Here is a 72089-nt window from a genome sequence, read left to right as displayed (position 1 = left end):
CTCCCAGTTAACTGACTTTACTGGACATTATACATTGGATGACCTTTTTAAATGGTAGAATAGCTAATTATATCATAGAAAGAAGCTTGGATAACACCAAACAAGGAGCATCTCTGAAATCCACTAATACCTTGAACTTTAGTCATCTGTTAATGAGATACAGCCCTGATCTGTTTAGTAAAGGAAGGCAGCAAATTCAAATGCTTCTAAAAATACAAATCAAACTTTGCAAATCATTGTGACCTACTGCCTTTTAACATTCAGACTCAATGATAATGAGGCTTGATTTTTCCTTGGCCAAGGAGGAGGCCTGCATGCAAACCTAATTAACAGGCACATACTAAATATCTAACTATGATAAAATACACCCACCATCATAAAACTCGGTGGAACACCCAGTACTTTACTTAGCAGCAGCGGGCGGGGGGGAGGGGATTACCCATGAGGTCCTTATTAAGGTCAGATGCTAAAGAGGACAGGATTCATGTCTTTAATAGCTGTGTAAAAGAGCATTCAGTAAGTGTTGTTTGTCACAGTAAAGTTACACCACCTGAAATTCACTTCTCTACACAACTGTTAGAGACAGGAGCACTCCATCTTCTTTTTTTATCTAGCAATGCTAGTCCTTATAATGCTCTAAGCCAGGGATTTTCGACTATTCATCTTCCATCTGTTTTGTACTTCACCTTCCAGAAACCTCCACCAGTAGCTAGGTTTTGTGTCACCCAATGCAATAACAAATGATGTCACACACATCATACAGAAACATTAATAATGTTGTTTGTATTAATGTTACTCATTAATAATAATTCCTGTATATTGCTCAATGTAATGGTAATAGCTGTAACATAAACAACTAACAAAATTAAAAGTATGCTTTTAAATTACAATACCATATGCACTAATTTGGTAAAATGTGAAGTTTTTAAAGGTTTTTTTAAAAAAACCTTTTTTAAATTTTTAAATTTAAAATTTAAAAACTGGAGCCTCTCCTTTGTTCTCCAACTAAGCCTCACCCCACTCATACCATCTCTTTAGCATTTTAAAGGAACACAGGTGAATGCCACAGTCCAATTCTGCCCAAAGGCAAATGTTTGAGGAACAGTGTTGTCACTCCCCTTAGTGTCACCTGGTGCAGTCTGCATCCCTCACACACCCCTAGTAACGCCACTCTCCACCAGCATGACCAATGCTGATGGGTTTTGGGAAGTGAAGCCCAAAAACTGAAGGACCAAAAGTTGGGAACCACAGATCTAGGCAAGCTAGGTATGCAATCTGAAGGCCTATATTGCATTAGAAAGTACATCAAGAAATTTTGCATTCTGTACCTTGGGGAGGAAGGTTGACGATGTACCTAATTGTTCCTATGATACTTCCTCCAAACCAAGATTCACCTATGTTCTCAGTGGCTCCCACTTAAGAAAATGTTCACATGGCCCTAAGGGAAGCTGGAGGAGTCAAGGGAGATCTGACTTTGCAGCCCTGAAAGCTCTGAAAAGTGCCTTTTCACAGGGAGCTGCTTCTCTCTGGAGATAGGATGAGACTTGAAGTAATGTTTTGGTGATCCCTGCCCTTCCTGGAGGGACACACTCAAAACGTGGTGCCTACTGATTCCTGTTCAGAACACTAATCATTGTCCTCTGATGTCCCTGACGGGTCTGCTTTGTCCCTCATGCTCTACCACCTGGACAGCAGAGCTGCCAGACCAAGAATGCAGCCCATTCCCACCAACACATTAGGTGAAACCCTGCGCTGAAGAGTCACCCAGTGTGGTTTGCACTCCCCCAACTGCCTAGTGATAATCCTGGCTACATCTCTCCTTTCCATCTACCTCTGAGTAAGCTGTTTCTATACTAAACCAGTGTCTGTTGTCAGTAATGGACTAGATAAGGGCAAACAAATAGAAGCTTAGTCCAGACAAGACAGAGGTGCTACGGATCATTTGGAAAGCATGTCAGGGATGGATGGAGTTACACTCCTCCTGAAGTCTCACGTCTATAGCTTGGGGTGTATGCTTGGAGTCAGTCCAGAATGTACAGGCCCAGGTTTTGGAGATGGTCAAGAGTGTAGTTGTGCAATTAAAGCTAGTGTACCAGCTGTGCCTGCTCCTGGTAACACATGCTTTGATTATATCCTGTTTGAATTACTCTAACACACTCTGCACTGGGCTGCCTTTCGAAACTATTCACAACTTCAGCAGGTCCAAAATTCTGTTTCTACACTGCTGATCAGAGCCTGTTCCAAGTCTTATGATCTTCTGTCACCAGGTGTCACCCAATGTGGGGTGGGGTGGGAGGTGCTTGTGGAGCATGGAACCAAAAGACCATGCCCCTTACCTTGCTGCCATGCACTATTTTACTCCCGAGAAAACCAGCGTACACCACCGGCTTATCTGGCAAGGACACAGGAGAGAGACAGACTTCTCAGTAGTTGCTCCTAGACTATGGAACTACTTCTCAAGGGAGACAGTTGCCCCCCTCTCTGTTTTCATTTTGTCAGCTAGCAAAGATCTACCTATTTAAACAGGCCTTCAGCCTTTAACTTGTGGTGGGGTGACAGAATGATGTGCTATGGGTGTGCTGTTATTAATATGTAATAAGTGCTTCATGTGATTTGAATTGTTTAAAATCAATGTCTTAATTAGATTAATTGTTTAATGCTGTTTTAACTTCTCTACCACACACCGTTTTAGCTATTTTGTTTTAGGTTATATAGTGTAAACTGCTTTGAGTCCTTGTTTGGGTGGGGGAAGTGGGATATAAATCAAGTAAATAAAGAAATGATTTCCCCAATAGCATCATTCATTTTGTGCTGTAACACAGCAGTGTCACCAGAATGTGATGTGATCGTGCCAAATATACCTGCCAAATGTTAGCACTCAGATGCAGAGTGCATTATTACCTCATTATGAGCACTTCATGCATACTGTCATTGAAACAAAAACAAAAGTGAACTAAATCCAAGTCCTTTTGCAGACCTTCAGCTCCATTTGGGAAGCAATAAGTGTCTGGTCTCCTATAAAAGAAATTGTGCTTTTCTTTCTCAGGCTGGCTGAATGGGGAAACTGTTACATATTCTGTTTCTCATTTGGTTTGTAGCTGGCAAGACTGAGAAACAGCCCTGTCTATTTCAAAACAAATTAAAGCTTCCATCGCTTTCAAGGTCTTTTAAAAAATGAAAGGCAAAAAGAGAGAAGCTTTAGCAGCAGAAGGATTAAGCTAACAGAAATTCAGTGTTTGAAACAGCTACGCAGTCATGGTTTGGGTGGGAGAATTAGCAGAGGAACTCTTTGATAGTGACATCTGTAAAACAAAAACAACATGAAAAGAAAAACTACTGGCACATGTTTAACTGTACAATTTCCAAAGAAAACACACCCTCACAAGTATCTGCTCACTGCTGGAAAACAGAACGAAAGTCATGCAAAGATAGAGGATGAAGATGACATACAGAGATTAAATTGTTTGGCCCATAACAATTCTCTCTTAACTGGATCAAAAGCTGCTTTCAACTCCACAAAGACAGCATAGTAAGATTTTCCTAATGATGTATACTTTTCAAACCATAGGAATGTTAAAAGTGAAACCTATTTGCATCTTCCTGCCTGTGTTGAGATTCTTCATATGCTATACAGCATTGTTTCCAGCAATTACCTGAAGCTATTATTTTTAAAACCCCAAACACTTTTTAAAAAATACGTAAGAATAAAATACCATTGGGCTCTTAATAAAGGTTCTAATGTTAAATTTCAAGGAGGCTCTGCAATCTAAAGTGGCACTGGAAGCCAGCCCGTGGAAACTTTTCAGCCAGACGATTTGCAAAGACAGGAAGCTCCCGACTTTGCAAATCAGCTGAGCACAGCTTGCAGCCAGGTTTTAGGCAGGATGCAATCAGGGGGCAGCATTGGCAGCATTCTGCATGCAATAATACCTGACTACATCCCGTAATCGATCTGACCTGGGAGATGTAAGTTGGGTTTATTTGAGGTGTGATAAACTCCCTGCTCTAGTCCCTTCCGATCTTACAGTTCTGTGATTCTATGAACTTTGTCCCTTAAGAGGTGCAACAAAACCTGGTGCACACGTTTTTACAACAGAAGTAGAGGCAGTTTAAATTTAAAGAGGCCTTTGACTGCATAATGTGATGACTACTTTTCAGTTTCAAAATTATTTACATTACTGTTTGAGAAACTGAATTCATTTCTTACATTGTTAGCTGTCTTGGTTTTTTTTTATATTATTATTATTATTATTATTATTATTATTATTATTATTATTAAAAGAAAGGGACTACAAAACATCGAGTAACTAGTTCTTCCCTCGCCATCATATATATGTTTTCATGGAACTGCTCTTGCATTCACTAACGGCTGCTTAAAATAGCCATACGCATTCAACAGAACTGGGATGATAGGAAAGCAGGAGATTGATTCTGATAAATACAAATATAAGAGACTGCCTTTTATTGCCCTGTACAGCTGTAAAAACATAGGCGGGTAAGCAATAAGAGACATTGAAAAAATGGAACAATATGTTTCTGCTATAATGTGTGTTCGTTTCACTCTCAGCCTCGGTGAAGCAGACATCCAGTAATATCCCCTTTGACACTGGCACAGTGATCCAACTTATCCCCTCATTAGACTCAGTTACTCGCCATCTGTCTGCATTAGAAAAATCATGATGAAGACATAATCTACATTCTAATGTGTAAAACAAGGTGGCAATCCATAATGATGCACATACTGGCTGAGAGAAGCTAGCTAACTGCAATGTCACCATCATTCACAGCAGAGGGACATAGAGCTTATCCGTAAACTTCTTAAAACACAAATAATATCATAAAGTGGAGACACACTGATTTGGCTCTGGAAAGGTAACAGGACTACTGGAAACAGTGCTCCTATCCTCTCTTAAATATGGTGGCCTCTCCAATACCCTGTTCCAATGGTGCCATGAGTTCAGGTGGGAAGTTCCTGAAAAATCAAGCAAAGGAAGTTTCTATAAAAGGAGAGAAGATGCCTTCAATTGACTGCCAAGGCCTCACTTTACCCCCTCCAACTACCTGCCTTATAACCTACTCCATTTGGCGTGTCTGTGTAGCACTGACTGGGGATGCAAACATGAGAAGAAGGAAGTGAGGAAGTCTGCTTCTGCTAGCATTGTGTCATGGGCCTCAATCAACCCAGCATATCTGTTCTTAAAGGCAAAAGGAATAAGTGAGCCAGACTACATAGAGGAATATGAACATTGCAAAATATATTGAAGAAAAGGGCAAAAAGGGTAGATATCTTTTACCATGAAATGGCAACTTGAGCCTTCCTACAATTCTTTGGACGCATGTGGAAAAACTGATGAACAAAATAATAAGGAAGTTGAAAATACACTAAATTGTCATTTAACAGATACACTCATTGCAAAATCTGGTCTCTACACTTGTTCTGCCTTATTTGAAACAGAAGTATTTATTTCAGCAGATGGGCATCAAACGATAAAACCATGAAATCCTCACACTTGGAAAAACCTGTGGATTGTGAAGTCATCTCAGCTCTAAAATTAACTTGAGAGTAAAATTCTTGAAATACCACAGGCTGTGACAGGCTGTCAGGGATCTAGGAGTGTCTAAGAAGAAGAAATTATAGTTTGAGAATCCCCATGCAACATTTTTAAGTATGGGTGTAACTTGTTAAAACCTTTCCCATTCTTGTGTTATTTAAAAAAAAGGGAAAGGAAAGTAGCACTGAGGCATATATATATATATATATATATATATATATATATATATATATAATGAATTCTTGACCTAAGAACTAACATCGCCCCTTTTGGAGAAAATTGTCCTTGCAGACTAAACAGCCTACAGTTCTGGTGATTGATCTGACAGCTAAAGAGTAAATTTTCAAGAAATGGTTCCTTGTTTCAGTTTCCACAAACTTTAATGAAATGTTTAAAGTCTTGTCACAGTTTAAAGTTTACTCTTTAGGATCTTGTCTTCTTCTTTCATTACTGCCTTTCCCTTTCCTAGTCTTCTTCTTATCTCTTGGCTGCAGTCTCCATTCTGATCAATGTTTGATCCAAGATAGGGGAACACTTTATTATTTAGATTACCAAGATTAGAACAGATTAAAATATTAAATACTGCTAAAAGAAGTCTAAAAACAATTCTACAATCCAGTTTTAAAACAGTTTAAAAAGTGCTTTCAAACTGAATGCCATGTAGAACAGCACTTTTAGGGCTGCCTGCCAGAAGCTTAAAATCAATGGGACGAGCCAAATTTCCTTGGCAGGTGCTGCTAAACAGAAAGTCCTATTACATGTACCCACCAACCTAACTTCATGAGGTGCTGGGACACACAACAGGGCCTCCTCTCAAATTTCTGGAAGACTCATTTGGGAGGAGGCTATCTTTAAGATATCCTGGCCTCAAGTCATTTAGGACTTTGTAGGTCAAATTTAGCACCTTGGAGCTTGGAAGCAAATTGGAAGTCAGTGCAATTCTTGAAACACATGCTTTTATGGTCTCTGAAATTCATGCCTGACACCAGTCTGGCTGCTGCAGTTTCACTAGTTGAGGTTTCTGAATATTTTTCAAAGGCAGCCCCATGTAGAGTGATTTACAGTATTCTAACTGGAAAGCAACTAAGGCATAAACTATTGTGGCCAGATTTCCCTTCTTCAGGAAAGGGCACAGCTGGCACCCCAGCCAAATACAGACAAAGGCACTCCTGGCAATTGCAGGAACAAGGCTTTCTAGAAATAGCACTGTTTCCAAGAGCATCCCCAAGCTATGAACCTGTTCTTTCAGAGGAAGTGCAACCACATCCAGAGCACGCTGAGATCCCATTCCCAGGTTGGTTTTCCTACTGACCAGCAGCACTTCTTTCTTGTCTGGATTAAATCTATTCACCTGCACCCAGTCCTTTACTGCATCCAGACAATTCAGTACTATCACAACCTCCTTGGAATCAGTTGTGAAGGAGAGATAAGAGTTGGATATTAATGATGTCAACCCCAAAGCTCTGGATTACCTCTCCCAGCAGCTTCATGTATATGTTAAAAAGGATACAGGACAGTACTGACCCCTGAGGAACTCCACAGACTAAAGGCCAAAAGGCTGAACAACAGTCCCCAAGCAGCGCCTTCAAGGAATGTTCAGCTATTAAAGATGGGAACCACTGCAAAGCAGTGCCTCCAAGGCCCCCCCCCCCCATCAGCCAAATGACCCAGAAGGATACCATGGTTAGTGATATCATATGCCACTGAAAGATCCAGGAGGACCAACAGGGATGCCCTCCCTTGTCTAACTCTCACTGCAGGTCATCCACCAAGATGACCAAGCCTTCTGTCCTATAACCAAATGTGAACCTACATTGGAACGGATCCAGGTAATCCTATAGAGTTTATAACTCTATAATGAACTGATGAGAACACAGTGGCATCAGAAATGCCTGTGCATGAAAAATGTTTTTTGCCGATTATGATGATTGCGGTAACTGTTACCTAAAGAACAGGTGGAGGGACTGGGGGGTCCCCATCAACTGTCACCATTACTTCAAATGTTGGGAGAATTAGCTTTTGCAAGAAGCTTGGGTAACCTTTGGACCATTTGCACCATGTATACCAGTACTAACTGGGGAGGACTCCAGGTTTAGGGTAAATTAAGGTTTTATTTAAAAAAATGAAGAATGCAGTCACATACACAATTGTTCTTGTAATTGTTGTTGTTGTTGTTATATTTATTTGTATCCTGTTCTTTTCCCAGAACTGGGACTCAGAGCAGCTTCAAAATATTTAAAAACAATACAATTAAAAACATAGAAAATTGATACATTAAAACAGAATTAAATTGTTAAAACATTAAAATAGATCACTTATTAAAATAATAAAATATAGTTAAAAAGATAAAATTTTAAAACACTTAAAATGATACAACATCCTAGTCCTTTAAGAACATTAGTTTTAAAAGCCTGCCTGCATAAGGTTTTAACTTGCGGGTGGAAGGCCAACAAAGAGGAAGCCATTCTGATCTCCCTAGGCAAGAAGTTCTAGAGTCTAGCAACAGCCCCCCAGAAGGCCCTCTCTCATGTCCCCACCAACAGTGCTTGTGATGATGGTGGGATGGAGAGACGGGGCTCTTCAGAGGATCTCAGGGCCTGGCTGGTTCATACCAAGAGATATGGTCTGCCAAATATTGTGCACCTGAGCCATATAGGGCTTTATCGGTTATAATCAGCACTTTGAATTGTGCCTGGAAACAAACTGGAAACCAATGGAGCTGTTTGAACAGGGGCATTGTATGATCTCTATAACCTGCCGCAGTTAACAGCCTGGCTGCAGCTCTTTGGACCGGCTGGAGTTTCCAGACCCTCTTCAAAGGCAGCCCCACATATAGTAGTCCAAATGGATGTAACCAAGGCATGTACCAACAAAGCCAGATATGGCATCTCAAGGAATGGGCGCCGCTTTAAATGCGCAAAAGCACTCCTGGTCACTGCAGAGACCTGGGCCTCCAGGTTCAAAGCTGAATCTAAGAGTACCCACAAACTGCGAACCTGTGTCTTCAGGGGGAGTGTGACCCCATCTAACACAGGCTGGATCCTTATTCCCTGATCTGCCTTCTGACTAACCAGGAGCAGTTCTGTCTTGTCTGGATTAAGTTTCAACTCGTTTGCCCTCATTTAGTCCATTACTGATGAGAGACACTGGAGATAGAACACAAGACAGTAATTCAAACAGACACAGCATACAGGGTTAACTGAAAAGGAAATATGGTAAGATAACAGAATTTAAGAGGTTGCAGTGAGATTATACTTTTCTGTCCAAAGAGGAGACCTCAGAAAGCTGGAGTTACTCTGACTTGAGAGGTCTGAGGCTGACACAGAACATATACAGAGTGCTGGTGTGTATGCAGGCTGAGCAGTGTGCTATCTGTCTGTGCAGAGATTAGATTTTGAAACCATATTTATACCTTAAATCTAGCCTCAAGTGATGGGCTATCTGGCCAGGTAACAAAGTCTGAATGACTTGTCCCAGGAATCAACAATGGCAGACTCATATGGGAGGAGGCTGTCTTTCAGATATCCTGGCCTCAAACCATTTAGGGCTTTGTAGGTCAACTCTAGCACCTTGGAGTGTGGAAGCAAATTGAAAGTCAGTGCAGTTCTTAAAACACAAGTGTTTTATGGTCTCTAAAATGCATGCTGGTTGATGGTTTTAATTTAGTGTAACACAAAACAGTTGTTGGGTTGGGATATCCCTGAGATGGATGGATGGATGGATGGAGAAGTGTGGCTGGGGACCCAACAGTGGGTAGGCTATTGAAATCCACAAACATCTGGATAATTTCAACTGGAAAGAATAAACCCTTAAAGTGAACAAAATTTGGCTACCAGTCCTGAAGAATAGCAAAATGAGGACTCAGCAAATGCAAATGGGAAACCACTCAGAGTCAGGGGTTTTCTCAGCAGATAATGATTACCAATTAGCAGACACTAATCCTCTTTTGTATTAGCCTCCCAGCCTGAGGCCGGCCATTAACACAGAACAATACACATACAATACAAATCACTCCTGCATTCCCAGGCTCATACAGTATATATATATACCCAACTTTTTCCAGGCAAGCGTTCTCTGAAGATGCCAGCCACAGATGCTGGCGAAACGTCAGGAAGAAACTCTTCTAAAACATGGCCACATAGCCTGAAAAACCCACAAAATACTATTAACATGTTGAATTTGGATAATTAGAATTTGAATTAATAATCTGTATAATTATAGTAATTTGCAAAATTAGATGTCCAGTTTTGAGGGACTGGAATATTACAACCCAACACCCCATCCTGCTCCTGTCTCTCTCTGTGAGCAAAGGCACATTACTTCTGGTACAAGTTCTATCCTCCTAATCTAGTTTAGTTTGCATGCAGTGGCTTTACAGAGTGGTCAATATCAACAGTTGCAACCTCTAACGACTATCTGAAGTGTGACTGACATATTTTTAAAAGGTGGTGGTTTTCCAGGCATATATATCACATTAAAATCTTCCTCCATTAATGCTTGCTATACTATTTCTTAGAAGACCAAGAGATTTTGCTGGAGATATTTTTTATTATAGTTACATCAATCACATGCAACTTTAATGAGACCATATATCCACATACCCCAGCAGTAAGAGTTCTAATGATTGAAACAATAGGTCTTCCTGGATGGCCTCATTTGTGGTATTTTGGGTAACAGGTAGAAGACATCTGGTTTGGGCTCCTGGAGCATGTCCATTTGAATTCAGATCTGTACATTGGTGGAGAATTGAGTAATTTGTGTAGTTTCTTCAGATACTCATTAGTGGGATCTTTTAGAGAGGATTCTGCAAAATGTGGCATTGGACAGTTGTCTTTCAGCCTGGCTTGTATGTACGTAGCCGGACTTGTTCATGATGGCTATAGTTTCATTCCAAGGAAGCCTAACACATGTAGTTTGATGAGGTATTTAAAAGATAAAAACTGAGGATGAAATCAATTTAATTCTGTAATGCAGGCAAGGCGTGCAGGAGACATTGAGAACTGAAGGTTACAGTAGACTACAGCTCACTAACAGAATTTGAAGTACCTCAGCAAATACAAATCCCAGGAACGATAAGTTAGAGCCATGTCAGATAGAATGGCATGCACCTTCTGTAACTGTATAATGAAAGCACACTTTCAGGAACAGTTCGCATCCACGCTGTTCTTGGTACTTAATACTTTTCAAAACAACAGGTAAAAACTTGACCTTTGAAGCTGCCAAACCTGCAAGCCCCAGGAGTTGAGTGTGTAATTTGGCAACTCACTTCCTGGCTTATCATGCTTCATCTCGTTTCATCTAGAAAGAGAAAAGTGTTCGATTTTTAGATTTCCCAGTAAAGTGAATAGGCATGTTGGACTAATTTGAGGCAGACCTGGGTCAGTATAGAGCAAAATGGGGTCAAATCTAAACTGCTGGACTATGTTCCAAATTGGATCTAAGGGCTACACACAGTCCTAGAGTAAACAATGTATGTACTATATAAAGCTATACATCCATCCATGAATAACAAATCATAGGGATAACCATTTGACATAATTATGATAATGTATTAAGTTGATGTGGTGCAAGACATATGCTGGTTAAACGAATCAAATTCTAGTTAAAAATAACATAACATTGCAGTCCCCACCCTACCCTGGTAACAGGATAAGTCCTTTATGGCATCTGTGCGGAGAGCCTGAAAGGACAGTGGTTTGCTTATAGCTGTCTTGGATTAAACTGAAGTTTGCTTAAAGCCATTAAGATTGAAAGTGAGATTTTAACCAGACACTCACAACTCATTCTCATTGTCACTATACCACCAGCTGTCACTGTTTGCAAAACAGTATTTATTCTGTTATGCTTTTCCTTCCAAAGACTCTGCTGATTGATTCACAACACTCAGCATTTTGCCCTCTAGAATGGATTTTACCATCTTGGATAGTCTTCCGGCAAGTTTCAACAAGTTTGCTCTGTGGAAAAGACTTACCTGGGTTGGGATTTTATGCAATTGCCATCTTATTTATAAAAGACACACTGCCTACACTAGTCTTTATTTATGGAATTATCCACAGTGCACTGGCCAAAGGCATACTCTCCTGATGCTCTACTGCATCTAGAAAATTTGGTGCACACAATGACTGATTTTGCAACAACACCACAACTGCACACTACTCTGAAACAGATTAAGCATTTTCTATGCAAGATTATAAATTTTAAATAGGTCCTTAGCTCATATAACATGCGAGCCAGCATGGTGTAGCTGTTTGAGCATTGGATCACAGCTCAGGGGATCAGAATTCAAATCCCTACTTAGCAATGGAAATCCACTGGCTGATCTTGGGCAAGTCATACTCCACCTCAGAGGACAACAAAAGCAATCCTCCTCTGAACAAATCTTGCCAAGAAAACCCATGAAAGCTTCATCTTAGGGTCACTAAAAGTCAGAAGTAACTTGAAGATGCACAACAACATGTAACATGGCTAATATGAAATGTACAAATCTACTGCCAATCTCTCCTTTACAGCTGATTTAATCTGTTTCTACTGACCCATTGCAATGTACCCTAACTTTGAGACTTCTTCAAAGGTATAGTTGTGTTAATCTGTAGAATCATATGTAGAGAGATCTTGTAGCACCTTTGAGACTAATCAAAAGAAAGAAGTTGGCAGCATGAGCCTTTGTAGACTTGTCTACTTCCTCAGATGCTGTTATCTTATTTCAGACTCTAACGCTAACATCAAACTTAGGTGTCTCTGAATGGGTTGCCAACAGGCCAGTTTTCCCACAAATAGTGCAGGTACAAGGGCAATTTAACACAGTATTTCTTGCCTTGACCTACCAAAGCCAGACAGCTCACAGTGCTTATCAGTCAAGTGAAGGCTTTCATTGTCTTTTATTTGTCGTATAGACAATCTGTTATTTATAGAAGTAAAAGGCCACACAGTTACACCTCAAAAGAGTAATGCTTTCTTTAGTAAAGCTACTCACAGTGTTGTCAAGGAAATGCATTAATTGGTTGTCAGAGATCAGTAAATACATGTCTCATTTTGCAAAACAACCAAAATGAAGTTAACAGCCACAATGATTTTGCAACATTTTGAATAAAAACATAAGAGGATGCAACTGGCAAAGAAAATGATTGGCAAGAAGTCATGATTTCTATAAATGTGAGCACCATACAATAAAATATCCCTGGGACATGCTCTGTGTGTCTTCTGCCATCTATTTCCCATTTCATTTATCTTCATGGAAACATGCCAATTCTTTAATAAGGTGGCCAATCCTCAGCATAGTCTGTTTCCTGGCGTTTCTTAACTGTTACTACCAGTCATTTTCAATGTTACATTTTGTATTTGCATCCATAGCATTGACACTACAATATCTGCTATGGAACTATAGCTCAGAAAGATTCACCCAGATAATATATTCAAATACAATGGCATAGCTCTGTTAGTCTGGAAAATCAGTATCTTGTAGCACCTTTGAGACCAAAGAAAGAAGCTGGTAACATGAGCTTTGATAGATTAGAGCCTACTTCCCCAGATGCAGTTTGACTAGTTGTAACCTGATTAATTTGGAGCAACTTAATGGCTTCTTCATATTCACATATGTCCAAATGGTTCCCAGTAGGATATATTAGTAACTGTGCTTCGAGTCAAACATTCTTTGGCTCAATATTCCAGAGCCACTGTGGTGCCACAAGGTTAAGTAGAAATGAGCATATATTTGCCCCCTCAGTAGTTTGGACTACAATGTCCACAGTCCCTTACCACTGATCAATGCAGCTGGGCTTCCTGGAAAATGAAATCTAAAACATAATGGGAGACCAAAGGATCCCCAACCTGTGTTAAAATTACATGGATGTGGGATATGAACAGGTTGCTCACCTGTAACTGTGTTTCTTCGAGTGGTCATCTGCGAATTCACACAAATGGGTTTATTCTGCGCCTGCGCAGCAATCCTCGGAAACTTCTAGAATCTCTGGGCAGAAAGTAATGTATCTTTCCGCAACTTTTTGGCGGTAGCCCCGCCCACCCACCCATATATAAGGCCCCTGGCGGCCCGCTCCTCTTCAGTTCCGAATGAGCCGCTAATCAGCGCGGCAACAAGCGTTGTCAAATGAGCAGACACTGAGGGGATGGATGGGCGGGTTTGTGTGAATTCGCAGATGACCACTCGAAGAAACACAGTTACAGGTGAGCAACCTGTTCTTCTTCTTCGTGGTCTCTGCAAATCACACAAATGGGTTTAGACTAGCGAGCTATAGTCAGTGGAGGAGGGAGTGTCAATAAACAATAAATCACATAATCAATAAACTATGTAAACCAAACAACTGTGTTATTTATTAACAGTACAACGGGTCTATTGCGTGGCAGAGACTAACACTGCCCTCCCAAAGGCTGCATCTTGTATCCAGCCTGTAATGTCTAATGAATGTCAATGGCTGGGACCAGACAGCTGCCTTACATACATCCTCAAGGGGAATCCCCGTCAAAAAGGCTGAGGATGCAGCTACCGCCCTAGTTGCATGGGCTCTAACCCGACCTGGCAGAGGCTTTCCAGCCAGTTCGTAGCAGAGGTGGATGGTGCTGGCCACCCATTTGGAGAACCTCTGCGGTGATACCAGCAGCCCTTTCTTGGCTTCGGAGTAGCACACAAAAAGTCTCTCCGAACGCCTGGAAGCAGATGTCCTGTCCAGATAGAACGCCAGCGCCCTGCGGACATCCAGGGCATGGAGCTGACGATCAGAGTCTGTGGTCGGATTAGGAGCCAGAGTCGGCAAAACAATGTCCTGGTTGATGTGAAAGGCAGACACCACCTTTGGCAAGAAAGTGATGTCTGTGTGGAGCACCACCTTGTCTTTGTGGAAACGGAGGAAGGGTTGGTCCATCCTCAAGGCACACAATTCACCAGCTCGGCGGGCTGACGTGATGGCTACCAGGAAGGCCGTTTTCCAAGTCAGGAGTCTTAGGTCCGTGGTAGCTAAGGGCTCAAAGGGCTTGGATACCAAATGTGCCAGGACGGTGTCTAGACTCCACTGTGGCGTAGGATCTAGAATCGGTGGATGCAAATTATTGAATCCCTTAAGGAACCTCTTTATGAGAGGGTCCCTAAAGAGAGAGGGTTTGTCCTGAAACAGGTAGTGAGATGAAATAGCCGACAGGTAGCATTTGATAGAGCTCAAGGAGAGACCTGAACCTGCTAAAGTCATGAGGAAGTCCAGGACTACAGGGATGGAGACACGGGATGGTGGAACGTCCTTTGTTTGTAGAAAGGTTAGGAACCTATCCCATTTGTAGGCATAGGACCTCTGAGTGGATGGTCTCTGTGCTGCCTTGATGATGTCTTGTACACCGGATGGAAGTGTCCTCAGGATCGAATCCTCCATGCTACCAATGGGAGAGATTCCATCTTGGGATGGTGGACTTGCCCGCCGTGGAGCGAGAGCAGGTCGGGCCGGTGTTCCAAGCGGAGATGGTGCTGTGCTCGTTGTAGGAGCGGAGCAAACCAAGGCTGTCTGGGCCACCACGGAGTTATTAGGATTGCGTCCGTGTGGTCGGCCAACATCTTCGAGAGGACCCGCGTGATCAGAGGAAATGGGGGAAAGGCGTACAGGAGGCCTTGAGTCCATTTGAGCTGGAAGGCGTCCCCTTCCGATCTTGGGTCTCTGTACCGTGAGCAAAATCTTGCGGTCTGGGTGTTCAGCCGGGAGGCAAACAGGTCGAGGAGGGGGGTTCCCCAACGGTTGAAGAGTTGGGTCATAACCTCTGGGTGTAGCCTCCACTCGTGGCAAGTGGAGGATGACCTGCTGAGTCGGTCTGCAAGGTCGTTCTGATCGCCGGGCAGATGGATGCACTGTAGCAAGATCTTGTGACCTATGCACCAGTCCCAGATGCGGGTGGTGACTGACAGTAGAGTCCTCAACTTTGTACCTCCTTGTTTGTTGAGGTAGTACATAACGGTGGTGTTGTCAGTGAGGAGGAGCACCACCTTGCCTGCGAGGATCGACTGAAAGGCTCTGAGTGCTTTTTCGACGGCAAGCATCTCCAGAACGTTGATGTGAAGAGTAGCCTCTGCCGACGACCATTTGTCCTTTATTGTAAGGTCCCGCGTGTGGGCGCCCCATCCTTGCAGGGAGGTGTCCGTTGTCAGAGAGAGGTCTGGTTGAGGGGGTAAAAACGGCATCCCGACACAGACGTTGTCGGATTGGAGCCACCATCGTAAGGACCTCTGTACTGTCTTCGGGATGGTGAGAAGCTTGGTAGGCGTGTCTCGGATGGGGTCGAACACGGAGAGGAACCAAGATTGAATGGGCCTGAGGCGCAGCCTGGCCCAGGGTGTGACGAAGGTGGTGGATGCCAAGTGTCCCATGGCGACCTGTACTGCATGGGCCTGAAGGCGCCTTTGGCGAAGGCAGGGATGCAGGGATGTACAGAGGGCTTGGAACCTTGACTGCGGTAGGAATGCCCTCATTCGTACAGAGTCCAGTGTCGTTCCTATAAAATCTATTCGCTTGGTAGGAGTCAAGTTGGACTTGTCGAGGTTGACCTGTAGTCCCAGTGCTTGCAGTAGAGACAGGGCAAATTGCAGCTGGTTGAGAAGAGTGTCCTTTGAGGATGCTGTGAAGAGCCAGTCGTCTAGGTATGGGAAGACTGTTATTCCCCTTTGATGCAGGTATGCCACCACCGGTGCCATGCACTTGGTGAAAACCCTTGGGGCTGTTGAAAGGCCGAAGGGAAGGACCTTGTATTGATAGGCCTGGTGGCCGACAGCGAAGGCAAGGAACCTGCGGTGGTCCTCCAGGATCGCGATGTGGAAATAGGCATCCTTCAGGTCCAGTGTCGCAAACCAGTAGCCCTCCTGTAGGAGTGGTAAGATAGAAGCAAGGGTTACCATCCTGAACTTCTTATAAACAATAAAGTCATTAAGGGCCCGAAGATCCATTATGGGTCTAAGGCCAGAGTCTTTCTTCGGTACAGTGAAGTACCTGGAAAAGAAACAGCGCTTGAACTCATAGGGGGAGATGGGTTCAATAGCGCCTTTGTCTAGAAGAGTGCGCACTTCGTCAAGAAGGGTGTCCGAGGGGACAGTTGAAATAAAAGCTCCAGTTGGTGGGAGCTCAGAGAACTCTAGGGTGTAGCCCCTATGGACGATGTTAAGTGCCCAAGAGTCCGTAGTAATGGCGGCCCAGGTGTTAAAGAAGGGGCTCAATCTGTTGGAGGTGACGAGGTGCGCAGGGACACATCAGAATCTTTTCTTTCCTCTGCCATCTTTCTTCCTGTAACCCTGCTGGAATGTGGGTTGGGAAGACTGGCGCTTGTCAGCTGGTAAGGCAGGTGACCGAGAGGACCGGCCTTGAGGCTGGGTGTCATGATGATAGGGACGATCCTGGGGCTGGAAGCGGTACTGGGCCACCTGGCTGCCAAGGGTGCTGACTAGGGTACCTCTGGCGTGAGGCCTTGGGTGCAGTGGATGACATACCGTGCTTTCTGGCCGCGGTCTTCATCCTATAACGGAAGCTGAGCTTCTCGTCTGTGTCCCGGTGGAACAAGCCCGAGTTGTCGAAGGGCATGTCCTCTAACGCTGCCTTGGCTTGCGGGGTGAGATCCGAAGATCGGAGCCAAGCGTAGCGTCGGAGGGCTATGGAGCCAGAGAGGATCTTCGACGCACAGTCCGTTGAGTGTCTGGCGGAGATGATCTGCTGTCGACCTATCAGGTGGATCTCATTTCTGAGTGCAGACATCATGCGCCTTCTGTCATCTGGCAGGTCGGCGATAGTAGGGTCCATCTTTTCCACGAGGTACTGCACGTAAGCTCCCATGCAGGCCGCGTAGTTGGCCACCTTTAAATCCAGGGCCGCTGAGGCATAAAACTTTTTGGCCAATCCATCCAACTTTTTACTGTCCTTGTCAATCGGAGAAGACGAGGACTTTGGAGCAAAGGTGGACTGGGCTCCTTCCACTATAGCAGAGTTAAGCTTAGGGTGGTTGGAGAGCCAAGATGGAGCAGAAGGAGTGACCCGATAGAGGTTCTCGATCCTACGGGACGTGGACGGGATGGTGGCCGGTGCGTCCCATGAACGCTTAGCAATCTTCTCCAATGACGGCAGATATGCTAAGGCCGGTGGAGCTGGTGCGGAACCGTGGATCTTCCTTTCCACAGGATCGAGGGCATCATCCTCTGGATGGGCCACTTCTAGCTTCAGAGCATCTGCCATCCGGATAACCCTATCAGCGAAAGACCTAACGTCGTCCGTGGGCGATGGGACTGCCGGTCCCTCTGGGACAAACGGAGCATCATCTTCCTCCGAGAGTGGTGATACAGAGCGCGGGGACCTAGACCTGGACCTTGAGGGCGATCTGCTGCGCCTTCTGGGCGAAGGGTCAGTGATGCCCAAATCATCCAGTCTGGTGATGGTCCCGTGAGTGGGCCCGTATGTTACGTCGCAGGCGGGACGGGTCCACGGGGATTAGGTACTGACCTGTACGGTGGTCGAATACCAGGTCTGGGAAGGCGTCGAACAAGTCTTGGTCACGCTCTGTGGAGTTTGGATGGCCTGATTTCAAGGCAGCGTCCGCCTCGGCCCCCAGTGCGGCTCGATCCTTCCTTGGGGGGGGAACGAGGACGCTCTCTATCCCGTGGTGGGACTTGTGGCCTTGCCTCAGGGGAAGGAGAACGGGTTCTGATCCTCTGAGGAGACAAGGGGGATCAGAGTCGTGGAGCTCCCCTTCAGACTCGGAGTCCACATCCACAATCTGCAGGGCGTCCGCCGGTGCAGACAGATGGCTAGCGAGCAAGATCCTGGGCTCGAGAGGCACCATCCGGGAGGCAATCGGTACAGGAGTCGGGGTCTTCGCCGACTCGGTGACCGGAGATGTGGACGGTACCGACCTCGACTCGGGCGGAGGCACTGAGACCGTGCTCAGAGGACCCTTGCAACAGCTCTTAGCGGGTGGCGATGACGAGCGAGCCCACTTCTTGTCCACATGTTTGTCCCCTTTTCTCTTGGGGGCTTTGGGGGCGTCCGCATCCCCAGAAGCGCCAGGCTGGCTCAAGACCTTTTCATAGAGCGCGGCCTTGAGTGTCCGGTCCCTATTTTTGAGTGCCTGGGCAGACATCGCCTTACAGTGGGGGCAGTTGCCCGGAATGTGGGACTCCCCCAGGCAGAGGACACATCTCTCATGGCCATCGGCCTTGGGGATTTTAACCCCGCACTTAGTGCACTGCTTGAATGAGGCCATGGTAAACAAGTCCGTTACCGGTCCGTAGGTCAAGCCGTGAGGTCAGAAGAAAGTGAAGCCAATTAGTGAGAGTCCAAAGAATGGTCAGGTGAAAGTCCGAAGGTCAAGCCGAGATTCCAATATGAAGAATAAGCAGTAACGCTAGCGAAGTTCCCTGAGCTGCTTAGCGCGGCGGAATGAAGGAACTGAAGAGGAGCGGGCCGCCAGGGGCCTTATATATGGGTGGGCGGGGCTACCACCAAAAAGTTGCAGAAAGATACATTACATTCTGCCCAGAGATTCTAGAAGTTTCCGAGGATTGCTGCGCAGGCGCAGAATAAACCCATTTGTGTGATTTGCAGAGACCATGAAGAAGAATCAATTTTAACCTCTGTCTCATAAGGTTCATGTTATAATACCACATTGATTTATCCTCTTTGCCAAATACCCCACACAGTTCAACACACACACACACACACAGTGGGCCCTTGCCCCCCCCCCCCCCCATGTAAGGCAAAAAACAAATATGCTTGAGCCCCATTGAATACAAAGGGACTCATTCTCACAGCACGGCACAGAATGTGCAACACGGATGCATGCACCATTCTTTTCATTACAACACACCATTCTTTTTAACAACGTAGCTTCAGTGTAAACTGAAAGCCACATATGGCGCAGGCACACTCCACCCTCCCCTTTTGTCACCTCTCTAGATAGATTAGATAGATAGATAGATGATAGATAGATAGATAGATAGATAGATAGATAGATAGATAGATAGATAGATAGATAGATAGATAGATAGATATTATATCTAGAGAGGTGACAAAAGGGAAAGATGGAAGTTTACCTTCCCTTCCCACTTCCCACTGGCAGCCTCTGAGATCCACAGACTGGAGAGTCACAACCTTTTAAGATTCTGCTCACAGAATTTACCTCTGTCCAATTTCAGCAAAGCCCTTTGCTTGCCTCATCCCCCACACCATACTCTCCTCCTCCATTCAAAAGGGTCAACAGACCTTAGACAGACTTTGGGACTATGCATTTGAGACCATGGGTAGGAAGTACATTCTATCCATTGTATTCCACTGGTAGCTTCTCCAGATCCAAGAAATTAAAAGAAACACAATTAAAAAAGTGCAACCATGCAAAGTAGAAGCAAATTAGCATCAGTAAAAGAAGTTAGTTTTAAAATCCTGGGAGAACTTTTTTTTAAAGGCCAAGGTCTGCTATGGAGCTAAAATGACAGAGTACTTTATTACATTAAGGGTCTGTACAAACAGCTCCTAAGGGGTAGCATACAGCCGCCCCTTTACTGGCCGGATTGGAGCCGCGGCCACTGCATGCTGCAGCCCTGATCTGGCTTCTGGAAGGCGGAAAAAGGAGCCACAAAATGCAGCTCCTTTTTGCGCCCTCTAAAGGGCAGTACAGCCATGGTAGCATGGCTTTGTGACACCCTTTTGGCGCAGCATCTAGATACAGCACCAGGGTTGTGCCATTATGCCACGCCATCTAGAATGCTGTGCAGCATCGTGGCACAGGAGGGGCGAAGTCATGTCATCCAGCGTGCGGATGGTCCTCCATGACTCTACCTACAGGCTGGCACTTTGTGCTAGTCTGTATCGGGCCTAATTTGCAGCATTGAATCTGCAGACTTTGGGTCCACAGAATCACTGATTGACCATGGGCCATATCATCTGAGTATGATGGGAGTTTGAGTCCAACACTGGGTGAGGAAATGCTGGAAATCACTGCCTTAGAAGATGAATGCCTTAGAGTAGAGTCTAACTGCACACTACAAAAATTCCCTTGATACGCTAGAATGAATACCAACATTTATATAGCCCAGAACACCTCAAGATCCAATACAATCATGGGTTAGATCCAATACAGCACAGAATGAATCTAAAAGCCCAAATACATCCTTCCTCACTCCTCACATTCATTAGTGTTGAAAAAACCATTCTTTCACCCAAAGAATTGCCTAGCAGACCTGTAATACTATACCAATAAACAGAATTCATGAATAAAAACTCTCAGATAGAGCTATTTTATAGTGACAGCTATTGATATACCTTAACTGGAATGGACTGTTGCCACATTCCTATAAATAGAAAATAGGAAGTAAAAACTAACTAGCACAAAGAGTTGTTTGTTGCATGGAGCCATGTTTCTGTATGTGCATGTTTTGACTCAAGATAGTTATGGTGAGTGTGCCATTCAGCAAGCCTGCTTAATCAGCACAAATTCATTAAGTTTGGAATGAAATGAGACAAGTCACATATGCAGTCACTGACTGGAAACAAGGGGTTGTTAATTGGGACTAATGGTGCTTCTTATTTCTGGAAAGGTCTGCAGTGATGAAGAGTACAAGTAAAAGGTTTTGTTTACATTATAAGCTTAGATATGCACTTTAAATTTCAGTTGCCACAGTGCTAGTAGGGGTATTTCCATTTTATCATACTAACCTTCCTAGCCATTCTTATCTTACACACATTATGTAACTAAAAACTAGTGCCTGAAATTATCCTGCTTCCTCCTAATACCATTTTTCTCTTGTAGTCTGTGAGCTATGCAAGTCCCCCCCCCAACAAAAAAAGCAGGGATGTCAAGAGGAGAGGGGAAACATCATTGTCTAATAAAATTAAATTATTGTAGACATTATTACTAGTAAAGTAACAACTGAGACAAATACAGACTTGCTTAAACAGGGGAAATGAGCAACAGGAATAGAGGAGCAAAAGTTTGTACTGGTAGGATGAAAGGAAAAAAAAGCAACACACAAAGGCTACAGAAAGTAATTAAATTGCCAGCAATGCTCTTCAGAACATTCTTCTGCTAACAGATAAACCTAACAGAAAATCACAAGGGAAAGCAAGAATTTTGTAACTACAGTTCATAAATGCAACCCCCTCCTTCTAGGCACTTTGACCAGAGAATGGTGATGAGATTCTTGTCCTGCATTGGAAGCTAGAGCCGCCAATGAGCAAACCCAGTTCCATTTCTCCTCTCCTGGCATTTTCCTTATATGATGTTGTTAAGAAACATGTCACCTTTAAAGCCCTACATGGCTTGGGCCCAAGTTACTTGCGGAAACCCATCTCCCTATATAATCCACCCTGCACTCTTAGAACGGGGAAGAATCTGCTGGAATCAACAACAACCAAATTTGTTTCAACTTCCCAAAGAGCCTTTACTATAGCTGTTCCAAGATTATGGAAGAGTCTCCCGGAAGAGATCCGTCTTACCACCTCCCTGGAAACTTTCAGGAGGGCAGTTAAGACGGAGCTCTTCTGGGGAGCATATCCACCCAACTTCATGTAAGACATAGATCCACCTCCTTGAATTGGATGAGAACATCCTTGCTCCACTGTTGCTTTGTGTTACCCATTTTAATTGTTAATTTTCACGAATTTTATTGAATTGGTATACTTCATTTTGTATTGTATTTTATACCAGGTTGTGATCCCGCCTCGATCCATCTGGGAGAGGTGGGAAAATAGAAATAATAATAATAATAATAATAATAATAATAATAATAATAGTTATTGTTATCAATAATGAGTATAGGTCCTCCGCACGTTTTGAAGTGTATCTTCAAAAAGCCTAGGATATTGCATTCTTCCGTCAACTAAAACAAATGTTTGGCCTCAAATTGGAGGTGATGGCACATATGAAAGCAAGGATCACATTTAAATAGGCACTGAAACACAGGAAAGCAAATATTTGTATTCTCTCAGCACTTCATGGGAGATGGCTGGTTGTTTAGAGGTTGTCTCTGAATGAGCTCTCCATAGTGCGATTATTTGACCACAAAGGCACCAATAAGAGAACTGGGACATCTTGTTGTGTTAGTTCCCCATTGGAAAGGAGGAGCAAATAGCTGGGAGAGAAAACTCATCCAAAATTACCAGAAAGAAAATAAAACGAACCACAAAATTCCTTAGTGATGGTATGACCTTCTCACGCTCCAGGATATCTACATCTCATGAGGCTAACACACTTTTCAAATTAAGAACATGTATCAAGGTGAGAATAAGTGGCCTTCCAGATAATTTGGACTTCCAACTCCCAGAAACCTCAGACAGCATGGCCAATGACAGGACTTCTAGAGATACACTTCAAAACATGTGGAGGACCAAAAGCTTTCTACCCCATATAGATTATGTAAATCACAAACAATTCAGCAGATAAGTCATCTATAAGCACTTGACACTTAAATATAAGGTGGTAGTACCTAGTAGGCTCCTGAATGAAAACAAGTCTGGGGGAGCTCAGTTTAAGTTGCCATCAGGAAAGGTGGGATAATAAGCAAACTACCTCAAGAATCATGAACACACAATGAACACGAAACTTCTTTAGACACACTTGATCAGTATACCTTGAGAGGTATTCACACAAGAATATTTTGTAAGCTTGCAAGCTCTCAATAGTTTGTCCTTTAAAAAAAAAACAACCTATAAAGTGTGGTGTAAGGAAAGCTAAACACTTTACAAGAAAGACACCTTTGGCAAAAAGGAAGTTCACTTTTCTCCTTTCCATATTGTGTGCTTCACTTTAATCAGCTACCATTGTTAGAATCAGTATCTAAAATGGTTCAGCAACACTCCAGCCTTAGTTGTAAAAGACTTACTTGTTTGCCCATTTGTATTTTTCATCCCATACAAATTAATAAGAATAAATTTCGAGGTTGAAGTGGAATAATTTGGAGCTCAGAACCATAATTAGTAAGAAACAACAACATACATCAGTACGTTGAGAAGGGTTAGCAGTTTTTTGAAAAAAACTAGAAGAGATGTCAGAGTTGTCAGGAGAGTGCTGCAAAGTGAGATAGTGATATACTATCTCATCAAAGTGAGACAATTAAAGAAAAACATAGTAGTAGATAAGCATGGCAGAAAAAATAGGAGTCCAAATTAGCAGAAACCACAACAAAAAAACCCAGATCAATAAGACAATCCTATATATTTCAGAGGAAGGAACTGGAAAAACCACCTCTGAATATCTCTTCCCCAGAAAACCCTATGAAATTCATGGGGTCGCCATAAGTTGACAGGTGATTTGGAGGCAAATACAGTACGCACTTTCTTTTCAAGAAGCCAGCCTAAATGAGTTAAATCGGATTTACATCCAGTTCTTAGAATTGTAGAAAGCAAAGGAAATCTCTGCTTTTTCTATTCCTTCTCCACTCAACTGTCAACAGCATGTCCTTGCATTGCTAAGTTTTTGAATGGAAGTGTTTTTTCCTGTGTACCTCTGATCCCTTTGCTTTGGTGTGGCCCACTGATCTTAGTCACCAGGAGAGGGCAAACACAACTGTGATTTCCACAATGGAGATACATCCTTCAGCACAAGTCCCTCAAAAGGTAAATTATTTGCTAAGAAATAGGTATGTTTAAGAATTCTATCACATTATAGCACTTCAGCCAGTGGCTTGGCGGAGGAGGGTGGATTTATAGACTGAACTGATACAATCAGTTTTCAAAGTTTTCAACATAAAAATGAACATACAGGACAGAAGACTACTAGAAATTGTATTCTAGAGGAAACATCTACTACACTTTTGTTGAAATATATTTCAACTTGTAGATTGCTTCAGAATATACTGTAAAGAACTCCCAGAATTTCAGGAATATTTTTCCCTTTAGAGTGACACCAAAAAAGGATCTAAAAAGCAACAGCTTTTAAACATCAATGAATGGATTACTGAGACACTGAGGGTCTGTACTGGTTTGCCAAATTTTGTCAGCATAATAAGCACCATAAAACAGTAATCCTTGTCAGGTAATCTTTTTCTTTAGTTACCAACGACAACTTGGGGCAAAGATTTATGACCATTTCGAACTGCAGGACAACTGAACTTCTACGTTGAACATCTATGGGAATGAGGAGAAAAGCTGTACTTAAATGAACTCAAAAATAATGGTGGAAACTCAAAAGCCAATAAAATCTGTATACTTAACTGAGCTCAATAAACAAAGAAAGCATTTTAACACTTTTGCTTTGCATATCTAAAATAATGCTAAGATTTTGTGTATGAAAACAAGAAATTCCAATAATCAAATGGTAGATCTCCAGCTACCCAGTGATTTTTTGAAATTGTCTATACTAAATTTTGCATACAATTTATATTTCACAATAAATGATATGAAGAGAAGTGAACTCTTCTCTGGTAATATGCATGTATTGCAGTAAGTTCCTTGCAGAACTATTCAACCTCCTTTTGACTTTTCCATATTTTGTTGCATTAACTGGAAGTGGAATGGATTTGTTATTTTTACCTCTTGGTGTATACAACACACTCAACATTATGAAAATACAAACTATTGTTACTGTGGCACAAAAGTAAACAAAAATAAACTGGCACTCCCTGGCTCCATCAGTATATCCCCCCCCCCACCCCCATTGATACTTGGTAGAACCATTGGCAACAATACAGCTCCAAGCCTTCGATATCAGCTTTGCATTACCTGGATGGTGCAATTTTTAATTCTTGGCAAAATTGCTCCAGCCCCGTCAGGTTTGAAGATGGGGATTGTTGGGAGAAACTGCACTTTTATGTGTTAGCACAAATGGCCTATCATGGGCTTTGAATTTATGACTGTCCTGCTGGAAGGTGAACAATTTCAACATACCTTGCAGTCTGAAATAAATTGTCTTCTAAAATTGCCCTGGATTTGGCTCCTTCCATCTCATCCGCCATTATGTCAATTCCCCAGTCCCTGCCAAGGCATCCACAATGCTGCCACACCACCATGCTTGACTGTAAGGATGTTCTCAGGAAAACCGCACTTTTGCCTTTGCACCACACAGACCATTTTGTGGCAAGGTCAAGATTTTCACTTTGATCTTATTAGAGAAGAGAAACTTTGTCCATGTTTGGTGTCTCTCACATACCTTTTTTTCCATCAGCAGTGATTTTCTTTTTGCCACTGTTCCATAAAAACCAGCTTTCTGAGCACCAGGCTGATAGCTGTCCCATGGAGTTTGTGTCATACAGCTGTAGCTTTTTCCAGCACCAGCCTGCAAAACTAGCACTGGCCTGTTGGTTGTTTCTATGCTTGCCTTTCATACTCGGCCATTGAGTTTTGGTGGACTGTGACTCAATCAAACTACCAGCAGTCATGGTTGAGTACTCTTTCCATTTTGAAATAATGCATTCAACATTTCTGTGGAGGATGTTACAAACTCTCCAACAAACATGACTTCCAGAAACAAGAAATAATATAGGACTGGAAATCGACACAAATGGACTCTTTTCAACAACTTTTGGAGGCGCTGACTGTGCCAGAGTTTAGCCATGTCACAGAAAAATTTGCACAATCAACACATGCTAGGTTTTTTTTTTACTTTTGTGCCATAATAAATTTTTTCCACTTACATACAGTTGAGTATCTTGTGGCAACAATGCCAAGTAAATCCATTTGAATTTGATGGTGCAACACAACGAAAGTGGAAAAATCAATGGAGATTGAATACTTCTGTAAGGTACTGTATATGAGAAAGCTACTGCAACCAGTAACAACGTTAAGTGTAAAACAGCAATTTGAATAGTTACAAGTATGTAAATCTCATCCAGATTAACATGAATTACATATCATATTTATACAGTACTTCTTTCTTAAAATTCTCCAAGCAGAAAATTATGGTAAGAACTAAAAATATTGCAACTTCTATGTCCTCATTAAATAAATCTTGTAAATATAAATTAAAGAATAAAACATGCCTATTTATTAAAAACCCAATGTGCCCTTCTCCCAAAATGTTTAGATTACATATAAATATAATCTTGAACTGTTACTTTAAAACAATTCACTATTTGTTATTGTAATCAAACCCCATTTTTTTCCAACTAAGAGCAGCATTTTTAAATTTCACCACTGTGTTTACTTAGATATAGGTTTGCCCTTCAGAAGTTGAATATGCAACTAAACATTATACACAGTAGGCATCTTAATGTTTTATTCATTGCATTCTGCATACAGATAAGCTTCACTGAGATTTAATTCACTGTAGCATTCTGTAGGTGGTGACAAGATTACATGAAGTATAACCAACTTTAAAATTATATTTTTATATATATGTATATATATTCAGCTGATACAGTATCACAGTTAATGGAAACTAAGGCTTTTTTTAAAAAAAAATGCCAATTGATTCATTTCTTTACAGTTTTAAAGGAATCAGAAACTAAACTCCAGTACCTCAAAAATAAACAAGTCAGTGGTAGTTTCTAGGAACCAATATTCAAGTAATGCAGAAAAAAATACACCATGGAAAATTGTTGTTCTTCATTACAGTTGTATATCTATTTACACTATGTTAAAATCCTTAAAGTTTGAATGTAATGTAAAAATAATCTGTAAAACATCATTTAATATAAAAAGCCACTTAATGTGTTATGTCAGAAACTATATTCTTAAAATGTTCGAATACACATTGAAAACAGAGCAGCTATTTGTTACTAACCAGTTATTTAGAAATACTCTCCAGTAACCGAGCTCAGGATCATGGCCTAAGGCTATAATCCATCTCATTGAACTCAATGGGATTTATGCAAGCACAGTGGTGCCCAGGAGTACAACAGAAAGCTATACATTTCAGGAACATACAAAATATAACAAAGGTCAGTATGAAGGATGCAGAAGTCAAAATGACAAATGCTACGCACTGATCAACTCACTGTAAAACTGAATGGGTTCACAATATCAACAAATTTTCTGTGTCTTGAAATTTCGGGAGGGGGGAATTAGAAGGGAATTCATTAGACAAAATGAACAAGCAAATTTGCTAAATGTAGCAATTCAGTGTAGATCTATTTTTTTTAACACTGTGATATGCAAAAGGCTCTCATAGATTATGAAATGCCCTCAACCTACAAACGTTTTATTCAATTATCTTCCAGGCTTCCTGTCAGCCCCTCCTAATGTTTCTAATAGGGAAGTGATGAGTGTGACACACACTTACACATATGTATGTATAAGAAGATGCTGAAGAAAAGCAAGTCAAAAAAATAGATGCTGCTGAGAAGCTCCTGGATAGCATCCATAGCACTTTAATTTTAATGTAAAAATTACAGAAGAAATGACACATAGGTGATATGAGCAAATATTTTCGTAATGAAGCTTGCCATCAATGGAGATGATTCAGATTTAAATCACAGCATGGGGTGCTAAAATTATAGACTGGTTGTGGGATATGCAGACATAGACATACTAATGCATTACTCCATCAAGGTGCCCATGATGACCGTGATGGATAATGTCCTAGGCCAACTAAAAGCATTTAAAATAAGCAGTTTCAGAATCAGTAGTTTCAAATCACTGCCTATAATGATTTGAAAACAAGTTCTGCAAACTGGTCCAAATGGGTAACAAAATAGTGTATCAATGCAAAATAACTCAATTATACTGACATACAAAAAGATGATTCCAAACGGGGGGGAAATCTCAACTTGCATTATGTTAGACAACATTCTTCATATGTATAACACTAAAAAATTTAAGCCTAACTGCAATAGAAATAAGCTTTTTCTGTACAGTTTGATGCTTTTTTCTATACCATCTATAGTAGAAAAATAAATTCTTTAGCAACCTAGAAACAGTTTATAAAACTCATTGAAGTTTAATTCTTCTTTTAGCATGCCTATGTTAAACTGGTGATTATAAATAAAAGCTATTTAAACAAGGGATGTAATGTAAAACAAGTTAATGCTACAACATTTACAGGGCAATTTTTTATTATTGTATTTATATCCTGTGTGCTGTGAATTAGAATGGAGGGGTTGTTGTTGTTTAAAAAGGATAACTACTTGCAAGAATATAACACAAATATCAAGATAATTTATAAAATACAAATACTTCTAACAGCAGCCTGTGTTCCGATATCTTAACTAGAATGATAATTCAGGTTTTAAGTAGAAGTACAATACCTAGGACATAACAAATGAAAAAGCCATGTTTTATTTTAGAGAAATGGAGCAAAGCTCTTAGGAACCGTAATTCTTAAAAATCTTTGCAGGTCGAACTTTCAGAAGAACCTTAGTATTTCAAATGGTTCTACTAGCAATAATACACAGCAAACTATGAAAAATTACAGTGGCCATGGTAAACTTTTTTCATCAACTCAAGAAATCCCAGCATCTAAATAAATCAAGATCTTCTTTTTTGAACATAGTCTGAATATGACAGAAAAGGGTAGTAAGGAAACACAAATGCTTAGATCCAAACCATTTTCACTGGTGGGAAAAGGCAAATCATTTTTGCAGAATTATGTATTTTGTTGCTTCCAAACCTCTGCTAGACTGTGGAGGTGGTTCTGGGGATAGCATAAGGAAATGGATAAAAGTTATCTCACACACCCCTCCAACCATACACAATTCTACAGTGGGACCCTTGGTTGGATCAAAAGCCTTCTGTGAATGGAAGGAACCTTTCCATTTGCAGATGGCAAAATCTGAGTCCAACTCAAATATTTTAGGTTTACTCTAACAAGTTTCATCATTACTAGCTTGTTATCACAGTTACTAAACATCAACGATTAACCAAGAATGTTGAAAACTTAAGCAGCATTCTTTTACAGCAAAACATGTACCAAGGTAAAAAAAATGTTGCAATAATAATAATGTTGAATGTTTAGTACAAGAGAGTACCCGGGGGGGGGGGGAACCTACATGAATACAAATGTCATTTTATGTACATATCATGATGCTTCAGTACCCAAAGTATTTATTGCTATATATTAGCAATGCTTTTTTATACCTTTAAAGGGTCACAGAAAAATATAGTGTATATGTTAAATTTAAGACCTAGATTGTTTGGTTTAGCAAGTTTACACTACAACAAAGTTCTCATTTATGTATGAAAAGTTATATAGCTGTATATGAAAATGTCAAACTTGTTTTCTATATACTAGATGAATTCTTCAGTGGGAAAAATTAAAATATCTAAAATATATTAGATTGGCTTATAAGATCATCAATGATCTTTCAAACATGCAACTGTTTACAGAAATAACAGTATTACAAAATGTTTCATCCATTAATGCAAAATAAGGGGAAAGTAGGTAATAGCAATATTTTTGCACAATTTTAAACTCACTTTTACAATAAGCATGTCCTTGGTATTGTGCTGTAAGAAAAAATAATTTTACCAACCCCTTAAACAAAAATGTCCACAGGTTTCTTTAGGAAAAATGTAAAGTGTGGGAGTGTAGTATTTATAACAGTGCAGTTATAAGAAACCGTAATGTAGCATAAGTATTTCAGAATGTACAAACATGATACAGCTGTATTTTGGCTGTTCACAGCAAAGGGCTACATGAGAATGAAACTATCAGGAAAAAAGAGCATTAAATAACAAAAACAGCCCTAAAGCAGGCTGTAAGCTTTGAATGTTCCATACATGATTTATTTAATCATTACATTTCTATAGAAAAGTTTTATTCACAATATATTGTGACAAACTGTCACAGGAATGATAGTGATTGCAATAAACGTTCATGCAACAGCAGCTTTGCACTTTAGTTATTTCTGTTTTAAAAAATTAAACCTCTCCAGTCATGCTAATCACATAATTTTGGCCTGTAGTGTTTATGCACAAGGTGTAAAGTATGACTACAACAAAAATGTCTGAGTTTGAATCCAAATTCTTTCATAACTATGAAAGTTGTTTTTGTTTCTTGGAACATGCATGTGCAGTTTTTCTTTTCTATCCAGTGCCAAGCTGCCTGCAACCTCCTCTTTACTATCAGTTGTTTTAGTTAAATAATGCCAAGAGGATCTGTTTGCAATTGTGGTTGTATCAGCTGAGGTTGTAGAGGTGGGGGTAACTGTAGTGGTAAAATTGGATCCACCATTTGCACTGGGTTGTGAGGTGGAGGCTGATGTGCCAGACTGTCAGAAGCTTCAGAAATTTCTCCACCATAGAAGAAAAACTGACATTGTTGAATGAATGTTTCTATTACTGATTGAAGAATCTTGGTGGTTGATAAGAACTCTCTGTTTTCAAAATCAGGTCTCATCAATGTTGGCCAAAAACAGATAGATAAATTGTCTGCAGTCATAAAATTGGTTCTGTTCTGTTGACTAACCCTAGAATACAAAGAAAATATTGTAAATTTAAGTATTTTAAGTAACTTAAGTAAAACTGAAGATAACAAGAAGTGTATCTGAAAACATATTACACAAATGACATTCAACATATTAAGCAGAAGAACCTTTTAGTCAGGGGATCTGTTAAAACATTACATTCTGAAAGCAGTATGAAAATGAACTGGTTTCATTTAATCTCCACATACATTCATCCCCTAGGTAAACAATACTACAGCACAGAGCTTTACCCACAATCTCCTGAATCAACCATCTGTCTGTATGGACAGAAAGGACAGGAATATTTGTCATTCACTGGGATAATAAGAGAATTACAAACAACAATACAGGCTAGTGTGACTAAAACATGGGTATACGTGAGCCAGAGACTATTTCTACCCACCACATTCCAGAAACAACTTGCAGTTAAATCAAAGGTGTATTCTTATATCATTTAATAATTTACCAATATTTAACATATTGCTTTATCCATATTCAACATACATTCAATTATGTATATCTGAGGTCCTTCAGAGGTGCCTTTCAAAGTCTTAGCCTTCTGATTTCTCAACTACACTCTTAGATTTGGTTTGACAACTGCAGTACAGAAAAGCTTGACAATTTCAATATCTTCATCCTGAATTTTAAATCTATATAATTCTTCTGTAGTCTACACCAAGATGAAATAAAAATATGATGGAAGCAATACACAGAAAAGCTACATAAAAGAAATGAAATGATGAATGACACATGGAAAGTAGAATTATACGAAGACAAGCCCTAAATTTTGGAAAATGAAGTGAAAGCTGCATTCAAAGCAACTGAGAATGGAAAAAAATCACCATAGGACCTACCAATAAAACGGCTACAATCCAGAGACAGAATCAACTTTAGTTATAACTAAAATCTGCCAGCAAATATGGGAAACAAAACAATGGTCCACAGATTGGAAATGATCAATATACATCCCCATCCACAAAAAGAGAGACTTAAAAGACTGTAGTAGCTACAGGACCATTGCATTAATTTCCTATGGAAGCAAAAACATGCTAAAAATTCTGCAGCAAAGACTCCTGCCATAATAAGGAGCAAGAAATTCAAGAGGTGCAAGCTGGGTTCAGGAAAGGAAGAGCCATTGGGAATCACACTGTAAATATATGATTGCTCTAGGGAATTATAGAAGAAAATCAGTATGTGCTTTATAGACTATAGCAAAGCCTTTGGCTGCAGATCATGAAAAGTTGTGGACTAATCTTAAAGAAATGGATGTATCATTGCATTTGACTGTCCTCATGTGTAACCTGTATTCAAAGAAAGGAGGCTACTGTTAGGACAGAATACAGAGAAACAAAATTATTTACAATCATAGAGGAGGTCAGGTAAGGCAGCATTTTATCAATCTATATGTTCTACTTCTCTGTGGAAAATATATGAAGAGCAGATTTAAACTCAGAAGGAGGAGGAGTAAATATAGGAAGAAGTAACATCAACAATTTAAGATATGCGAACCAGAAAACATCACAGTCTTGGAACAATTACAGCACACTCGCACCATATGCAGGCTCGCCATATGTAGACTCGAGATCATGCGGACGGTGAGCCCTAATAAGGTGAATGGGGCTTGAGCACACACGGGATTTGCCTTAGGTGTGTGTGTGGGGGGGGGGGTCCGGAACGGATCCCCCATGTAAGGCAAGGACACAGTGTACTAAGGAAAGTAAAAGAAAAAAGTGTAAAGGCAGGCTTACTGCTGAACATAAAGAAAATAAAAATAATGGCCACAAGGATTTACATAAATTCAATACAGATGATGAAGAAATCAAAATAAATATTTCCCATCCATTGGATCAATCAGAAGGGAGGGTACAGTCAAAAAAGAAGATTAGGACTGGGAAGGAAGCTATGAAAGAACAAAACAAAATCCTAAAGTGCAAAGATATAAAACTGAATACTAAAGTTAGGATCATCCAAGTATTGTATTTCCTATCACCATGTACAGATGTGAGAGTTGGACAGTGAAGAAAGCTGACAGAAATAAATCAATTCATTTGAGATGTGGTGTTGGAGAAGTGTGCCGAGAATACTATAGACAGCCAAAAGAGACAAACAAATGGGTCCTAGAACAGATCAAACCTAAACTCTCCCCAGAAGAGATGACAACTAAATTGAGGCTGTCATACATTGGCCACATCATGAGAAAACATGAATCACTAGAAAAAACAATAATGCTAGGAAAGGTAGATTCAATCAACAAGACCTCAGCCCTGAGCAGAATGCCTGAGGAGAGGGGGTCATGAAGGTGTCTCACTCATGGGGTCACCCCATGAGACAAAGCTAACTACATGGTTTGGGCCCGAGTTACTTGAGGGAGCACCTCTCCCTACATAATCCACCCCGCACCCTCAGAATAACGGGGAAATTTTTACTTGATTGCCCCAAGGTAAAACTAGCAGCAACTCACCGGAGGGCTTATACGGCGACAGCCCCTACCCTCTGGAATGCACTCCCAGAAAAAATCCGACTCTGTTTTACATTAGAAGCCTTTAAGAAGGCATTAAAAACCCACCTCTTTCAAGTAGCATATCCTCCCGATTCTGTTTAGATTAAGGAGTCCCCCCCCCCCATAATTGATGGTTTTAAGGATTTGTACATGGTTCAGATTTTTAGGAAATTGTATGAAATTGTGATTGTGATTACTGAGCCATTTTATTGTTTTGTACTGTGACATGTGTCACATGCTTACTATGTTGTGAACTGCTTTGATCTACAGGAAAGGCGGTATATAAATAAAGTTGTTGTTGTTGTTGTTGTTGTTGTTAACCTGAGACCAGTTAACAACATACCATTTTAACCCTTTGTGCATTTTCTTCCTTAACTTTTTTCATTAATCATTATGTTAGAATAATTTAAACTCTTCTGTTCTTAGTCAATTATTTTAATATTTTGTCAAGTATATACCTGTTCAGATGAGTTATTACATATCTGAAGACTTCATAGTTCACCGGATGGAATTTTTTCACTATTTCTTTTAATTCATACAGCCGCTCAGTCTTATCAAGGATTTCTGTAGAAGTAAGATTTTAGAAATATATAAAAACTAATTAACAGTATAAAAACTGGAAAGTTAAGCAACAGCCTTCTGTTTTCTTGCATTCCATGGTTTCTCACCCTCACTCTCAGTTTGAAAAAGAGATACAGGCCCTATACAGACTGATCCAGTGCATCATGATACTGTGCGCCACTCGAGACAGCGTGTAGCATCATGGTGCACCGAAGGGGCGCCATACAGCTGCGCCGCCGCAGCTATGGCACCCGTTTTGCGGCTTCTTTTTGCGCCCTCCTTAGGGACAGTCTGTAAAGCCCCACAGTCTGAGTAGTAAGGAAGGCTAGGGACACCACAAAGACTGGAAGGAATCATTTGTTCTTTGAGAATTTTCTTAGAAAACAGAGAAGATTGATTTCACTGGAAATCAAGATAGTGATATGCTGTGCCTCCAATTAATTTACCACTTATAATGACCTTAAGACAAACCCATCACAGAGATTTCTTGACAGCAGTTTTTCAGATGGAGCTTGCCGTTGCCTTCCTCTGAAGCTACAAGAGTGTGACTTGCCCAAAGTCACCCAGTAGGTTTCCATGGCTGAGTGGGTTTTCAAACCCCTGGCCCCCAGAGACATAGTCCAACACTCAAAGCTACTACAACATGCTAGCTCTCATCTCTACACTACATGTACTATTTTCCTTCCTTAAAACAGAAGCAACTCTAGCAGATCCAAAAACATATCCTCTAGGACACTGAGGGCCAAAAGAACTGTCCCCTCCAAAGCCTAAAAATGTGGGGCAAAACATACAGGGAGCAGATTTCTATTTCAAGTTTTTAAATATTGTGGGGTTTAATGTTAAGGAATCTATACATGCCTTGTGATTAATTTCAAAGGGATATTATTACTCTCAGATGTTTCAAGAGAGCCAATTCACCCTTCTTTAACAGAATAAAGGTAGTCAAGGAGGGACAATGACTGAAACAAAAAATAGCTCACCAGCTGCATGCCATTTGCCCACATCTATTCTAGAATAAGGCCGCAATAACAAAGTCAACAGACATCACAATAACATTTCTTAGGACTTTTTTTTTTTTTGGCCTTCTAGAAGGAGCATACAGGCTAGCAGGCAGCCGTTCTCCATACTTGGGACCCAAGTTACTCCTGGAAACTGATGGGCTAGGAAGCAAATATAAGATGGGATGCAAATATTTATTCCAACCAACAGTCATGGTTAGCTTTTACTCAAGTATGGGTAGCAATGTGAGTTCTTGTTTGTAGGTTCGTGGAAACACAAAAAATGTCTACCTTATTCCTGCCTACTGGAGCACATGGGAAGAGCAACCCATTCAAAGGATGCCCCCCCCACCCCTTCACTGCTGAGAAAGGTGACAGGTGAGGTAGAATCCCATGACAAATTTGTGAAATAGTAGGCAAAGGGCTTGATTTGGTAACATTAGAAATTTGAAAACAATTATAGACTTCAAATTTAAAGTGTGCTGGATGAGGTTACACTTTCCCTGAAGATGCAGGTTTGCAACTGGAGTGTACACCTACTCTCAGCCCTGAGCCTGGATACCCAGGTTTTGGTGGTAATCAGGAGCACATTCACATAGCTAAAGCAAGTATGCCAGCTGCACCCATTCCTGGAGATATTCTGTCTGGCCTCAGTAATACATGCCTTGGTTATACCCGATTTGGATTACTGTAATGTGCTTTATTGGGTATGAAAAGTTGGAACTTCCATTGTCTCAAAGAGCTGCTGCCAGACTGTTACTTCACGCTGGCTACATGAATCATACAACTTTCTTGTTTCAAGCGCTCCACTGACAACTGGTCCAATTCCAAACACAATCTCAAGTGTTGGTTATGACTGTAAAGTTCTATACAACTTGTATCTAAAACACTGGAAGGAATCGTGTATATGGTTGTATATGAGTTTATAGAAGCTCTAAGATCTTTTGGATAGGCTCTTCTCTCTATCCTGCTACTTTCCAAGATCATTTCATAGGAACATGCTCCCAGACTTCAAAACTCCCTTGCCAGGGATGATAGAATGGCTCCCTCCCTGCATCAGCAGATGAAAATTTTCCTATTCCATCGGACTTTTATGAACTGACTATGGAGGGCTTTTAAATGTCTAATGTTTTCTTGACTTCTTACATTCTAATGGATTTTAAATGGCTTTAGCTGTATATTGTTTTTAAGACACACACACAAACACCTGATTTTTTTGTGTGCTTTTAATCTGTCATGGTTTTAATAATCTGTAAACCTCCAATCATAGTACAAATCTAAATTTAATTAACTCAGTTTGGATCCAACCAAATGTGAAAAGTTGTGAAAAACATGAAGGTCTCAATCCAATTGTTAGCCTTAACTATAATCAACTAATTCCACATTCTGTTAATTCAGCGGATTTACTCTTTTGGGGACTAGAAATTGGATTTAGGCCACAGTATGTACAACTGCATACATTATTTTCATAGATAAATTACAAGAAAGTGAAAGTTCATGTATAGTCTGAAAAAACTGACCCAAAAAACCTGAGTCAACTTATCCATGGGTCAGTGTAAGCATTGTATTTTAACTCTTTTTTTAAAAAACCTGGTGAAAGGCAAGAGCATAATGTTTCCTGGAAGCACTGACCTCCCTCTATTCCTTCATTCATCCAGCCTTTAGTGTGAGCACAAAACAATTATACCTGCTGGAACTTTCTAAGTTCTTTGGCATCATTTTCCTTTGCTTCATCTTTACATCATTTGTTACATGCCCCTATGTTTTACCCCCAACCTATCCATGGGTCATACCAAAACTCAAATTTTGGCCCCAAAACCTGCCCTTGACTTATACATGAGGTCAATTTATGGTCGAGTAGCGTTTATCCTTGTGTACAAGTCTACCTTGTGTGTAAGTGGAGGGAAGGTTTTAGGGCCAGAATCATGGATTTTGATATGACCCATGCATAAGTTGAGGGTAAAACCTAGGGGCATCAAACAAAAGATCTAAAGAGAAAAACACCACTTCTCTCCCTCCTGTCTCTGGACCTCTCTTGACCACCTAGCACCACTTCCTTGGTGCTGGACGACAAAGTTTGAACATTGGATTGGCAAGGGAAGGAACTGTAGGGAAATGGGTTATTTGTTTGATGGGAAGAGGAAGTTAATACCGGATTGAAAAGGGAAGGAACTGGGGGTGGGGTGGGATGTTTGTTTCATGGGGGGAGAACATTAATGCCAGATAGAAAAGGGAATCATCTCTCTCTCTCTCTCTCTCTCACACACACACACACACACACACTCCTGCCTGGCAGCTCTTTCAAATATCACTGCCAAGGCACATGGGGTAGTGTTTCATTCAGGACCTTTCTAAACAGGATTACTGCTGACCTGTATATACGTCAAACCAGGATTTTAAGGTCAATTTTTCGCAAAAAATTTTTGTATTATAGTCTGTATGGCATATACAGTAAAAAAATATTAACAAATGGGTGCTTGTACAGTAGTACAGCTGGCCCTTCCCTTCCATTCCGGACCCCGCCACAAAAGGGAAATACTGCGTAAACTCAAGCCCCATTACAAACAATGGGGCTCGTTCCGGTGGCATGCACCTGGCACCCACCCCATTGTTTCTTCCAGGGCACGGGAGAAGCCTTTTCGGCACGGCTTCCAGTGTATGCTGGAAGCCGTGTATAGCCTTGTGCTTTTTTTTAAAAAAGGAAATTTCTTTCCCTGTCCTGTCTGTTTCCCCAGATCTGATCACTGTTAAGGGTTAAAGACAGCAAACTGAGAAATGCCTAGATGTGTGTGTGACCATGAGCATCCACCACCAGAAGGACAAGGCTAATTAGCCACAGCTGATGCTCATAGGCACAAGGTCACTCTGCTTGCCTACGTGCAGCAAAGCCTGGATGATGAAACATGTGTCTGCATGGACAGGAGGACACTTTACAGTGTGGGACAGGAAGTGACTGAGTTTGGGAGACCGCATGGTCTGGAGTGTATATAAACTCAGGGGCTACCAGTAATTGCTTGTGGGTTTGAGCAGGAGTTGGTATTCGTTTGATCTGTATAGTAGCATTGGTGATTTATGGTTAGCACTCTGTAAATAAAGATAGCACTTTCGGGAGCCTGGCTTCTCTGGTCGTTTATTCAGCTGGAGCCGGAGCAGCAGCAATTGCTGGAGAGTTCCCGAGATTCCTGCAATTCCTTCACTTCTGGAAGACATCCAGTGCCTGTCATCTTCACTGAGGACTGTGAACCACGTTTCTGCAAATTTGTCAACTACTCTGCTATATTCCAGAATTGGTTTATAAGCCCAGCAGTTTTCCTGACAATAGTTATTGGGCTCAGCAGATGCTGACAATGGTTATGGGGCCCAGCAGATGCTGACAATTCCATCATGTAGGGAGAAGGGAAATGTGTTCCACAATAGTATCTGCTCCACTGGTGGATAGACACCCCTTGATCGTATCTGTTATTTCAGTACATTTTTATTTACAACTTTTCAATATTTTTCTTGCTGGTTTATAATTTTAATTGGTTATTCACAATATAGCCTTTATAAAAAGAAAATTCAATTGCTTACTTGATGCGTCAACTAATTCTGGATGTAGTGAGTAAGGAATTAAAGGTTCTGGTAGATCTGCGAAGAAAGCTTTCAGAGCTCCTGCCACAGCATTTACTGTTACATCCATGGATTCCAGACTGATGTTATGATCTATAAGTGATATAAACCAAAACTTTATTAATAATATGAGAACTGACATGTATTACATTTCTCCAAATCATATACTGACTATGAATACAAAATGCTACTTTAATATTGAACTTAAAATAGATTGAGTTAATATGCTATGACTGCATAATGTACTGTAAGTACTGATCAGTTACTAATACTATTTAGCATCTGTTCAGATATTATAACTTACTGTTTTTAGCCTAATGATACACACACCAATCCCACAAACAATCTATTTTGAGCTTCACAATTTGAGGAAGGGACAAGTAATTCCTACCACTAAATCAGACTGGCAGACAGAAGAGATAAACCTTTTTCTCCAGTGGCACCACAGTTACAAACTCAAGACCACTTGAAGACTGTTCAGGCATCTGGGAGGAAACCGGCAACAGAAACATGAATGTGCACATAAGACCTTCTCTCAGGATCACTAGCAGTAGTACTCAAAGTACCATCCTTTACATCTACATGTTGACATTGCACCCTGCCACTTGATGCAACACAAGAATAAAAATATTTTGTTTATATAGTTTGCATATAATATTTATATATTCATGTATATTCATATTTTAATATTTTATAAGGAAATAACAGTTCAAATTATAATAGTTTAATATAAATAAATGTAATATTTGATGCAACGCATGTGTAAATTTTACACATAAAAAGTATAGGAAGGATCAGGGCTTCTTAAGTCTCGCGCCCTCTTGAACAACTCTCGCACCCCTCCCCCCACTGGTCCCACCCATTTTCTGAGATCACTGCTATAAAGGGCTCGATAGTAATATTTGGCTGAATATGGTTATTCTCACTCGTGGAAATTTTCTAACTTCATTTCACTAAATGCAGTAGGCCCTCCATATCTACTGGGGTTAGGGGCACAGGACCCCCATGAAAGTGAAAAAAAAAGCTAATAAAAGACCACATTTTTACTTGAGAGACCACCTCTCTAGGTCCTCCAGCACAACTCTGTGGTCAACATCTGCCAAAAGTTGACCTTAGAATCATGCTGGAGGACCTAGAAATGCCTAGAGAAGTGTTTCCTCTAGTAATCTCTAGTTCCTCCAGCACAACTCTGTGGTCAATTTCCTGCAAAATTTCTCTGGAGGACCTAGTGATTCCTAGAGATATCATATTAATCAAATCTGCAAATAATCAAAACTATGAAAGTCAAAACACAAATATGAAGGACCCACTGTATAATTGCAGTGCCCTTTTTGTGCAAAGATCTAACTTGCTTCTAAATGCACAGGAAGGCAGAACTAACTTGCCATCCACGTCCCCACTCTCAGTTTTAGCCACATGTTCAGGAATTTGCCAGAGAAAAGCTTTAGAACATTCCAGAAGTAATCTTTTCAGGGCTTAGCCCCAATCAAATTTATTTTCTGTGTCTTTCTCTTCCTGGACCACTTACAGAAAATGTTTTGATGTTTGGTTTAATTAGTTGTTAATCGGTCAACATTATTGTAACTATATATTTTTTGGTTTTCTGAATTTTGTAACCTGCCTTGAGAAGGCTCTTGACCTTGGTCTATAAAGCAAATACAAATGAATTGTGCCGGCTACATTATCTAGGGCCCAGAACAGACGGGCGTCTGAGGTGCCCTCACCACGTGCAAGGGTTGCCTGGTGGGCAGAGCGCCCACACGCCCAGCAACCCTCGCACGTGACAAGGGCACTGCAGCTGCAGCACGCCCAACAGAAGGGTGCGTGTAATGATGACGTTGCAGCTGTGCCACTTCCAGATGGGTTAGTGCAGCTGCGACGTCATCATGACATCTCTGGAGCTTTGAGGCGTTGCAGCGATGCCGCAAAAAGGAGCCACTTTGGGCACTCCTTTTTTGCTCTGCAGCAGTGCCAGGCAATTTGGTTGCAGCGACGCTCCTGCGGAGCAAAGACAGGCGCCAGGGAGGCGCCTCTTTCTGGCGGTTTGTACTCTGCCTATAATTTAATTTTATACAAGGAACTAAGCGCAAGAGAAAAAAAACTAAGAACTCAGATCAAGAGAGGGTAATTGATAGCATTCTTGTCTTTCACATTCAAAATACTGTAGCTATCAACTGAAGAGCAGAAGTTCAATAACACAGATACACAGATTAACTTTGCTAGGAGCAGGTTGGAAATGGAAGGGCACAATTTTTACAGAAGATGTGGTTTCTTTACTACATTACTGTGATTTTCAAATTGATTTTTTCCTCAAAGCTTTATTTGCTTTGGTTTACTATAATAAATTCAGGTCGTGTGGAGAAATACAGATCCCAAATCTAGTAAGACAAGTATATCATTCACTTTAACACTGCATGAGGTTAGGCCTTAGAGACACATTAGCAATATGGTAAGAGCTACTGCTAAATCATAATTAGTACTTAATACAACCAATGATATAGGTGCTTGTTCCCCAATTTCTTTAACTATTTATTTATAATGCAAAGGATGTGATTTAGATTTTTATATAATACATAAAAATACAGTAGCAGTTCATCAAATAACAATAGCTTTGGATGTTAACAACTTGTCCCATTACCTTGATCGAACTGCTTCTGAATGTTGTCTTGATCTGTCTTATTCCCACTAACACGATAGAGACCTTCAGTACAAAGTCCTTAGGGAAAAGAAAGACAATGCCATATGACTGTAGTTTACTAAAGGCAACAGACACTGAAATACTGCAGAATTCAAATAAAATCAGCATTCATTTAAAACGTGTAAGATTATTTATTTCCACAATTATTATGTTCTAAATTCTTATTACATGAAAGGTGCAATTTAAAACATGGCTAGAAGAAAGCCAGTCTCACTTTCAATTGACAGAAGCTTACTTTGGTGTAACCACTATTAGAAATAAGGAGCTAATTCATAGCTTGATGAATTATCCAACGCTTATAAAACAAAGCATAATCAGTTACTTGTTGCCCAAGTTGAATATGTTAATTATAAAATTAAAAAGAGAATGTATTAATTTACAGTCTTGAAAACTCATGAAGAAGTCCCAGCTCTAGTATGTTTCCAGTTCCTATAATCACTCTTCATATTCCTCACACTTATTTACCCCTACTCAAAGAATGGGATGTAGCTCAAATACCTCAGTATACAAAGGTCTAAAATTTGATAAATGACTTGAGAAAACAACAATGAACTGTAATGTACTAAGGTAGAAAATAGAAAGAAAAGCCAGGACCTTACACACTTTTAGCACGTCCTAAATACATGCAGTAGACTTTCAATGGATTAGAACATTGTGCAATCAGATATGTGGGCCACGCACACAGCCATGCAACAGTAAATTTTCCTACCCATGCAGTCAAATGGGAGAGTTTAGCCTAAATCTAACTGCTTGTCCCAACTATAATAAACTCACTGAATTAATGTGAACTTGGTATGTCATTACTTACGTAGCTTGATTGAGTCAATGAACCTACTTCAGTTAAGCCTGACAATTGGATTTAGGTCATAAGGATAGAGAAAGGAGGAAAGGAAAAAAGACTGAGGAACCAGTAAGAAAATCACAACTGGGAAGTGAAAGGGAGGGGAAAAAAGGAAAGGAAGGTGAAAGCAACAGAAACCAAAGTACACCAACAGTGAGAATTAAATACATTAGGAAGAACTAATGGTAATAACAAGTGAAAGATTGGAGGCACGAAAGTAATTGCTGTTCTTGAGGAGTACTACGTAAGTACTAGATAAGACTGCACTTCTAAGAAAGCACAACTACCTGCAAAACGTTTCTATAAATATACTATGAAGGCTTCAAATGCAATATAGTACTGCATGTGCAACCATATTTAGGCTTGCACTTGCACAACTTTCTAAAAAGTACAACCACCTGTGTAATTGTTATCACAGCAGTGTATAGTGACTGGCAATATAGGGCCCTGATCAAAGATTTCCTGAAGAAAATAAGAGTACACTAGGGCAGGGCCGGCTCTAGGTATTTTGCCACCATAGGCGAGAAATATTTTGGCACCCCTGACGCCCCTCATAATTATTTTCACTCCTTGATTTCCGCTGTTTCGTTTGTTAAAGCTAAACATGACATAAAACGTAGGTTCCAATCTTTCGTCAGTATTGAGAATTAGTCAAAAAGCCAATTAGATTTTTACAGGTTAAAGACTTATTTACTGCTGTGATATTTGGAATCGAGACTAATGTACACATATACCTTTTGCAAGCTGGAAGCATTATTAATTCTAATGATGTGGAAAAATCTGGATCCCATCCCTATAAATTTATAGGATAGTAGTGGTCCATCTATGATCCCTAAAAACTAAAAATCTTCACCCAAGGGGCAGAAAAGGGTGTCACACGAAAGAGAAGAAAACCAGTAGAGTCACCAGATGAGAGGACCAGGGCTGCAATTTGACACCACTTTAGCTGCCTTTGGCTCCCATGGTGACCGGCTGTCCTAACAGCAAAGGAGGACAAGGCACCATAAAATGTAGGGCTTCCAAGTAAAATGGAGGACATGACCAAGTAAAAGCTGAAACCCCTCATATAAATATAAATTCATGCTTCTTAGTGATGCTCAAAATGGAGGACATTTTTGGAATTCCTCCTGGACAGAAGATTGAAATGTAAGATATCCCACAGAAAAAGAGGACAACTGGCCTTCTTGCTGGTTCCATGCTATGGAGCCCTGGGATCTGTAGTTTGCTGTGGCTCCACTGCTCTCTACTGAGAAGGTGAATTCTCCTCCAAAAATCCAAATCCCAGGATTCCATAGCATGGAGCCAGGGCAGTTAAACCAGTGTCAAATTGCATTACTTCGGCAGTGCAGATGCAGCCTATGAAAAAAGGATGGGAATGGCTTCAGGGCGAGAAAGAAAAGACACATAGAGTAGGCACAACCACCAAGGGTGGGCAAGCCACACTCTCTCAGCTTCAGAGGAAGTCCATGGCAAAGCTTCTCTGAACTCATATTGCCAAGACAACCCCATGGTAGGTTCACCTCAGGGCAGGGCAGACCTCCTCCTTTTCCAGGACATGTCCTCCATTCCAACCTTCTGTCCAGAAAGTATTCTAAAACATCCTCCATTTTGAGCATGACTAAAAAGCATGTATTTACATTTCTAGGAGTGTTTTGAGCTTTTCCTGAGTCCTGTCCTCCCTTTTTCTTAAATGTCTTCCATTTTGTGGTGCCTTCCTTTGCAGTGAAGACATATGGGAAGAAGACCAAGTTTTTAAAGTGGATTATTGGAGCCAGTGTGGCCTAGCTGTTTGAGCACTGGACTATGGGTTCAAATCCCAGCTTGGCCATGGTAGGGGCATCACACTCTCTCAGCCTCAGAGGAAGGTCATGGTGAGCCTCCTCTGAACAAACCTTGCCAAGGAAACCCCATGAGAGGGTGGCCAGGAGGCAGAAAGGACCTGAAGACACACAACAACAAACAATAACAATAACAACAAGTGATGAGAAGGGAGGCAAAGGTGGGTGGATAGGGAAGAATAGAGCCAAAGTCTGGGAAGGAGGAAGGAGTTACGGGGGAGAGGGAGAAATGGGGCCATGGAAACCCACTGGATGACTTTGGGGGAGTCACACTCTCTCAGCCTCAGGAGAAGGCCATGGCAAGCCTTCCCTGAAAGTCTCTCTCTTGGCAAGAAAGAGAGGGAGAGAGGAAGAAAGGAAGAGAAGAGGGGGAAAGGAGGAAAGGAAGATGGAGGGAAGAAATGGGGAAGGTAGGAAAGAAGGAAGGAAAGAAGGAAGGGGGAGGGAGGGACAGGAGAAAAGAAAGAGAGAAGGAAGGAAGGGAAGGGAAGAAGGAAGCAAGGAAGGAAGGGAAAAAAGGAGGAAGGAAAGAAGATCGAGGGAGGGAGGGAGGCGCTCCAACTCCAACTCCCAGAATTCCATAGCCTTGAGCCAGAAACAGTTAAAGCAGTCCCAAACCAAGTTAATTCTGCAGTGTGGATGCAGCCCAGGAGTTGCAGAGCGCAGCAAACTTCTTCCCCCCTTCCAGCCTCAGCAAGCAGCTCTCTCTTCCTGCTACTCGGAGGCTGGCAGGGCTGCTAGCTGCTCTGCTTGCCTGACTCTATGATCCTTTGGTTCCAGCCACTCTCTCTCTTTCTCTCTCTCTGGTGCCCCCTAGAGGTTGGCGCCCCTAGGCGGCCACCTAGCTGGCCTATATGGATGAGCCGGCCCTGCACTAGGGAAAGATAAACTTGCTATCAACAAGGAAGATAAAATGGGCAAACGTTATTTTGTGGAAACTCTTCTATGGTTGTAGAATGGAAGCAGTGAATGAATGTGATTAAGTAACATACCGCATATACTTGACTATAAGTTGAGAAATTTATGCCTCAAAATTTACTCAAAAATCATGGGTCAGCTTATATACGAGGCAATAAGTTTAATACTGCTCATAAAGTTCCTAAAAGAAGTGCCCACCCTTCCTTCATAGCCAGGGATCTTTAAACAGCAACCCGTCTGAGTCCCCGCACTCTCTCTCTCTCTCTGTGCTATCCCTCAGCCTTCGTAGCCAGAGCTAACAAACATCTGCTGAGGCAAGGGAGACAGGGAGAGAGAAAGGGAGTTTGTCTCCCTGTTTGAGTCCTCACATACTCTTCTCTGTGTGTGTGTTATCCCTCAGCCCGCCTTCATAGCCAGAGCTAAGAAACAGCTGCTGATACAAGGAAGGGAGAGAGAGAGAGAGAGAGAGAGTTTGCCTCCCTGCTTGAATCCCTGTGTACTGTCCTGTCTCTCTGTATATGTCTTATCCCTCAGCTTTCCTTCATAGCCAGAGCTAGCAAACAGCTGGTGAGGCAAGGGAGATAGAGAGTATGCTGATGAAGAGGGGTGAAGAAGGAGGGAGGGAGGGAGGGAAGGAGAGAGGGGAGAGAGAGAGGGGGGGAGGAGGTTTGTTTCCCCATTTTTCATGCCGAAACTATGACCCTTGGGAGAGGTCCAGAGGGAGAAGGGGGAAGGGAAGTGATATTTTGTTTCCCTCTTTAGATCTTTTATAACATGCCCCAGTGTTTGACCCTCAACTTATCCACGGGTCATATCAAAATCCATTTTAGCCTCAAAAACTACCGACTTCTACATGAGGTCACCTTATACACAAGCATATGCAGTACATATATTGCAAATGAATTAATATTGCAGAGAGTGTACAATGGATGTGTATTTATGTTTTTTAAAAATATTTGTGCTACAAAAAAACCCAAGATATCAGTGGATTATTTATGCTGCCATCCTGAGAACTGATAATAAAGAGGGTTTTTTTCTAAGAAAGAAAGAAAGAAAGAAAGAATAAATATACAGTGTGCCCGCTCCATATGTGGGTGCACCATACGTGGCTTCCTGTTTACGCAGAAGCTGCATCGCCATTAAATGAATGGTGCATGCACACACTGTGCACGCACCGCACTGCAGCAAGCACGAGCCCCACAAGCTTACGTGGGATTTGCCTTACACGGGGGGGGGGTGTCCCCCCATATAAGGCTAGACTCCAGTGTACAATACAGTGTCTGGGTCACTTCACCTTCATGAGAAAGAAAGGAAGGAAAGCTTCTGATCACAAACTAAAATTAACTACTGTTTACCTCTGTGGTCAGAGAGATGAGTAAGGTAGCCTTGGTCCACAGCATTACAATGACTTGTAATGACTTGGCCTGGAGCATTAAAATTGTCTGGTTGGATGAGTGCATCCTTATTTTTTTCCAAAGCTTTTAAAAATGTGCCACATGCTATAAGGATCTCTGAATGTGGGACTAAATAAAGAAATTATTCAATAGCTAGCACTATTCAGAACTGAGAGTCATGAAAAGCTTTGAAGACTAACACATTTATTAAGGAATAAGCTTTGGTAGATCTGAGTCAACTTCAACAGATAAACTGAGATTTAGCTCAAGTTGACATGATGTAAAAAAGAAAACGTGTAGACAGTTGAGGTAAGAAGAATGAATGAACAGAAAACCAATAAATAAATGAAGTGGTAATTACTGTATATACTCATGTATGTATAAATCTAGAGATGTTAATCAAAAAATTGACCCCAAAAACTTGGATCGACTTATCTATGGGTCAATGTAAATACTGTACTTTAACTCTTTGAAAAAATGGAACCATCCCCTGGTGAAAGGCAAGAGTGTAACGTGTCCTGGAAGCTTTGAACCCCTTTACTCTCTCATCCATCAAGCCTTTAGGGAAAGTTATGCGTCCTATAATTTTATAAGTTCTTTGGCATTGTTTTCCTTTGCTTCATCATTTAGATCCTTTGTTGCAGGCTCCTACGTTTTACCATCGACTTATTCACGGGTTATATGAAAATCCATAATTTTGGCCCCAAAACCTGCCCTCGACTTATACATGAGGTCGACTTATAGTTGAGTTCATTTTACATACATGTAACATACTGAATGAACAAAGTAATGAATCATAAAATAATGTTGATAATCTTCCATAATCCATGAAATAGAACTATTTTTTTAAAAAACATCATCATCATTTTCATTGAACGCCTCCTTTCTCCCAGAAGTGGCCCAAAGCAATGCAAACCAAGGGTGTCTCCCTTATTTGTTTAGGGAAGGAGCAAATTTTGGGGGAAATAATACATTTAGCACATTTAACTTAAAACATGCAGAAGGGGACCTAAAGCCTTCAGCTTAGATTCACATGGACTGTGGCACAGCAAAAACAATGGAGTTTATGAGACAAGGGAAACTGGAAGTACAGTGCACCCGTGTTATACGCGGGCACTCTATATGCGGCTTTGAGCATACACTCAAAGCCGTGCGGGAGTGCATGGGGCAGCATGTCCCATTCGTATGAATGGGGCGCGCTGCTGTGGCGTGCGCCCTGTGTGCCGCCACGGACACAAACCCCATTTGTTTGAATGGGGCTTGAGCATCTGCGTTTTTCCTCTTACGGGGGGGGGGGGTCCAGAACAGATCCCCCGCATAAGAGAAGGGCGGACTATATAATCCCATGGCAATCCAAACACAATCATGGGGTTTAACGTTATTGCGTGATAGACCACTACACGCAATTTCGAGCAATGGGAAGTCAGTCTAAACGCAATCATGGGGTCTCACGTTATAGTGTGACAGACTACCACATGCAATTTCGGGCAATGGCAAGCTATTTTCGGGCAATGGGAAGTCAGTTCAGATGCAATTCGAACTGACGTAAATTCGCTGAACTAGAAAATTCACATGAATGTGTTCTGGCCCCACTTTCTTTTCATTCGAAATTAAGAGAAATTCCTCCTGTGTGATAAACTCCAGTGTAATCCTCCAATGCTACCTTATCAACTCTGGTAATATTTGTCTCTGGGGTCACCATCCAGTGTCAGTGTTTCTTGGCGTGACTTTTCCCATGGGTGAATTACACTGCTTCAGAGGAATAATTTTCCCCACTACAATTTAGTTACAAAGGGTATGAAAAACAAATTCGGTATTTTAAATTATATTTGACTTTTGGTATAATCATGTACTCAGTAAAGCGATGACTTTCAAAAGAAAAACTGAACATGTGTGGTTTAAAAAAAAATCTGAAGCCTAAACACAACCTGTATGTTACATTATGAATGTAGTAAGGAAAAGGAGGGAACTGAGAGAAGATTTTTTTTTTCTTTGTTGGTACTGCCATTAACCTAGGATCTCAGTTCATAGCTATACTGGAGAAAAAAATGCCAGGGGAGCAATTCAATGACAAGACTCCCAAGTGCCATAAGGAGATTCATTGCACAAAAGCACTGAAAACGTTTATTTGCTTTTAACTCTGTAAGTGACAAGGAATGTATATTTAGTGTCACCACTGAGGAAATACCCCTCAGGAATTAGCTCACTGCCTGGTTATAAGTAAGCCATGTTGGAATAATTTTACTTGTTAGTATGGTGTGGTGTGCTATCTTAATACTTTAATGGTTTTTAGTGGTTTTAACTATGCTATTTTTAACTTATGTTTTAATATTGAGTGTTATTTAATTATTTTTTTAACTTTTGTAATCAATGTTTTAGGTCTATCTTTTTAAATTAATGTAAGCCCAGTTAGTCTGACAGGAAAGATTCTAGAGCAGATCATTAAACAGAGAGTCTGTGAACATTTAGAAGGGAATGCCATAATCACAAAAAGTAAACATGGGTTTGTGAGAAACAAGTCATGCCAGAGTAATGTGATCTCTCTCTTTTTTAAAATAAAATTACCATCTTTGTAGATGAAGGGAATGCTGTGGATATAGTATATCTTGATTTCAATAGGGGTTTCACAAGGTCCCCCATGATATTCTTGCATACAAGCTAGTAAAATGTGAGCTAGACAAGGCAAGCTAGGTGGATTTGTAATTGGTTGACCAGTGAACCCAAAGGGTGCTCAGCAATGGCTCATCTTCATCTTGGAAGGTTAAGAGGTGATATGACAGCCCTTTTTAAATATTTGAAGAAGTGTCATATTGAGGATGGAGCAAGCTTGTGTTCTACTGTTCCAGAGAATAGGACCCGGAGCAATGGATCCAAACTGCAAGAAAAGAGACTCCACCTCAACATTAGGAGGAACATCCCAACAGAAAGAGCTGTTCAACAGTGGAGTAATTTGAAAACGAGCCAAATAAAGCAGCTTCTGGTAATTTTGGGGGCATGACATTCAGATGATCATGTCCCCAAAGCAGCCGGAAGCTGGTCTAAAAAGAAACTGATTTAGATCGATTCCTGATCAGCACTGCTTGGGACTGCGGAACCGGCCCACTTCAGGAGTGGGTCTTCGGGTGGCCACGGTACCAGACTGATTGGGGCTGGGAGGCCTCTCCTTCATGGGCATCTCATTCACTTCTGAGTCTACAGAAATTTATCCTGCAAAGCTTGTTTCTCTCAGAATATGAATAATCATCAAGTTTAAAAATTCTATTCCAAATTAAATTCTCATAAATTTGTTGCTAACTGCATTAGACCTATTAAATTTTCTCAAAAGTAATCAAACTGATATGTGTGGTAAGACTTGATCAAGTTTTTCTTACAAAAAGTTACTTGCATTAACCAGCTTAAACCTGCAATATAAAGCTAAACCACTCAAGTCAATGGAGTTTTACCAATTCTGGAAAACAAAAATCTATCCAACATAGGGCCAAAACAGACAGCCTGGTAAAGCTGACTCCAGCAGAAAAGGAGCTGCTTTTTCCCCCACAAAAAAGGAGTGCATTTTTTTCACTCCTTTTTGGGGTGGAAGCTAGCCGGATTGAGACTGCGACATGTGGCTACCACGGCCTCCAATGCAGCTCTCTTTGGGGTTTCACACCATAGATACATAGATCCTCACTTCCCCTGTTGCAATGTCTTTCCCCCCCTTCAGTACAGGTTATTTACAAAAAGGGTTTTGGCCAACTGCAGTGTTTCTTGCGGACTGCTCCTCTTCTCTATTCAGAGAATTGCACAATATTTGATGACAACCTATTATGAATCTTGCACAACAATCATTTTACTATTTTTAATATTGTTAAGGTAATATGGAAAACTATTATTAGAGAGTATGTGTGTGGAACAGTGATTACAAGCTCTGGAGTGGGTTTTGTGAAATCCAGGTTTAAAGTCCACACTCAGCATGAAACTTGCTTAATGATTTTGGGTCAACTACAATCTCAGGCTAGCCTACCTCACAGGAGTGTTGTAAAGTCACAATGGAGGGGATGAGAGCTATGCAAGCAGCACTTAGTTCATTGGAGAAAGGTGAGCTGTAAATATAATTAATATATACAAAAATAATAATATTGCATGGAATATAAAATTACCCATTTAGTCTACTTACAGGAGAAAATCAGCAGTTATTAAACATTAAACTATTGGAACATGTTTAGAAGTTTAGAAATTTAGAAAGTGAATTTGAAAACTGCCAAGAAAACATACATTTACCAGCCTCCATATATTTACTAGAGGAGAATGAATCCCTTTTTGTGTTTAAGATTATAATTTGAGTCATAGGTTAAATCTTTGGCTATTTCATTACCACCAGTAAAGAACATTTTATAAAAGAAAGAAGAAAATGAAGGCACATGATAGAAAGCTGTAGCACAGTGGCAGGTCAGCACTGTCTAGATGCCTGAGTTTGTTTTCATATTTGAATCCATAATCTCATGGAACATCAAGGTGAGTCCAAGACATTACCATCCAGTTTTCTATCAAAGAGTCCCTTCCACCAAGCCAAAACTTTCAGATTATTCTACTGCCATGGCTAGCTATGGAAAAAAACGACTAGTTTCTAATTAAGGAACAAGCAGTATTTACAGTTTTAATCTATAAATAATGTAGTAAATCTGGAGCGTCAACTGATTATAAAGAAAGCTTTAAATTGTAACAAGAACAGGCCCTAGGTATGTTCAGGTACAGCTACACTTCTAAGATTCCTATGAGTCATAATGTCTCAGGAATACTAATACAGTGGACCCTTGTTATACGCTGGGGTTTGGTTCCAAGATCTCCCATGTATAACAAAATCCGTGGATGCTCAAGTCCCATTAAATATGACATAGCAAAATGGCATCCCTTATAAAAAATGGAAAATCAAGGTTTGATATTTAAAATTTGTACTTTTTTTGAACATTTTCAAACCATGGATGCTTGAATCCGTGTATAAAAAATCCACGTATAAGAAGGGCTGACTGTATTTTTAGTCCTATAAAAATTCTAAAGATGAATGTTCACATAAAGTTGGATATTCCAAATAACAAGTATATTCTGGAAAAACAGTGCCTTGCAGAAGTACTTGCAATACTCTGCCACAAATTCTTCCACAATTTGTTGTATTTAGGTTTGTATTGTTTTCACTTAATATACAAACAATGCTCAATGCTGTGAAGGTACAAAATATTTTTATTGTAACATAAAAGTTAAGTAAACAAAAACAAACTGGTACTTGTTGGTTGCATAACTAACTCAACCTTTGACAGCAGTTACAGTTGCAAGTCTTCTTGGGTAAGTCTCTATCAGCTTTGCACATTTTGGATCTGATTTTGAGCCGCCTTGGGTGCTTCCGGAGAGAAAAGCAGCATACAAATGAAATAAATACATAATAAATAAATGAATGATTTTTTTTGCACCCCCCCTTTTTTTTTTTTTTTTTTTTTTGACAAAATGCTTCATTTGGCGACTTGATGAACAGAAATTCTTTCATCAGATTTTAAATCAGATTGACACCTGAGCTTTGATTGTGCCATTCCACACGTTTTGTGGCAAAGCCAAAAGATTCAATGGTAGTCTCATCAGTCTGATTGCCCTTTGTCCACGTTTGCCAAAAGTCATGCAGGAGACACAGCAAATTTTAATGTGGTTTGTTTCAGCAATGGCTTTCTTCTGGCCACTCTTTCACAAGGTCTAGCTTTGTGGAAAATTTGGGAATATCTTCTATCTCAGTTGCAGATCTCTCCAGCTCCTACAGAGTTACCATTGGTCTCTTGGTCGCTTCTCTGACTAATGCCTTCCTTACCTGGTCATTGAATTGGGTGGACAGCATTCTGTGGCTAGAACTACAATTAAGCCTTATTCTTTCCATTTTGTAATAATGAGTTTAATGGTGCTCCAGGAAATATTCAAAGCTGAATTTTTTAATTACGATAATTATAATTATGTACAGGTGGACTCACTCAACTATTTCAGTGATTTCTGGAGACAATGGGAGGTGCCAGAGCTTATTTAGATGAGGTGAATATGTACACAATCAACAAGTGCCTTCATGATGTTAACTACTTTATATACATCAAATGGTAACAATGATAATTAAATCCATTTGAATTCCAGAATGTAACACAAAAATGTGGAAAGGTTGGGAGGGGGGGTTCCTACAAGACACTGTATGTACTGTTTCTCTATCAGTTAATTTCCTCCTTATTTACACTGATGACTAGTGGATGAATAATCAAGGAAAGAATTCAGTGCCAGTGTTTCTGCAAAACTCATCTTTAACAACAATTAAAAATTTAACCAGAATTGATTTTCAAACACGTTACGGAAAGAATCAAAGAGATCAGGTTATTATGGAAAGAATCAAAGAGATTAAGTTACAGATTAATTTAATTTTTGCAACTGAACAACTCTTATTTTACTGTAATTTGTACATATCTTTCTACTTTGCATACTTGCATTTGCATTAATAATATGCACTTTAAAATTATTTTTCATTAATAATACTAAAAAAATGATCAGCACACTGAATGCCTGGTCTGGGATGTATGAGGAAAGTCAGAGGAATGTCAACTGGGAATGGAAAAAAGTAGACAAGATAGAAATGTCAGAGACAACCACCACCATGCAGAGTAGCAAAAGATCTCTACTCTCACCAGCTCTGAATCCCAATAGCCAATCAAGGTATCTGATGTAGTGAGTAGCTGCTTAGTATTTTTAACTGTCATTCAAATATAATCTTCTTCACCCCACCCCCAAAATTATGTTTCATTTAAATGCAACTCTTTTCTGGCAAATACAGGAAAGCAATTAGTTTTCTGTACACATTTCTACATTAACACACAATATAACACTAAAAACAAAAAGATACAAGACTTTGTAAGTGGCAGAATGGAAAAACAGTCAAATATTTTTGAAGTTCAATTTCCTTCCTACCTGTATCTTCAATGAACTCCACACACTTCTCAACAAAGAGTGGTATAGGCTTTTCAGGTGTAACCAAATCCTGCAGGGGTATCCCAAAGTAATTACTATCCCAATTTCTACGAGTTGGTGGATTGAATGTCTTCGTTTTCTTTTTTTGCTATAACAAAGCCACAGAATCCTTAGCCAACATCAGTAACTGAAACTGTAATATATACATAACAACAGCTGTAGCAAGAAAAATTCTCAAACAGCAACATTAGTTTTGAATAGATTAATGTATAATGCCCAGGTAAAAAGATCAATCAGACTTTTTAGTTATGCTAAACATCCTCTTGTGCCTGGCTGTGTGTATGGGCCTTCAAGTCACCTGTCAATTTATGGCGACCCCACAAATTTCCTAGAAGCCACGGGTTACTGAGAGGCCATTTTGCCAGTTCCTTCCTCAGAAATATCGCCGACAGCACCTGGTTTTCACTGGCAGTCTCTCATCCAAGTACTGTTCATGCTTAGCTTCTAAGATCAGATAGGATCTGGTGCCTTTAGAGTATTAGGCCAGCTGTGCCTGGCTACAGAGTTATAAACAGCTAGGGAACAATAGCATTTAGGGCAGTGGTTCCTAACCTTTCTTGGGTCATAGCTCCTCTAATAATCTCATGAAAGTTACGGAACCCCTTCCTGTAACATGATGTATATGATCTCACCACCAGCGGTGGCATCATTTGCCACCCCACATACATGTGAACTGAAATATATATATTTATACGCACACAAACACAAAGACAATTTTCAAACCAACAGGAAATAAATCAAACAAAAACTCTTATATATTCTCTGAAGCCCATCCATGAAGCATGCACATCTTAGCAACTTTGGTTTATGTGCTGAAACATCAATAACGTAAGACACTTTCATTTATGTAAGGTGACCTCGCTTCCAATATTTCAAGCAATTCCTACTACTACCACTCATCATGCCATATGCTAAACCAGGAATGGGAAATCTCTGACCTATACACTTACCCGCTCCAGATCACCAATGAAAGAGTAGAAAATTAAATAGATCTAAACTTTAAAAAATCCCCATACAGAAATGAGTAATGTTTTGTAAGCAAGAAACAGACTTATTCATGCACTGAACTGAGCGTTGTACTTTTATGCTTGGTAAAAAAAATGTTTAAAATGGCAAAAATTATATCTGTCCCTGACCACTTTGCTTTGGTCCTGTCCTGTGTCCTTAGCTTTACCACAGATGGAACCCATATCATGAGATCACTCATAAATAGCAAAAATACAGAAAATGGCTACAGACTTTTTTTAAAAAAGTATGGCTCCAGGCGCACTCTATATCCCTATCAATTGCTCCCATCACTACTACACAGAGCAGTATAGAGAACTGAGGCTGAGAAATGGTGCCCTGCATTCTTCTGGACAATGACTCTTGGACCTACGATTATTATCAAATTCTCATAATGTACCCCTAAAATCAATTTGTTCTCAAATGTAATCAAGCCTTTATGAGTATACATTTTAAAAGCTTTGAAAATGATAAAGCCTTTATTTTGACTTTAATAACTTTAATATAATGAAGGACACCTCCCATGTTACGAAGGTGTAACAACAACTTTGTTCCATTTATATGTGGGACATAATGAAGAAACTATTGAAATTTCTTGCCATTCCAGTGTTGTTCCTCTTGGAAACTAACATGGGATTCTGCCATGTGGCTCAAAATTGCATTTCTACAGCTACCATACCCACCAAAACATTCTTCCCAACCTTGACATCTGTGTTTTGTTTTGTTTTTTACTTCACCCATGATCTTTCACTACATGTATATTAGTTGGGCTTGACAGCAGGATCAATCAAAAGTATTTACAGAGTACCCTTGAGGAAGGTGTCCTTAAAAACCCATGATTTGAGGGTCTCTGTTACAAGGTGGCAGAGACAACATTCTACAGTGGTACCTCGGGATACGAAATACCCAGGTTACGAAATTTTCGGGATACGAAAAAATCCCATAGGAAATCATTGTTCCGGGTTACGAATGTTTTTTCGGGATACGAAGAAAATTTTTGGTGCTTTTTTCGGCTTTTTCGCACGAAACGCGGCTTTTCCCCATTAGCGCCTATGGCAATTCGGCTTACGAAGGCTTTTCGGGTTACGAAAGCGGCCGCGGAACGAATTAATTTCGTAACCCGAGGCACCACTGTATCTTCATAACAATATTTATTATCCACAAGCAGAGTTTGCCACTAGTTGCTTCCAGAGGCCTTCATGAGGCAGGAAAACCTTCATATTTGAATCACTTCTTAGAACTTCACTGAATCACAAGGACTATCTCCTTCAGCAAAACAAAATGAACAACATCACCAGTCTTCACCCAAAAGTGAAAGAAATCTATCATATTGTGTTTGAAAAATATTAAGTATGTTCACATTTAGTATTTTAAGTTTTTTTTTATCTGCTGCTGTTTTCACTGGTTCAGTTTAACATTTGGCACACTTGTAGACAACATCAGATCATGGATGTAAAGTCAAGCTATTGTTGCAATAGGTGTTGTTTTTCTACACAGTGGAAATCTGAGATTATTATGGTGGAACTTTTTTTGTGATTTACCTTAAGTAAAAGGCCACTTCTTGTCCCATTCATTTTGAACACTGTCTCCAGTCTCATACTGTATCACACACACAAACCATCTGATCAAAATAATGCCTTATCTTTTTGTAACTTCAATGAAACAAGTTTAACTGGAGTTAACATACCAAGCCATATACCAATCACTTTTTAAAAATATTACAATTTCATATATATCTAGAAGAAATTTATTGAGTGTAATTGCTGTGTGTATTTAATGTAAACAGGTAGACAAACTTTTGCCAAAAGGGAGAGTCTAGAGACATACCTACAGGTGCATACAACACACGAGTTCTTCCTTCTAGCCTCCACTCATTTACTTACACCCACATTTAAAGATATACACTGACAGAAACATTCTCTACCGCTACATGAATAAACTCGCTGGAGGTTAAGGAGAAGGATAGCAAACTTATAGCCAGATGATGTCTAGAACTCCCCTCCTTCAGTCACTGATTAGTCATGAGAGTGTGCCTGGAGCCTTAAACTGAGATTGCATGTGGGAACACAAGAAGGCTAGCAGAAATATTTAGGGAACCTTTATGATCTGCTGGAAATGAACAAGAGTGTTTATGCTCCTCCCTAAGTATGATGTAACTTCTGCAAGCAGTCTCATACCTGAAAAGCTTCACCCTCTACCAAGGCTAATCTAATTATTATGCAAATGACCCTCTTCTACCCTCTGCTCCAGGGCTGGGGAACTACTTTCTCCATAGGAGGTGCTTTATTCCCCAAAGACTCTGTATTCAGGGATACATGTATGGGTTACAGTCCATCACCTGGAGGGCCAAGAAACCCCAATCCCATTCTACCCTGTCAGTTGTAATCAGAATAATATATCCAGCATATTGCACTTGTAATGAAGCTCCTAGAAGAATATGCAAGGAAAGTGTCAAACAACTTTATACTCCTAAATAAGGACACACCAAAAGAATGTACAGATGATCAAATTATTGCTTTACTGTCTAGACAAATTAAATGAAAAGTTATAAACAAAACTTCCCTCCATTCCTTGTAGACAAAAGCCTTTCCAAAACCAACCAGACTGGCCCTATTAAACATGTTAAAAATACCATTAAACAAGCAGCCTTTTGTAATGCTACTGAACCAAATACATTTCACAAGTAAAATTCTACATCTGCCTCTGGCAAACAATCATCTGAAGACAGAGTTAAATAATGATATGGATCATTTTTCAGAGCCACATAAATTTCTCTGGACAATATATAACCAATCCAAAAAAGCATTTCACACACAGAAGCTACAAGCTGATTCCTCCTGGATCAGGATGCAATGACCTTCTATGTCCAACAATAGTACTATCTGACTATCAGACAATTTTGTATATCAGCTCAGCACTCCTTCTGAATAGGCCTTTTGGCTTGACCCTAACAGAGCAGTATACTGGCTTAAATTACCTGGCCCAGCACTGCACACAGGAGTTTGTTATTTGAAAAAATAATTGACTCTCCATTCATACATCAAGATAACGGAGGCATTTACAAACACTGCTGATACACAAAACACAATTAAGTAACATGTAAAAACATCAGTTGTTACATTCAGTACATTCAGTTTAGAACTGTGATATTTTAAGTGCTGGCCTAGTAACTTTGCTGACACCAGAAAATAATACAATAGTCTATCTTCCGTATAATGGCCAAAAATACAGTACCAAAACTCAAAATTATACACACAGTTTCTGCTATTTACAAACTAAAAGCCTAATTCTAAGGCTGTGTTAGCAAGAACATCAATCTTTCCCTTGCCTCCCTACGGTTGTTAACACCACCAAAACACTGGGTAAGGTTGGTTTCTCACCTTTCCTGCACAGATTTTTGGGCTATAAGGTAAGGGAACATTGTCCTCTTGAATCTACTGATATACTTCCACTTATGGGTATCCCACATTTGATTTAGTCCAAAGACAGAAAGTGATAGCAACCATAACTTTGGATGCAACACCAAGTGAGTCCAAATTTATTCTCATCAACAGTAATAATGACTAACAGGATTAATAAGTTTTAGTAACAGTCTTACACTAGTCAGTGAAGTTACTATTTTCAATAACCTTTTGATATAAATGAATACACCAATCTTAACTAGAACTAAAAATGATATTACTATAAAATATTCTGATACAATACAAAGGCATTGTGCCTTTTTTTAAAAAAAACACAACTTACTTTTTTATCTTCTTTCACCTTCTGTGTTTTCTTCTTCATCTTTTTATCATCTAACTCTTGATCTGATGTAATAGCAGGATTATCAATGCCAGCTTTCCATGTTTCTGCAGGAGACAGAAGTGGATCTTCTTCACTACCACGATGTCTTCCTTTTCTTTTAGTTTTAGATGTAGTAAAAGCTTCATCATCACTTGCATCTGAATGTGCTCTCCTATAATAAGATTTGGCTTTACTGAACAGCGTTTTAGATCTGTATTTATATTTTGAAGGTCTTCTTTCACCTTGAGTCTTTGAAATTCTATCTGGAAAGCCATTTTCTTCATCTCCTTGGGCATTATTTATAATAAATGAATTTCTAATTTTAACTACACGATTCTGACTATCATCTGGAATTGCGTAGATATCATCAGTAACACCTCTGTGCTTAAAAACAGTGTCAATTGGTTCTGCATAATTATCAGACTGGTCAAGATCATCAGTTGCTGCCAAAGCCATTCTAGATTGTTTTCTTGGGTTTTTACCAATGCCTGCCTCAATGGTTTTTACCAAGTTTGGATCTAATTTTTTCACATTTGTCTTGGGCACTATTGGCTTCGGTTTTATGGGAGGAGGCACTTTATGGTTGCGTTCATGGTCATGACAGTTCAGAGGTGTACTATGACTAGGATATTCATTACCTTCCAAATCTAATCGATATTTTGAGCGATCAGGTGTTGGGAGTAGCTGTACATCATCCCCGATTGGGCTGTAAGGAGGTGGGGCTTCAGTATCATCTTCTGAATCTGGATAATAATTGTAAGCAAGAGAGCTTCCTCTGGGGGAATGCAAGAAAACATCCTCACTTGTGTGTGTTGTTTCTCTTGTGTTATCAGTCATATAGGAATTTTCAATCATATTTTTCTTCTCTAAAACATCACTGAAGAACAAAGTAAAAACCTCAGTCTGGCGGTGATACTGAGATAAAGAATACAGGGCTGTAAACTTAGCATTAATCTCAGTTGCTATATGTTCACCTTCAGTCATTAATTCCTTGATAGCTTCATTCTCAAAGAAGTCTGCTTGACTGTCAGTAACAGCCACTAACTGGACAGGAATTGTGTCTTGCACTTCTGACAGAAATGCTCGAAGCATTCCCATAGATGCTTTTCTTTTGGCAGAGTAAACTAAGATATACCCATGAACAAGTTCATCTTTTCTTACACCAATTGAAGAATGATACGATAATATCGTTATCTGAATTCGCCTCCGTTTCTCACCTATAATTTTATCAAGCATTAGAGAATTATTCTGGCCAGCCTGAGCAGCACTGCAGGAATGAGAATCAAGGAAGGGTGAAAGAATAAGATCTACACTGAAGGGATCTCCACACATGCCACACATAACAATCCTCAAATCTGCTTCTGAAAGGTCCTTAATTGTAGGAACAGGGCTTACAACATCAAAGTTATGTTTAACTGCTTCCAGAACTCCCCGCAAAGCTTGCTTTATTTGAGTCTCATTAAATTTACGTGGGTAAGTACCAGCAGGGACATCTATAAAAGGACACTGCAACTTGTTTGCCAGTTGTTGTCCTTGATGTCTCAAGATTGGCAAATTCTTGCTAACGCTCTCTCTCTGATTAGCCAGTATTAATGTAAATGGAAGATTGGCCATATACTTGTCTCTTATCTGAGATGCCTCAGTCCTGATTTTTCCGATGGATTCTCCAATAAAATTAAGAGATTCAATTGAACTGAACACACAGAAACATCCATGTGGTTTGAAGGCAGAAGTCCATAACTGATAAGGTGACTTTGCATCAACTGGTCTAAGATCAAGTTCATATATTTTTCCATCTAAGGCATATTCATCATCTGTGGATTGTGTCCGAATCTCATTTGCCAGCTCTTGCGCAAGTCCATCTTTACCCAAAATGAAAATATTAACTTTATCAATGTTGGCACTATCATGATAAAAGTTTAAGCGACCGTGGTCCAATTGCAAGAGACTTCCAGCAAGTAACTGTTCTACTTTAATGTCCATACAGTTTTGGCCACTGAGACACGTTTCTTTAGTAGGGTGATATACAAATCCTATGTGTTTAAGAAGAAGAGACTCTCTATCAGGTGCAAGTTTCTGTAAAGCTTTGTATCTAGGCTCTTCACTCAAAACTGCATGAATTTCACTCATTTTATCAGAACTAGGTGTTGCATTCAAATCCAGATCATAAAATAGTTCTGAATGTTCAAAAAGCATTTCCTGAAACTCCTCTTTGGCTTTTTCAACTATTTCCCGTTGATGCCTACTATACACTTCTCTACTATCTGCCTCTGTAATATATTTAAAAGCTTCATCCTCCATCACAAAACACATAACTTCTTCCCAAGGTTGTCCAGGAGAAATGAACTGTATTTTTTCAAGTGTTTTTTTGAACTTCTCCTTCATTTCAACTCTTCTTTTTTCTGATATTAGATGCTGAACATGATTTTGATACACCTTTTCAGCTTCTAGTGTGTTCAAAAGGTCAAATGGAATTCTCCTGTCATTCACTTTATCTATATGGTCAGTTTCATCCCAAGGTGTTTTTTCCAGCACTACAAAACATAGTTGAAAATCTTGTCTTTTCTCCATTAATTTCAAAGCTTCTGACCAACTCAAATGTTCAATCTCTTCAAGGTTTGACAGAAGTGTGTTAAATGCTCTTGGTAATGTATTAATATATTCATCTCTTCTTTTTCTTATGTGCTCTTGTTTAAGTTGCTCTATGTGTTTTGAAAATGTATTTTTGGCCTTTTTTGTTCCCTCCAAATTAATGTATTCTTCATAATCTGGATGATTTTTCAGTTTATTACTAACCGTTTTCCAAGTGGCATGATAGTCTCTCACAGTCTGTACAAGTTTTTCAAATTTATCTGTTGAAGACACAACAAGCTGTCTCTGTGTTTTATAGGCATCCAGATAGGGAATTATTTTCGGTTTACCACGAGTTTTATCCATCATTTGTACCAGTGCAGTAAAACATGTTTCTACATTTACATTGAATCTTGCTGATGTCTCAACTACCAGAAGGTTCTTTTTATTTGAAGCAAATGCTTGAACTTCTCGTAAATAATGTTCCACACACTCATCACATTTAGTTGCTGCTATTATTATAGGCTTTTTAGATTTTGATAGCTGAATGTAAAGATTATTTACAAATTTAAGTTGGTCATCAAACTTCCTATTGCATCCTTGACTTACATCAATGCACAATAAAAATCCATCGATATTTAACTTTCCTTCAGGCATTTGCTTTTGTTCAAAGTCTTGCTCTAATCCAAGCTGATCTGTGCAAATATACATAAGTTTTTCGGCTGACTGCAATTTGGTTGCAGCTGCACGTTTTATGTAAGGTTGTAAGTTCGTACTCCGATGAGGCAGAAAAGTCTGATCATCAATGAACTCAGTCTGTTCAATAACATGAATTTTGCAATCTACTCCATCCTCTCCACATTGTATTACGTCACCCCAGTATAAAAAGTGATCATTATTAACAACTCGTCCACCAAAGTCAATTGTGCTAAGCACAGAGGTATGTTCAGGGTAATATTCATCTGCTTTTGAACGCACAAACCTATTGCACAAACACGACTTTCCAACTCCGCAGTTCCCCTTGTCTTTTTCAGTCCCAGAAAGTCCAACCACACTAATAGCATAGGATGGGGGACGAGGCTCTTTGTTCTTTGCCATCATAGTGTTCTTCTCATCCTTCTGTATTTACCAACACAACTGGGTGTAGTGTTCATTCTTAAAAGTGCTTCTACACTCTAAAATTTTATCTTCAAATTGTGTAAAATTGATTTCAGTTCTGCAAGGATCATCATGTTTGTAATAAACTTAGGTGTCCATGATCAAGTGGTCGGTAGTTCTAAAAAAGAAGAAAGAGAGAGTTTATCAATTACAATTACCTATACAGTTGTCCTTCCACATTTGCAAATTGCATGATTCAATGATTCCCTTCCAGTGGATGTTGACCACACAGTTGCATTGGAGAGACTATAGATGCCTAGAAAAGTATTCTTCAGTTAATACACACACACACACACACACACACATATACAGAGCATATATTCATGTTTTTTCCACATTTGTAGGGACTGTGCCCCTAACCCCCATGAAAGTTGAGAGCCAACTATAGCTTCATTTAAACCTTAAAAGAATATTTTGTGTTTACTATCAACTTAGGGCATCCCAATGAATTTGACAAGAGTTTCCTAGGCAAGGAGTACTGAGAGGTAATTTTGCCAGTTCCTTCCTCTGAAATATAGCCTACAGCTCCTGGTATTTATTGGCAGTCTCCCATCCAATGAGAGCTGACCCTACTTGCACTCCAAGAACAGAAGGGATCTGGTGGCATTAGTGTATTTAGATGGGAAAGGTAAATTGCAGCTATATAAAATTAGAATTCACTCTTACTTTATGCACTACTTTTCTAAAATTATCCACAGTACTTTATAAAACATTATTTTGTTTTGCTATTGATAAAACTGCAAGATTTGTAAAGTTCTTAGGGTTAATTTTACAATGTGCACTGAACTCTTAATGCTGATCCTTGTGAAGTTTTCTTGTTGTTGAGTTAAAAAAATACCATATTGAAGTATTGAAGAAAAGTTCATGCACTATAGGCCCTTATGAATACACAGCATGTTTCACTGATATCAGTATAACTTGTTTCCAATTAACAACCTGATCCAACAGTGACAATCACAATTAACTAATACAACTTAACCAAATAGGATCCTGCTGCTTAAAAATAGCACCCAAAATTTATCAATGTATACATGGTACTTTGGGATCAACTTCAGGAACTCCATGAACAAACAAATACATAACCAATGTCTTGTACACAAAGTATTTTGCCTCTTAAACTTTTATTTATTTTCCAGTTTGTCAAACATTTCCAGTAAAATGGAGGTTCTGAAGAAATAGGTTATATTTTCCCAATCCCCCCCTCCTGCAAATACAGTATGTAGAAGAAGAAAATGTAAAAAAAGGTTTCACTTCAGTTAACTGATATTCCATGCAGAAGACAACTGTTAATACATAGATGGTAATAAGATTTGGAAATTAATCATTTGTGTAAAAGCACTGGAAGTAATTACTAAAATGTATCAATTATACCAAACAGCAGACATCATTTAGAAACTGTTCTATTGTGTTTCCTCTTTAATGACTGACCACAGAAATTATATGGTGGTCAAAGGACTACTTGAAGGATTCCAAAGTTAAGTTCCCCCTGCACTCTGATGCAGTTGTAGAACACACCCAGACTCAAAGCATGATGGGTAAAAGATAAGAAAAGCATGACTAAGCAGAGGACAGGTACTGATAGGTTTATGCAGCACATCCTGTTTCACCAAAGATTCATATCAGACAATAATATTCGGGGATGATTAATTCACCACTTACATAGTAAGAGAGAACGAGTACAGCAACATAAGGCAACAACGATTGCAGAGATCCACTTACAAATACTGCTAAGAGTTAACTACCTCACTGTTTATTGAAACTGTTAAATCGCAAGCACTGGCTCTTTGAAGAGAACTTGGGAGAAAGTAAATCCATAAACTTTCCCATTTACTGATTCTATCATACTACTTTATCATGCTGTTTCATGAAGTTCTGAGACACAAAGAGGATTACAGTAAGTGCTATCAGCCTTATAAACAAGGTGTGTACCCTGCCACCTTTTTCTGGTACTGTACAAATAAATGTCTGAGTGCAAAGAAGTATCTGAGTATGTTCATGCTGCATGCATCTTGGTTATTTAGCAAAATTTTAAGGGTAATTATTAAGTTATTATCACCACTCCAAATTCACCAGAGGAAGCGCAGAAATCCTTCAGGGAGCTTAGAGGATGCAAAGACAAGACTGAAACACATGTGGCCTATACGCTGATCACCCTTCACTCAGCATTTACAGCAAACACAGAGCTTCTTTTGCTTATTGCCTTCACCTCAAGTCATTGGTTTAATATCCAGTGGTCCACATTCAACACTATCCTTTATGTTATAAACTACCCTGAATAACATGTTAATATGACTCATTTAATTTTAGTTCAGTACTTCTGAAAGAAATAACTGAATATCAACTGCTCCTGAACTGGAGCTTACATTTGAGATCTGTTGGCTTTTTCATAGGGGAACTTGGTTGATGAGATGTGTTTTCATGGTTCAGAGACTAATTGCCATATTAGTAGTCAGGAAGGACAGATGTAGTTTCCTACATGACAGATGGCTTAGTGACCATGGAGAGCTGCTTTGTCTTCCTACGTACCATGAAGTGTTTTTACTAAAACATATTCCTCAGACTTTAGAAAAGCCTAGCTTGCTCATTCCTGCTCTCCTGTATGGCACAGAATTTGGATTATGCTGGCTAATATGCTCAGAATATTGATAGCATTGTTGCTTTGACACAGTATTTGCATGATATGAAATTACTGTCTTGCCATCTACATGGAAACATACAGAGTGCCACAAATGTAATTTCTTTAGACAAACAGGTATCCTAAAATTGCTAATATAACATGAGCAAATGGCTGTTAAGAATGTTCAAACATGATCAGGCAAAATCCAGGTCTGAGCTGCCAAAGACTGCTTTTGTATCCCTAAACACACAGACCTCACTACAGTGGGCTCTTCATTTACACGGGGGATTCATTCCGGACCCCCCCCTTAGGGGAATTCCGCGTATGCTTGAGCCCCATTGAAGATAATGGGGCTCACGCACACAGTGGCGTGTGCGCCATTACAATTTCTGCATGCACCAAGGCTTTTTCCAGCGCAAACTTCCAGCGTATGCTGGAGTTTGCGTAAGGCGCATCCGTGTATAACACGGGCACACTGTACTTACCTTTTGGCAAAAAGGGGATGTCATTTCTGCCTCTCAAAGTTTTCCCACCCCACACTACCACATTTACTGCTTAACAGCACAAAATATCCACTTTTCAAGTGCCTGACCACTTAAAATTCTGTGCCGCTTCCCCCAGCATTTTTTAATAATAATTATTATTATTATTATTATTATTATTTTATTTATATTTCCCGCCTCTCCCTGCAAATCGAGGTGGGATTGCAGCAATAAAACAATTCCTTATAAAATACAATCGTTAAAACAATAACATTACTGTTCATTCTCTAAAATAACAGATCATCAACTAACATTCATATTAATATTCATACAATCAGATCAGAAGTGGAGTATTTAAGATCTCTTATAAAAGATCAGGTAGGTAGGCCTGCCGGAAGAGATTCGTCCTTAGTGCCTTCTTAAAGGCATCTAAGGTGGTGATAAGACGGATCTCCTCCGGCAAGCTGTTCCACAATCTGGGGGCTGCTGCAGTGAATGTTCTGTAAGAAGTTGTTGTTAGCCTAGTTTTTGAGTACTCCAGTAGGTTATTTCCAGATGTTCTGAGAGTGTGGGGTGGATTGTGTAGGGAGAGGTGTTCCCACAAGTAACTTGGGCCCAAGCCATGAAGGGCTTTAAAAGCATAGTGTGCCCGTGTTATACACGGGTGCATTTTATGCGGCTTCCAGCATATGCTGGAAGCTTAGATGGAAGGGAGCTGCACGCCAGAAAGAAACAATGGCATGTGCTCCCGTGGCGTGCGCCCCGCGCACCACCACCACACCACCACAAGCACAAACCCCATTCATTTGAATGGGGCTTGAGCATCCCCATTTTCCCCTTTACACGGGGGGGGGGGGGTCTGGAACGGATCCCCCGTGTAAGGGAAGGGCGGACTGTAATAACCAACACTTTGTATTGAGCCCGGAAGCTAATCGGCAATCAATGAAGGGATTTTAACACTGGTGTTATGTGGTCTGATCTAGGTGTTATATTGATCAGTCTGGCTGCCGTGTTTTGAACCAATTGAAGCTTCTGGACTTGGTACAAAGGTAGCTCCATGTAGAGTGCGTTATAGAAATCTAAACGTGAGATTACCAGTGCATGTACCACTGCTTCAAGGTCCTTTTGGTCCAGGTAGAGGCGCATTTGGCGTATCAACCAAAACTGGTACCAAGCACTCCTGGCCATCGCATCTACTTGAGATGACAACTGTAGAGATGGATCCAGGAGTACTTCCAAACTGCGAATGTTGTTCTTTAGGGGAAGTGTGACCCCATCCAGGACTGGTTGACAAATCTCCATCCCTGGACTTGGGGTAACTATTGCAAATACCTCCGTTTTCTCTGGATTCAACTTGAGTTTGTTTTCCCTCATTCAGCCCGTTACCATATAGCCCAGGAGGCTTACAGGAACAGAAAACTGACCCCTGGATGAGCCAAAGATGACCATCTTTGTGCCAAACATCCACTTGTTGTTTGATGGTTTAGTCAATAAGGGAAAGAATGCTAAAGATCATATGCACAGGCAGAAATTCAAAATAGTGTAAGTTACAAGGCAAAATTAAATAAACTAAAGCTATGGTTGTTGATCACAAAATCCCTCTCCTATTAGAGCTACCAATGCACTGTCTTTTCCTGACTTTCTTATCTGTCAAATGGGTCCTTTTAAAAAGCTTTTTCAGACATTAGTCCCCAATGTAGACTTCCCTACAGAAAAACAATCAGAAGCAGGAGAATCAGGGATGTGACAGCCTCCAATTTTCCTCATTACTTTCTTCACTGAAGGAAAAAATGAATGCCTAGACTGAGACATGTTCCAAGCTATCTCAACCTCATAGAATCATAAAATCGTAGAGTTGGAAGAGACCACAAGGGCCATCCAGTCCAACCCCCTGCCATGAAGGAAATCTCAATCAAAGCATCCCCAACAGATGGCCATCCAGCCTCTGCTTAAAGACTTCCAAAGGAGACTCCACCACACTCTGAGGCAGTGTGTTCCACGGTCGAACAGCCCTTACTGTCAGGAAGTTCCTCCTAATGTTGAGGTGGAATCCATTGTTCCAGGAGCAGCAGAAAACAAGCTTACTCCCTCCTCAATATGACATCCCTTCAAATTTAAACAGGGCTATCATATCACCTCTTAACCTTCTCTTCTCCAGGCTAAACATCCCCAGCTCCCTAAGGAGTTCCTCATAGGGCATGGTTTCCAGACCCTTCACCATTTCAGTCGCCCTCCTTTGGACACGCTCCAGTTTCTCAATGTTTTTTTTGAATTGTGGTGCCCAGAACTGGGGGCCTGACCAAAGCAGAATATAGTGGCACTATTACTTCTCTTGATCTAGACACTATACTTTTATTGATGCAGCCTAAAATTGCATTGGCCATTTTAGCTGCCACATCACACTATTGATTCATGTTCAACTTGTGGTCTACTTGGACTCCTAGATCCCTTTCACACATAGTCTCATTCGGCCAGGTGTCCCCCATCCTGTATCTGTGCATTTCGTTTTTCTGCCCTAAGTGCAGTACCTTACATTTCTCCGTGTTGAATTTCATTTTGTTAGCTTTGGCCCAGCTTTCTAGGCCTTTCTTGAAAATTTGACTTCCTACATGAGGCAGGTTCTCTGTTCAAATAACTGTTGGATCATGTCTCTGTTCAGATATTCATGCTAGCACAGCATCTCATGTAGGCTATTCAGGGGGTTATTATCATCAACACCCAATGTTCAACCCTCTACATCAGGTGTTGAAATCCAGCTCTGGTAGCATAGCCAAGGGTAATAAATTCTAGGATATGCAATGCAACAACATCTGGAGAACAGTGTGATTCCCATTCTGGCTCTGAACTTCCTATCTCTTTGGTTGGTCTCTTTCATTTGCTGTATTATGAGGCTTACCACAATAACTCTCAAATCGGTATTAACAAACAAATCTGCATTATTTCTAGATTCCTAAGCTGAATGGAAGGCAAGGATGTTCAAGGTCATCATGATCCTTACCTTCTCAATAGTAGAAATGCACACAGCAGTTTTTCTTCTTAAAATTAAGAACATCTGTAATAACCTTTCTCTATGACAAATCAGTGTTGCAGGAATCTTTACTAGCTTTACATTCTGCACTGCCATAACCCAGAAAGTCACTGCTGACTAATCTAAAAATGGGGTCATGCAGGTGGGCCCAAAAAAGAGCGGTGCATGGCTATCCCGGCACCAGAACCGTGCATCTGCACACACTCAGCTCCAATCTAGGCCACTCTATCTAGGCAGTCCTCATTACAGCTGCAAGCAAGAAGTGTCTTTTTGCCGCTCCTTTTTGTGCCGGCTACTCCAGGTTGAGTTGGGTTCGGCACAGCTTCCAGACATGGTTGGAGTGTGCATCATATACAAGCATGGCAGGGGGTTGGACTGGATAGCCCTTGTGGTCTATTCCAATTCTATGATTCTATGACTGCATCTGCATTAATACTGATTATGACAAACATTTTTGTCATGCTAGATTTCAATTCTAATCCAATTTGAAATTGTTTCATAACTTGGACTAAAGATAGAAAACATGGTGTCCTTCAGATGTTTTGGAACACAACTTACAGAAAATTTTCAACTGATTTTAACAAAAAAATGATGTAAGGACATTGATACACTTTATAAAATCTTCCTGGTAGCAATATTATACATTTAAATGACGTTCAAATGGTTCCTCCCTGAGAGAGCTGAAAGTCAACCAGACAAGCTAGTTTCAAAAGCATGAATGCATGAAAATTAGTATAGCAATTTACCATGGCAGAACATTTTACTTACAGTAGAGGTGAGAAAAGTGCAACTTCCAGGAACTGCGATTCACTTTTTAAATAGGCTGCAGTCCTTCTACACAGCTCAATATAAAAAATACCCATGCTTCAAACCCTAAGGTGAACTGTGAGCCACTTCCAGGGGACGGGGTGTTTAAAATGTCAGTCATGCATCTTTACGAGTCTTCAGAACTGGGGGCATAGCCAGACCTCCTTGGCATAGTACATTCCAGAATCTGATCACTACAAATCAAATTCTCCCTAGTGTCTCCTGCACCTGGTGTCTGACATGGATGGGCCACTGAGATCTGAGAACGCAGATGATTATGATGATGATATTATTATTATTATTATTATTATTATTATTATTATTATTATTAACCACTTCTCTCCCAATATAGGGACTCAAGGCAGCTAACAACAAGTTTTAAACAGTACAATTTAAAGATATTGCAACATCAGCACCTTAAATGTACAAATACTGTATATACTCATGTATAAGTCTAGAAATTTAGGTTTAAAAATTGACCCAAAAAACCTGAGTCAACTTATCCATGGGTCAATGTAAGTACTGAACTTTAAATCTTGTATATGTGTATAAAAAACCATCCCCTGGTGAAAGGTTTAATTTGCCCTGGAAGCACTGACCTCCTTCTACTCTCATCCATCTAGCCTTTAGTAAGAGTACAAATAGTTATGCATGCTGGAATCGTGTAAGGTTCCTTCATCCTTTACATCCTATATTGCATGCCCCTAAGTACCCTCAACTTATCCAAGGGTTGTATCAAAATTCTTAATTTTGGCCTCAAAACCTGCCCTTGACTTATACATGAGGTCGACTTATAGTCGAGTATATACGGTAAATCAACAGAAAATAAATAAAGATGTTAAAGGACTTATCATACATCTATACAAGAGCCAGCATGGTGTAGTAGTTTGAATGTTAGATTATGACTCTGGGTTCAAATCACAGGGTTCAAATCATTACTCAGCCAGGAAAACCCACTAGGTGACCTTGGGGAAGTCACACTCCCTCAGAGGAAGGCCAAGGCAAACTCCTCTGAACAAATCTTGCCAAGAAAACCCTATGACAGCGTTGCCTTAGGGTCACCATAGTTTAGAAATAACATGAAGGCACACAATAACAACTGTGATGTGTATACTCAAAACATCAGGCACAGTAATATTGCTGAAGAATTTTATATCAAATGTAACTTTTGAATACTTTTCAAATGCAGCCCCATGGAGACTGCATTATGAAGAGTCTAATCTGAAAAACACCAAGACATTGGCACTGTCGTGTCCCACCTTAGACAAGTTAGTCAGAGCTTCCCAACATCTATTTTCCATTTTGTGTGCACTGAGTTTTATTTTATTCACTCACAACCAGTTCATTACTGCTCCCAGGGACTAGATCAGTACTTCAGCTATGTTATCTCGACTAGGTGAAAAATTGGAACAGCCCTATGTTCAGTATAACTCACATTCCATCCTGCACTATGCTGAGAGGTGTTTGTAAAATCTACACATTTAATTCCTTATTCTTGATAGTCATTCAAGCCCCCTAAGTGACAGTTGGTAGTTGTGTCTGAAATATGCATGCTGAGCATACACTCATACCCAGTATCCACTGTGGAAGCAACACAAAACAAAGGCCTTCCACGGACAAGTTCCCTCATGAGATATTATTGATTGAATCATCATGAAGGAACATTATTGAATCCCCTTTTGAAGTGATATGTATAGTCTAATGAAACTAACTGTCACTGAGGCAACAATTCAGTCCATAATTACAAAATTCCCTCTTACATTAGATATACTAGATGCAGATATGAGTTGTTTTACTCTTGTAAATATTAATGAAATTATTTTATCATCAAACTAGTATCCATATTTCAAAATTACTATAAACTTTGGATATAATTAAACACTGAAGCAAGAAAAATATCATTTCCCCAAGAATAATCCATGTAGTATGTGAATGTAACACTATTATGACTCACAGCAATTCTCAAATGTCTAATGCTGAATCTGCATTGCAGAAATAATCCGGTTTGACATCCGGTTTGACATAATGCAATTTAGGCTGGAGTATCTGTCTGACCTCTCTTTAAAGACTTTAACTGCCATGGCTGAATGCCATGGAATTCTGGGAACTGTATGTTTTTATATACTGTATTTAAGAAAGAATGTTTTTTGGTATTGTTAGATATGTACACAAAAATATGTAAGTTAGTAGACAATGTAAGTTATTTTTAAGGTGTGTTATCTTGTTAATTTGTTATGTTTTATGTTTTATATGTATTATATGTGAGCATTTGTGGAATAAAATATTTTTAAAAAGGAATTCTGGGAACTGTAGTTTTGTGAGACATTTAACCATCTCTTATCAAAGCAGTCTAGTGCCACAATAAACTACAAATCTCAGAATTCCATAGCACTCATCCATAGCAGTTAAAGTGATGTCAAACTGGATTATTTCTGCAGCATGGATGCAGCCCAAATCTTTAAAGAGAGGTCAGACAGATACTCCAGCCTAAATTGCATTATTAATCTTGATTAGAGTAGGACCATTGAATCAACATGTTGACACACTATTTAACAGATTCAAATGGATCTACTCTGGTTAAAACTAACCAACAGGATTCTAACTTGTACAGTTGGCCCTCCGTTTTCGCAGTGATCCATTCCAAACCCCCTCCACGAAAACGGAGGCTCGCGCATATACAAGCCCACAGGCTTGCATGGGGTGCATGCCTGCGAGTGTGCGCAGGGTGTGCGCAGTGGGGGCACGCCCCACTGAAAATAAGAGGTCGCCCCTCCATGAGTATTCAAGGTCGCTGGTTGTGGATCCGAGATCCATGAGTTATCAGGGGCGACTATGTATGGCAAATGAATATCCTATGCATAATATGTAAAAGGTCTTATGATAACAAGGTTCAGAAGAAGACAACATCAAATTGCTAAGTGACTTTAGTGAAGTATGCAACCATTCTCCCACAATAGCAATAGCAAGTACTTTTCTATATAGCTTATCAGTGAACTAGCACTCCCTAAGCAATTTACAATGTGTAAGCCAATTGCCCTCAACAAGCTAGGTACTCATTTTATCGACTTACAAAAGGATGGAAGGCTAAATGGATATTGGAGCCTTCTTCTAGGATCAAATTTACAACACTGTGGCTGTAGTACCAGCATTTAACCACTGCACCACCAGGATTCCTCCTTAGCTAGGAAATATTTTTAATATTCACAGAGAGGCGAAACAGATGGGCAGAATAATAATAATAATAATAATAATAATAACAACAACAACAACTTTATTTAACAACAACAACAACAACAACTTTATTTTTAGTCCGCCTTTCCTGGGATCAAGGCGGGTTACAACAGCGAGAAGCACAATACAATCAATAAACAATAAAATTAAAAATACAAGAATTACAAAATATAAGAACTATTAA

General features: G+C 40.1%; 1 protein-coding gene across 2 annotated transcripts; it reads right to left on the bottom strand.

The window, feature by feature from the left end:
* Positions 1–26698: 26698 nt before the first annotated feature.
* On the bottom strand, positions 26699–61858 carry ARHGAP5 (Rho GTPase activating protein 5). Of its 2 annotated transcripts, XM_042464981.1 has the most exons (6): positions 57973–61858; positions 53164–53311; positions 41153–41230; positions 38476–38607; positions 33805–33910; positions 26699–30849 (listed from the first exon to the last, which is right to left on the bottom strand). In XM_042464981.1, the coding sequence occupies exons 1-6, from the start codon at positions 61681–61683 to the stop codon at positions 30519–30521; spliced, it is 4506 nt and encodes a 1501-aa protein (XP_042320915.1). In that variant the 5' UTR covers positions 61684–61858; the 3' UTR covers positions 26699–30518. The 2 variants fall into 2 exon arrangements, with proteins under 2 accessions (XP_042320915.1, XP_042320924.1); XM_042464990.1 differs by lacking the exons at positions 26699–30849; positions 33805–33910; positions 38476–38607; positions 41153–41230 and adding an exon at positions 51201–51577.
* Between the last annotated feature and the right edge of the window lie 10231 nt (positions 61859–72089).

Source organism: Sceloporus undulatus, chromosome 1 (genome assembly GCF_019175285.1).
Source record: "Sceloporus undulatus isolate JIND9_A2432 ecotype Alabama chromosome 1, SceUnd_v1.1, whole genome shotgun sequence".
Lineage (NCBI taxonomy): Eukaryota > Metazoa > Chordata > Lepidosauria > Squamata > Phrynosomatidae > Sceloporus > Sceloporus undulatus.
This window is presented reverse-complemented; position numbering and strand designations above follow the sequence as displayed.

Coding starts and splice junctions, on each gene's coding strand:
- ARHGAP5 (XM_042464981.1), bottom strand. CDS start 61,683: ATGATGGCAAAGAACAAAGAGCCTCGTCCCCCATCCTATGCTATTAGT. Junction 53,312..57,972: donor AGGTGAAAGAAGATAAAAAA/GTAAGTTGTGTT, acceptor GCTTTGTTATAG/CAAAAAAAGAAAACGAAGAC. Junction 30,850..33,804: donor GTAATAACTCATCTGAACAG/GTATATACTTGA, acceptor TTTGTATTCTAG/GGTTAGTCAACAGAACAGAA.